The 70,378-nt window shown below is 51.3% G+C and overlaps 1 protein-coding gene, 1 non-coding gene and 1 pseudogene across 2 annotated transcripts; 1 reads left to right on the top strand and 2 right to left on the bottom strand.

The window, feature by feature from the left end:
• Positions 1-854: 854 nt before the first annotated feature.
• TRNAK-CUU (transfer RNA lysine (anticodon CUU)) lies at positions 855-927 on the top strand. The gene has a single exon. It is a non-coding gene; the product is annotated as a tRNA-Lys (tRNA).
• Positions 928-30,548: 29,621 nt separating this feature from the next.
• On the bottom strand, positions 30,549-33,347 carry LOC134154447 (platelet glycoprotein Ib alpha chain-like; annotated as a pseudogene).
• Positions 33,348-38,790: 5,443 nt separating this feature from the next.
• On the bottom strand, positions 38,791-52,778 carry LOC134154444 (butyrophilin subfamily 1 member A1-like). Its single transcript, XM_062601151.1, has 9 exons — positions 52,697-52,778; positions 52,041-52,166; positions 48,448-48,662; positions 45,875-45,944; positions 44,103-44,450; positions 42,904-43,008; positions 42,171-42,191; positions 40,153-40,185; positions 38,791-39,308 (listed from the first exon to the last, which is right to left on the bottom strand). Exons 1-9 carry the CDS (start codon positions 52,776-52,778, stop codon positions 38,791-38,793), a joined length of 1,518 nt encoding a protein of 505 aa, XP_062457135.1.
• Positions 52,779-70,378: the final 17,600 nt, after the last annotated feature.

Here is a 70,378-nt window from a genome sequence, read left to right as displayed (position 1 = left end):
GTGACACTTTCTTGCATGGGTTTGTTTTTTCCCCCTGAGAAGCATCCCTGGAAAGGTGACTCACCTCCAGATCTTGACAAGCCCTCTGACTGGAGGCTCTTGTGCCCATCCCGGCATTGGGGTTACATGCACTCAGGCTCCTAAGCTATATTGCCAACGTGTGCTGTGTTCTGCTTTGTCAAAGAGGAGAGCTGACAGTAGCTCTCTGCTCTCCCTCTTTGCAGCTGCTGGGTGGAGACTGCCAGGGGCCATGTTGCGCTCTGCTGAAAGCACTGTCGCCTTCTTGTTTCCAGGTTTGTGCATAAAGATGCAGCTTCAGGAAGGGCCTTTGCTGAGCAGGCCGAAAGAAAAGGTACTGTAACACCACACAGAGCAATCGCAGGGAGACACGTGACTCTGTATGCCTTCCCCTCATAGGCCTGTGTGTCTCCCATGCCAGAGAGACCTTCTCCAGTGGCCAGGCTGTCCCAGCTGGCCCCCATTTCAGAATGCAGATCTGAGAAAAGAATGACCCCAGAAGACACCAGGGAGTAACAGGGTCCTTCAGGAAGGGAAGGCCGAAGAAGATGAGGAGTGTGAGAGGGCTGAGGACCTCATAGGAAAGCAGACTGGAAAGCTAGAGGAGTCCATGCTCTGTCCACAGAGGCCCATGCATGAGCAGGCCAGCATGTCCTTCCTGTGCAAACCGTCCAAGTGGTGCAGGTGTGAAGAGCTTTGCCATTTTGTCATTCGAGATGAAGGCCTTGCTGTCAAGGGCATAATTTCCTGCAGTCATCTTCCTTTAATGAAGACCAGTGATGTGGAGGGGACAGGCAAAAAGACCAAGGAACGAGCCGGAGTGCATCAAATAGGCAGCCCAGATAGCTCAGTTGGTAGAGCGTGAGACTCTTAATCTCAGGGTTGTGGGTTCGAGCCCCACATTGGGCGCTTGAGGTTTTCTCCAGGCTCAAGAGCGGTGCATCCCTATGAGTAAGAAGTGCAGCAAAAGGGGCAGGAGGCCTGAGTGGGTGAGCAAGGAGCTCTTGGCCAAATTCAGACAGAAGAAGAAAATACACAGAATGTGCAAGAGGGGACAGGCTCCTTGGGAGAATTATAGCAATATAGTCAGAGTACATAGAGATGCTGCGAGGAAGGCTAAGGCCCATTTGGAGTTGAGTCTTGCAAGGGATGTCAAGGAAGGGCTTCTTCAAATATATCAGCAGCAAGTGGAGGACTAGGGAAAATGTGGGCCTCCTACTCCATCAGGCATGGGCCCGGGTGACAAGGGATACAGAGAAGGCAGAATTAGTGAATGCCTTCTTTGCTTCAATCTTCACTGCTAAGGGCAGCCCTCATTAACCGTGTAGCCTGGATTTGAGGGAGAAAGTCCAGAGAAGGGAAGACTTTCCTTTGGTTGAGGAGGAAAGGATTAGAGACCTTCTGGGCAGGCTAGACATCCACAGATCCATGGGCCCAGATGGGATGCACCCACAGGTACTGAGGGAGCTGGCAGATGTTGTTGCCAAGCCACCAAGCTGCTCTCCATCATCTTGGAAAGCTCCTGGAGAACTGAAGAGGTGCCTGAGGACTGGAAGAAAGCCAATGTCACTCCAGTCTTCAAGAAGGGCAAGAAGGAGGACCCAGGCAACTATAGGCCAGTCAGCCTCACCTCCATCCTTAGAAAGGGGGATGGAACAGCTCATTCTGGATGTCATCTCCAGACTGATGGAGGAAAATATGGTGATCAGGAGTAGTCAGCATGGATTCACCAAGGGGAAATCCTGCTTAACCAACCTGATAGCCTTCTATGATGGACTGACTGGCTGGGTAGATGAGGGCAGAGCAGTGGACATTGTGTCCCTTGACTTCAGCAAGGCTTTTGACACTGTCTCCCATAACATCCTCCTAGAGAAGCTCAGCAAGTGTGGGTTAGATGAGTGGAGAGTGAGGGGGATTGAAAAATGGCTGAAAAGCAGAGCTCAGAGGGTCGTCATCAGTGGCGTGGAGTCTAGTGGGAGGCTAGTGGCGTCCCCCAGGGCTCAGTACTGGCTCCCATCCTGTTCAACTTTTTCATCAATGACCTGGATGAGGGGACAGAGTGCCTCCTCAGCAAGTTTGCTGATGACACCAAGCTGGGAGGAGTGGCTGACACACCTGATGGATGTGCTGCCATTCATAGAGACCTGGACAGGCTGGAGAGCTGGGCAGAGAGGAACCTCATGGGGTTCAACTAGGGCAAGTGCGGAATCCTGCACCTAGGGAGAAATACTCTAGGCACCAGCACAAGCTGGGGGCTGACCTTCTGGAGAGCAGCTCTGCAGAGAAAACCTGGGGGTGCTGGTGGATGACAGGTAGACCATGAGCCAGCAATGTGCTCTTGTGGCCAAGAAGGCCAATGGTGTCCTGGGGTGCATTAGGAAGAGTGTTGCCAGCAGGTCAAGGGAGGTGATCCTGCCCCTCTACTCAGCCCTGGGGAGGCCTCATCTGGAGGACTGTGTCCAGTTGTGGGCTCCCCAGTACAGGAGAGACATGGAGCTACTGGAGAGAGTCCAGTGTAGGGCTACAAAGATGATCAGAGGGCTGGAGCATCTGTCCTACGAGGAACGGCTGTGAGAGCTGGGCCTCTTCAGCCTGGGGAAGAGAAGACTGAGGGGAGATCTTCTCAATGTGTATAAGTACGTGAAGGGAGGATGTCGATGGGATGGGGCCAAACTCTTTTCAGTTGCCCCGTGTGATGGGACAAGAGGCAATGGGCAGAAATTGAAGCACAGGAAGTTCCGCCTGAAGGTGAGGGGGAATTTCTTCCCTGTGAGAGTGATGGAGCACTGGAACAGGTTGCCCAGAGAGGTTGTGGAGTTTCCTTCTCTGGAGATCTTCAAGGCCTGCCTGGACGCAACCCTGTCTAACATGCTCAAGGTGACCCTGCTGAGCAGGGAGGTTGGACTAGATGATATGTAGAGGTCCCTTCCAACCTTACTGATTCTATGATTCTATGAGTGAGGTGAGACTCTTGTGGGCATGGCTTTGTGTCACCTGGGCATGTGAGAGGCAGCCCTTTTGCTGGTGATGTTGTCTGTAACAATGCTGAGAGGTTATGAGCACATGCTCCAAGGATGTGAGTTGTCTTTGGTGTGCAGGGAAGTGTGCAGCAGTTTTTCGTAAGACTCTCCCATGAGGCTTCATGTCTGTGTCCTTCTGATTTGCAGGTCTGCAGATGAGCAGTGCCTGAGCAAAGCCAAGCAAGAGGCTGCCAGCCAATCCGTTGAGCCCACCCAGAAAGAGAAGGCAAGAGAAGGCGGCTCTGGGGAGCAGAGGGGCCGAAGAGGTAAGGTAACAGCTGTCATGCTTTTGAGAATGTGGCCCTGGGTAAGCAGTGGGACAAGGCAATGCCCTTGTGCAATGTGTTGATTTAGGAAAGGGATGGGGGGTGGGGATCAAAATGGGGAATCAGAAAGGTCCAAGGGCCTCCTTGGAAGTGTGCGCTCAGGTTACAGTCACCCAGGAATGGACAGGGTTGCCTGTCCTTCCTGTGGGATCCATCCCAGAGGGGCGGTTCAGAAGACCTTCCTTGTCCTGTACTTCCAGAAGGTCTTGCTGGTGAGCGGGTCCTCTGCTGAGACTCTCTTGTCCACTCCAAACAAGTGAGGAGGAGGTAACAGGAGAGAAGAGAGCGAAGGTGTGTGCTGGAGTGTATGGAGTGAGATGAGACTCTTGGGAAGTGGCTTTGGGTGCACCCTGTGTTCTTGCATGTGTGTGAGGGAGCTGTTTCCTTTTGCCCTGTTGCCTGTAGTAGTGCTGAGAGGTTGTGATCAGGTGCCCAAGGACTCAAGGTCTCCTGGCTGGATTGGCAGCATGTGTCAGTTTTTGGAGAGACTCGTGTAGGAGGTTTCATTTCTTTGTCTTGGTTTTCAGGATCGCAGATGAGCAGTGCGTGGGCAAGGCTGAGGCACAATGAGCTGCCAAATCGGTAGAGCTGACGCAGACAAAGAAGGGAGAAGAAGGCAGAGTGCTGGACTCAGTGAGGATTGTGCGAGGGCCAAGGAGCACATGGAGAAGGGGACTCCAAGGTTGGAGGAGTCTGTGCTCAGTCTGCAGTAGCCAATGCATGAGCAGACCAGCACGTGCTCCTTGTGGCAACCGTCCCACCAATGCAGGTGTGCAGAGCTTCCTTGTTTTGTACTTCCAGAGGGTGTTGCTGGCAAGCGCCTCCTTTCCCGAGGACGTGTTCAGGCAAAACTGATCCGTGAGATGGAGTTGATGGGAGAGGAGAGGAGAAAGGCCCAGGCTGGAGTGCCTGGAATGAAGGGAGACTCCCGGAGAACTGGCTTTGGGTAACTCTGTGCTCTACGATGAGTGTGAGGCAGCCATTTCACTTGGCAGTGTTGCGTGTCCTTCCTGAGGGATCCATCCTCGGGAGGCAATTGTAAAGAGCTTCCTGAGAGATTATGCTCATGTGCCCCCTGGGCATAAGTCTTCTGACTCGGTGGGAAGAGTGTAGCAGCTTGTGGTGAGTGTGCCACCTAACATCTCCTTCTGGTTGCCAAGCTTTTAAATGAGCAAGACCTGGGCAAAGCCGCAAAGGAAGCTGTCCCCAAATCAGAAGAGCTTGCACAGCAAAAGAAGGGAGAAGGCAGGTCTGAGGGGCTGAAGGATATGAGAGGATGTATAAGGTGACTCTGCCTTTGAGACTTGTGAAGCAGGGGAAAAGTATGACAAGAAGTGCCGCGGGAGGAAGGTGGTGCTGTAGAAGGGGAGGGTTGGACAAGCTCTGTGAGCGGTGTGTTTGCATTGAGCATGGTTTTGTAAATCTAGGCTTTAATCTGAAGGATTCGGATTGACTCCTAAGCACACTGGTGTAAAAAATGGAGAAAGGAGGAAGTCTCTTGGCTCCTTTGGCAAAGGAATTGACCCATTGATGTGGACTTGTTTGGAAAAAGCAGGCCTTGGAGTTGAATGTCATGTGATTGGCTGTCCAATCAGGAGATGCCTCCTGGTCTGCTGAGCAGTGTTTCCTCTGATCTCCGGTCCATCTGAAATGCTTCCTCCCTGTTTCCCTTGCAGCATGGTTGCTCCTTGAGGCAGAAGAGCATCAGAGAAAAATGGTGGCTTCTGCCCAGAGAAGCTCAAAACAAAGAGAAGAAAGATTTAAGAGCTGTCAGCCAAAACTACAGCTTCCTCTCCCTGCCTTGAGCAGAGAAGCAGAAGAAAGTGACCCAAGGGCTGGTGATGCCACAACAAGGGTAAGTTTATGCCAGATCCTGCCAAGGCCCAGGGGAGTGTAGCAGCATGGAGCACTGTGCTGCAGGGTCACGGATTCTGAGCCCTGGAGTGGATGCAGCAGCCACTGCTTTCCCCTGTTTTGGGGGGTGCCCTGGGTCAGCCCCCAATGCTCTGTGTCTCTGTGCAGCCCCAGGGAGGGCCTGATGCTGGTGCTGCATTGGAGGGGGTGGAGATCTGCAGTGGCAGCATCTGTGCAGGGTCTGGGAGCAGGCAGGGACAGGAAGGGATGCAGTCAGCGTGCGAGAGGGAATCTGTCCTTTGCACTGCAGCATCCTGCCCAGGGTGAGTTAGCTGGCGTCTGCAAAGGCTGGAGGCAGCTGAAGCCTGCCTGGCAGAATGGAGGAGGTTGGAGGCCAATGGAGAGTGGAGAATGGGCCAGAGCCTTTGCTCTGGTAAAGGTCTCCAAATTTGAGTGGCGTTTCCTCTCTGGTGAGCAGCAGGACCAGAGCGGGGCTGGGCTGCCGCCAGCAGCTGGGCCAGGCTGGGCAGCGGCAGCCCCATGGCATGGCCCAGCCCCTAGGCCCAAGGTACCTTGGGGGTTGCACAGAGTCCCATCCATACTGGACCTGCCCTGGTCTTGGGGACCCTGCTGCACCCTGGGGTGCTGGTATTTCCTGCTGTGACATTGCCCTGGGCATGACTTGCAGCACACAGCCAGAGGCATGGATGGAGCCCCCAGACTGTTAGAGCTTGGCGGGCACCTGTCCCTGCGCAAGCTGGGGCTGGGTAGAGCCCTGCTCCACGATCCACCACAGGACACACAAAGCCTACATCTCTCATGCTGTGGCTGTTTTGTAAGTGACACCCACAGCACAGCCCCAACAGCCCTCACAAGTGAAGAAACACACAGCTTGCACCTCTTTGGCAGCTGCAGCCTGCTGTTTTGGAAAGAGCAAGCAAATATGGACTTCCAGAGATGTTTAACACCTCAGAGAGGGCTCTAGGACTGCATTTGCTCATGAGATAGTGGGTGGCCTAAACAGAGCAGCCTGCAGTGATTCACCCCCACCAACGGCAGCACCAGGAAAAAGGGTCCCCTTGCTCAGCGGACAGGAACAAGGCTTTGTTTTGCTTATGGGTATGTGGTCGTGTGAAATGACAGCTTCTCTACGGCCACCTGAAAGCAAGCCAAACTTTGCGCTGTGAAGGGCAGTCCAAACTTCCAGAGCAAGTTGTGGGCTGCAGTGAACTGTGAGCAAGTGGGAAGGAAGTGCTTTCCTTGAAGTAGTATGCAGCTACGGAAGGTCTAAGTAGCTCCTGTTGCTTCCAAGTGTTACAGGAGGCTCTAGTTCTGAAAATGAACGGCATTTGGGACTTGGGCTAAGGCCAGTGGGGCTGTGACAGGGCAGAGCCCCAGGCCACATGGAGCCCAAGGCCCCTGGAGCCAAAGGGAGCTGGGGACAAAGCCCCCTGGGGCTGTAGTAGTAAATACATATCCTGTGTGACAAGGGAGTCGATGTGCTTTGGCATATAGTTTGGTGTTCCCAGGGAGGGGAGGGAGGGGAGGGAGGGCCCACAGGATGTGAGGGATCCCTGGGCATTTGGTGCTGTCCCAGGGTGTCCCAGAAGACATGGCAGGAGAGGGACCCCAGGGGACAAGGGGCTCCCAGAGGTGTCCCGGGGGGATATAAGGTTCCCATAGTGTCCTGGAGGAGATGGGAGAGAAGGTGAGTGTAGGGGTTTCCCGGGGTGCCCTGAGAGACGCAGGGAGTCCCAGAGGGCTCCTGTGAGGGAGTCCCAGGTCTGGGGACAGAGATCAGAGGACACGTGTGGGCAGCAGAGGTGCCCCAGAGAATATTGTGGGAGTCCCAGGGCTGTCCCAAGGCACATGGGAGTGGGTCCCAGAGAGGACAGCAGTGTCCAAGGCCTTTATTGGACTTGGCTCTAGGGGCACTCAAGGCTTTCCTTGCCCAGAGGGAGGCCTCAGGCACCCCAAGTCGGATCCTCATCCCCGTGGCCTCTCCAGGGAGCCCAGGGAAGCCTCCAGCTGGTCTTGACCATGCTGAATGCCTGTGTGCCCCACCTGGCACAGCCCCTGAACCACCTGGGCCAACTCAGCCATCGCTGCCTCCTGCAGTGGGGAGCCTGGGGACAAGGGAACACAGGTTACACCAAGAGAGCAGGGAGGAGGGGGACGAGGGAAAGGGGGAAACAAGGTTCAGGGCCTGGCACCAAGGAGACAGGGGCCATAAGGCCCTGACTGGGGCCAAGGAGGGCGTATGAGGGAACAGAGCTCAGGGCCTGGAGCTGGAGACATACAGGGGATACAGGGCGACAGAAGTCAGGGGTTAGGGCTTGTCTCCAGGGCTGGGGAGATGCTGGGCACACAGGGAGATGTGAGAGGTAGAGCAGAGGCCTGGCACAGGGGACAGGAGGGACACAGTACACAAAGGGAGGGGTCAGGGCCTGGCGCAAGGGACACAGTGGAGCCTGGGGATTTCCAGGGCCACCCACAGTCCCAGTCCCCCGATCCGAGGTTGACCACAGCCCTCCTCTAGGATGCGAGGCTGCCCTCCAGAGCCCTTGCAACATCTCATGACACCAAGGGCCCCCTTTGATGCCACCAGACCACAAAGCATTCCCTATGACCCTCCCCACAATGCCAAGGTTCCCCTTGGACAGCATTAGACCCCTGTGTGCCCAAATGAAACCTGGGTGCCTCCCATCAGCCTCCCCATCACCCTCCAGCCCTCCAAGATCCCAGGATGCCCCCAGAACCCCGTAGTCCCCCATGACTCCATGTTCCCCTCAGCCCCCTAAGGTACCAGGCTATCCCCCATGACCCTAAGCTGGGAGAGTCCACCTGTGTTGGGCTTCCCGGGGGTTCCCCCTCCTTCCTCCTGGGTGAAGGCAGGCTCAGGGCCTCCCAGGTAGACCAGGTTCAGGTCAAGGCAGACTTGCTGACAAGGACGTAAGCCGATGGGGCAGGGGCATGCTAAAATTCGCATCACACATCTCACCGCACACCTACCTCTGACAGTGCCAAGGTCACCTGGGGTGCGAGGGCGTACACATAGAGCTTTGCATGTTGAAGGACCATGTTCAGGATGTAGGCTGGCAGAGGGACCACCTGCTTTGGCCCAAACATGGCCACACTGGCTGGGGGGCACTGCAGAGATGGCATCAGAGGCAGGGGAAAGCAAAGGATGGGCAGGGGCTGGGCAGGCTGCAGGCAGTGTGCAAGGGGAGGGGAGCATACAAGGAGCCTGCAGGCATAGGGCAGAAGGAGAGCAGCATGCTGGTAGCGTGGAGGAAAGAGTCCAAGGAGTATGTGAGCAGTGTTTGGGTTCTGGTAAGTCTGTCGCAGGTAGGGAGAGAGTGTGCGGGAGCATAGAGCTGCATGGGGATAGTCCCAGGACCATGCAGGCAGTGATAAAGCATGCAGGGATTGCTGAGGCACTAAGCATGTGGGCTGCGTGCAAAGAGCACATGGGCCCCCTCTAAGTGTGTGGGGAGCATGGGATGACCACGAACCATGTGACAGTAAACCTCCAACAGGCATGCAAGGACTCACATGCACGGTGTGGCACAGCAGCAGCTGACTGAAGCAGCTGTAGCACTCATCCTGGTCAGGCAGAGGGGTCTCTGAGGTCCCTGGAGGACCAACAGAGAGCACAGCTCTGTGCCAGCATTTCTCCTGCACTTCTCCAGCCCTGCACTCACCTGCGTGTGTGGCAACGGTGTGATGTATGATGCACAGCAAGGCCGACAGCAGCCCTGGGGTGAGGCCCAGCTCTTGGCTCAGCTCTCAGCCCAGCTCCAGAGCCCCCTCATAAGCATCCAGGGGGATAAGGACAGGGGACCCTGGCAGAACCTCTGCCAGCACCCTGTAGGAAGAAGGGCACCCTGGGAGGACATGACAGGGACACTGGGGCACAGGGACAGCCTGGGAGACATGATGGGACACCCTGGGTAGACACAAGGAGGACCCTGTGTGGAGGGGTGTATCCGTACTAGGTGATACTTGCTGGGAATGCTCTGTGTTGTAACTTTTTGGTGTCTGGAACAATACAGCTGTGTCAAGTGGAATACAAATAAGTAACCAACAAAGTCTTGGAAAACTGTGAGAAAAAACAGCAGGTGGTTACATCTAGATTCTGTGGCTGGACCATGAGAAGCAGTCAACATGAAGGTCAGAAGTTGAAAACTAATGAAATAGCGACTCCCAAAGTCAATGTGGCCCCCAAAATAAGTCTGCATGCATGTGCAGTATTATAGCCCGGTTATGCAACCAAGGAGGAGTTGGGCTAGACTCCCTGCACTTGCTGGCCCCAGGTTCCGGGACTCCCGCCTACAACAAGTAACCACAAATACTGGAATTTTTCCGAAGGAGAGGAAGGCTGCTACACAACAGAGGACCATGTTGCCTCCTCGGGGACGCCCGAAAGGAATGTGCCTGCTGACTCTCTCTCATCATGCAGACGATCGGGGCAAGCGTTGAGGTGGTCCTTCTTGAGATTACCATTAGGTCGGTCTGTTTGTAAGTATCTACCAATAAACTGCTTGCTACTGAAGAGTGTTTGTCTGTGTGTGTGTTTGTGAGTTTGTGCTGGCTTGCCAAACGTTTGGCCCCTGGGAGTCTGGAACAAGCCTTTCCTCTTGTGCTAGGTTATAAGCATTTGGGAAAGGGACTGGTTTTGTCTGCTGACTTCTCTGTCCTGACCTTACTAGCCAGGCCCTGGAGCCTATGACTACGGTCTGCAAGGTTAGACAGAGATGTGAATTGACAAGAAATGTCCAGCTGTTCAGCTCATTTCCATTGTTTCGGAGGAGGCTTTTGACCAGAACACAGAAAATAGTTTGGAAAGCCAGAACTATTCTGCAGTGCCACCTTGAGTGTTAGGGATTTCTTCATCAGTTCTTTACGTTTCTTTCTTGTTCTTTTCTCCTGGGGAGTATTCATGCAGGTTCTCCTAATGACAAGAAACATGAAGGATCAGTCACGAACAGGAAGACAATCTGACATGTGCACACTTGGTGCCTACACAGTAACTTTATGAAGGCTCCGCATATACACAAAAGATTAGCACACAGTTCCATTAGGCACAAAGCAAGCAAGGATCCCTGGATTCCTATCATCTAGCTTTACTTACTGTCATAAGAGACACATTCTACTTTAGGCCTGTACCTGTCAGTCTAACAGAGATGTGAAAAATGGATGCATGGATACAGAAAGCCTGTCCTTTGAAATTTAGCTCATGGCCTGCATTGCGTTAACATGCTGATTACGTGTTCAAACGCCTAGGACATGTTTAAAAAAAAGACACAAGACGTCCACAGAGATTCACAAAATCATACAATGGTTGAGCTTGGAAGGGATCTCTGCAGATCATCTAGTCCAACCCCCTGCTCAAGCAGGGTCACTTAGCACATGTTGCCCAGGAACTTGTCCAGATGGTTGTGACTCTCTCCAAGGAAGCAGACTCCACAGCCTCTCTGGGAAATCTGATCCACCGCTCAGTCACCTTCACAGCAAACAAATTTTCCCTCAAGTTCAGGTGGAACTTCTGGGTTGCTGTGTGTGCCCGTTGCCTCTTGTCTTATCACTGGACACCACTAGAAAGAGTCTGGTCCCATTCGCTCTACGACCTCCCTTCAGATTCTTATACACAGTGATAAGACCCCCCACCAGCCTCCTCTTCTCCACGCTGAAGAGTCCCAGCTCGCTCAGCCTTTCCTCACATGAGACATGCTCCAGTCCCTTCAGCATCTTAGAAGGCTTTGCATGGACTTGATCCAGTAACTCCCTGTCTCTCTTGTACCAGGAAGCCCAGAACTGCACACACTACTCCAGATGTGGCCTCAAACAACACAGCAACAGTACCTGCAAGGAGCAACCAGGAACAGAACAGCAACTTCATTCTGGCATGCAGGATTAACCACAAGAATTTCTGCTCTAAACCAGAGGTCAGGAAATGTGGAGGCTGCTGCGAATTCTTATCCAGATAACAAACAGAGTGCAACAGCTAATATGATCCCCAAGTAGAATCGTGAAGAAAGGAATATTCTCCCAGCAGACACAGAAGTATTCCTACTGGCACTTGAGGCATATCACATGAAATACTATTGGTAATTGTGATCTCCTTTGAAGAAAAAGAAAAAGAGAAATTGCAGCAAGAAAGGAACAAAGGCAGGCTAGGAAGATGCTCCAGAAATGAACTGCCAATCATCCAAAAGCACACTAGGATAATTCCATCTGACAGAGCCAGACTAAGACAGAGGAAGTAGGATTGTTCCATACAGGCAAAGTTCCTCTAGGAACACAGAACCACTTACCCTCACAAACAGTGCTGCCACAAGAACAAATATCCATAAAGTTGCCAGCAGGAAATGCCATCGGGATTTGAAAAGGCTTCACATCCTTGAAAAGGAAATTCTGCATGTGGATTTCAATCAAGAAAACACTTCACAAGGGAGCTTAAGTCTATTTGTAACATCAATGCTAGGATACCTTTGCCTGTGACAGGTGACTAAACTACAGCACCCAGGAGATTCTCTGGTAGGTGATGAGATGTCAAAGAAAAACAGGCAAAGAGGAACCCAAACCTGAGTCACCGGGACAGGCACAGGAAGCTAAGCAGTGCCCGTTAGCCTCTAGTCTAACCCCACTGCCCAAGTACACATCATTCTTTTGTGCATGAGGAACCACAAGATTTAGTAACTGAGGAGCAAACCACAACAAATTAAAAGTTGCTTGTGCCTCTGCAATGGAAGGCATCAGGCAGTCTTCTTGCCTCTTTCAACCCCAGCCATCATTTGGATAAGTTTCAGAGTGAAAAAAAAAAGGCCTGAAAGAGCTGTTTCTTTTTCACATTTTCCATACCTCTAGTACAGTCATACTTATCAGTTTGCAAGATATAATTAGACAGGAAAAATAAGAGTTCTCTCAGACCGTGACACTCTTTCGAAGAAGACCTTACAGTGAAATTAGCACTCCTCTTTTGCTGTGTAAAACATATTTCTTACACAAAAAGAGTAAGAGAAATAAATACTTACTCTCTCGGCATCACTAAACAGCCCAAGATCTTTCACCATCTTCATGTCATGCACTGGTTTGCATCAGAGCCCAAACACAGATACTTCCAAGAGCTGCGGTGGAGGGTCAGCAAAGACCTAGGAAATGAAAACTCATAGACCTAGTCAAGGGAGACTTTTCAATATACACTGCAGGAGAACAGCACTGCACTGCAGCAAACGTTACCTCATCCCTGAACCAGCAAAGGTTGCTTACTGTGTGCATGTCCTCAGGGGTGCCAGTGAGGCTGAAAGCACTGCTCATGATCTTCTCTGGCCTGCCCTCCTCCAATGCAGCAGCAATCCCTCTGACCATGGCCTGAAAAAACACAGTTACAGCAGAAAGGGCTTACGAGGGAAAATACTGAGCACAGGAACCTTTGCACAGCAGTCAGCTGAAACAAGGCCCATTAAAAGCCTGACAAGTTAGACCTTGGAAACAGCAACAGTGTTTCAGAGCAAAGGATCAGGGTCTTCCTCAGCTTGCTGCTCAAGTAGCAACAGTGGCCTGGTTCTCTGTTTCAGGAGGGCAAGGGTGTTTCAGACCACGCTCACTTCCGCAGTAACAGAGGAAAGAGAGGAAGCTGACAGAAAACAGGAGGACTAGTAAGCATAAGCAAGCAGCTCAGGAATGAACACAAGAACAGCAAACGCCTCTTCTGCTACATTACGCTGCAGCCTGCACAACCCTGAGGTTTCAGCCAACCACAGCAGGCATTCCCCACACCAAAGAACCTGAGACAGGAACCCAGAAGAACTTGAGGCTGATGAGCTTCAAGGGGAGCTGAGCTGACAACACAAGGCGGAACAGAGGACAACACTGGAGTCAGGCAATCGGAACACCGTGGCGTGCATTAGACTGGTTGCAGTAGGGCTTTTGGCATCCAAGTGTGCTTAAGGCAGGCAAACAGCCCATGGGCCTGTTAGGATAAAATAATACTCAGATCTGCAATAGCATCTCCCTCCTGGCTGAGGCTGGGTTCACAAAATACAATAAACAAACAAACAAACAAACAAACCCCTTTTCCTCAGACTGTAGCATGACCCTGCAGGCTTTAGTAAACCCTTGATTTCCTAGCCCTTTCCAAGCCAAGTGCTAGCAAGCAAGGTCAGACTGTCTGACTAGCAGACAGTGTGAAAAGTCTTCCTCCTGCATCAAAGTGCAAGAAGGATATTTTGTACATACAATTTGCCAAACAGCACATTCCTCCCTTTCCAAGCTTCCAAGGTCCTTTTTAGAGATGGCCCCTTTCAAACTGGGCCCCCGTGTCCTACGGTTTCCACAGTTAAATAGAGGCCAGAGAAGTCCTAAGTTGGATGGATTTCAACAAGCATGCAGAAGCTCTGCAAAACCTCCCTGTATTGGTATTAAGCCGAGATTGAGATCCCTATTTCTCCCTTCCGTGGCTGAGCTGCTATTTTGAATGTCATCCTGATCAGAGATGAAAGTCTAAGAGATGTACCACGCATCTCACAACAAAAGTCAGAGAAGAAAAAATACATGTTGCTGAGAGTCAGTAAGCCTGTGCAATGCACACCTTATGCTCTGGCTTTAAAATGTAGGTTTAACCAAGGGCCTGGGAGAAAGGAATAAGGACACAGGTGTCAAGGAACTGTAGAAACTAACAGAAGAAAATGGGCCCTCGCCTGGAAGTTGTCTGAAAAAGCTCTCCAGGCAAGGGTGCGTTCACATCCTTCTCCTTGGTCTAGCAAGGACAGTGCCCGTTTGCGGCCATCTTTTTCCTTTCCTCATTAGCAACTGCAGGAAGGGAGGAAGCTACCAAAAGAGTGCTAGAGCTCTACATCTACATACCTCAGGGCTCAGGCCCTGCTCCTCTCACAGCCCTCTTCTTTCCTCATTATCACACAGGACAGACTGCTAAGGTTTGTAAGTTAAAGCTGAAAATAAATCACAGGTGAACAATGAAAATTGAATGCTACGCTGCCCCAGCACAGTACAACAGCAGCTCCTGCCCATCTGCTTTCCCCAACAGCTTCCCAAACACACACCCAGGGCGTTACAGCTTTCCACAAGGGGAGAACATCCCGGGGCAGAAGCAGCGCAGGAAGCAGCTGCTCTGTTCCTCTCCCTCCTGCCCTGCTGCCTGGGGGTCACTAGTGCTGCAGCTCTCACAGCTCAGGGCTTCTCAGCACCCATCAGGCCACAACGCAGGCAAAACCCCAGCTGCGTCCCTGGGATGGTCACGGGCAGCAGCTGCCCCCAGCGCAGCACACAGGTTTCTCTCCCATCCCATCCCTCCCCTCCCCTCCCCTCCCGCAGACTTGCCCAGGCCCCAGGGCAGAGCGGGGCCCTGTGGCACCAGCGCCTGGCAGCAGCGTTTCACCACGCACCAGCACAGGCAGCCAGCGACACACAGGCCCCGCCCCCAGGGCCGGAAGTGACACCTCCAACACTGCAGACCCTCCTAGCCCGCGCTCTCCCATTGGCTCCCGTGGGGCGTTGCCTCCCCGGGGCGGGACAGCAGGGAGGGTCCGGACGGAGGCGGCAGTGCGCGTGCGTGGTGCGGGGTCCGGGTGGGGAGAGGCGGGCAGGGCTGTGCGGCAGCAGAGGCTGCGGAAGGCCTGGCCCAGCCTGGGCCATGTCTGGTCCCCGGCATCCCCCGGCTCTTGCGCCCCTTCTGCTGGCGGAGCTGTGGCTGTTGTCTCTGCCTCCGAGGCCTAGCAGCAGACACCAGGGCCTCCTGGTCTGTCCCTTGCGCCCCGGGGACTCTGAGAGGTGTCACCCCGTGGTCCTGCACTCAGCATTGCGCACCCCCACCTGCACGCTGGCACCAGGAGGAGCCCTGGGCAACACAGGAGGGAAAGGCTCTCCCTTCCCAGGGACTCCATGGCCATGCCTGGCTTTTTTACTTGAAAAAACACAGGAAGGGTTTATATGGCACCAGAGCCCCCTGCACATTTCCTTTGCCTACCTGTACTCAGTGATCACAATTCTCTGCTCTAATCATCCCTCGGTGAGTCGTTGTTGCTAAAATGGCCCTCAGAGGGATCCACTCTATGAAATTTTGGGATCTGCTGCTGACTTGAATGTTTTGTTCACTCTCCACTCAATAGGTGCGATTCATGGACTCAGCACCAAGAACACCAAGAGGGTCAGCGAAATGCAAAAAGCCCTGGTGAACCACACCTCCCTATCATTTTCTTTGAGTCTTGTATGGCTAATTTAGGAGGTTTCTGTTGTGTAGATGCAAGGTGGAGTCTTCAATAATATACAAATATTTCTGCTTTTGAAAATTTTATTTTTATTATTGTTATTTCATCTTTCAGAATAAGCAACAGCAACATTCTCCAACGGATATTGATCCAGAGCGTCTCCTAATGAAGTCTGGACATACAGGAAAAGCAGTGTCCCAGAGGTCAGACACTGTATGGACAGTCTTCCATTTCATCTCCTCAACTCTGCCATTTCTCCCATCAAGTACCTGGGACTCAGGTCACTCCTGTTTCAAGCTACCTTTATTCCACTGGAATCTCCAACTGAATGTTACAGCTCATACGCTCCAATTCCCATCTGCTTTCCTTAATAGACACAGAAGGATGGCTCTTCTTAATTACAATGGGCTGACCCACGGCACTCCCAAAACAGGGGAAAGCAGTGGCTGCTGCATCCACCCCAGGGCTCAGAATCTGTGACCCTGCAGCACAGTGCTACATGCTGCTACACTCCCCTGGGCCTTAAAAGGAGGTGGCATAAACTTACTCTTGTTGTGGCATCTCCAGCCCTTGGGTCACTTCTTTCTGCTTCTCTGCTCGAGGCAGGGAGAGGAAGCTGTAGTTTTGGCCGACAGCTCTTAAATCTTTCTTCTCTTTGTTTTGAGCTTCTCTGGGCAGAAGCCACCATTTTTCTCTGATGCTCTTCTGCCTCAAGGAGCAACCATGCTGCAAGGCAAACAGGGAGGAGGCATTTCAGATGGACCGCAGATCAGAGGAAACACTGCTCAGCAGACCAGGAGGCATCTCCTGATTGGACAGCCAATCACACAACATTCAACTCCAAGGCCTGCTTTTTCCAGACAAGTCCACATCAACGGCGCCATACCTCTGCCAAAGGAGCCAAGAGACTTCTTCCTTTCTTCATTTTTTACACCAGTGTGCTTAGGAGTCAATCCGAATCCTTCAGATTAAAGCCTAGACTTACAAAACCATGTTCAATGCAAATACATCACCCACGGAGCTTGTCCAACCCTCCCCTTCTACAGCACCACCTTCCTCCCGTGGCACTTCTTGTCATACTTTCTCCCTGCTTCACAAGTCTCAAAGGCAGAGTCACCTTATACATCCTCTCTTACATCCCTCAGCCCCTCAGACCTGCCTTCTCCCTTCTTTTGCTGTGCAAGCTCTTCTGATTTGGGGACACCCTCCTTTGCGGCTTTGCCCAGGCCTTGCTCATTTAAAAGCTTGGCAACCAGGAGGAGACGTCAGGTGGCACACTCACCACAAGCTGCTACACACTTCCCACCGAGTCAGAAGACTTATGCCCAGGGAGCACATGAGCATAATCTCTCAGGAAGCTCTTCACAATTGCCTCCCGAGGATGGATCCCTCAGGAAGGACACGCAACACTGCCAAGGGAAATGGCTGCCTCACACTCATCCTGGAGCACAGAGTTACACAAAGCCAGTTCTCCAGGAGTCTCCCTTCATTCCAGGCACTCCAGCCTGGGCCTTTCTCCTCTCCTCTCCCATCGACTCCATCTCACAGATCAGTTTTGCCAGAACATGTCCTCAGGAAAGGAGGCGCTTGCCAGCAACACCCTCTGGAAGTACAAAACAAGGAAGATCTGCACTCCTGCATTGGTGGGACGGTTGCCACAAGGAACACGTGCTGTCCTGCTGATGCATTGGCTACTGCAGACTGAGCACAGACTCCTCCAACCTTGGAGTCCCCTTTTCCATGTGCTCCTTGGCCCTCGCACAGTCCTCACTGTGTCCAGCACTGTGCTTTCTTCTCCCTTCTTTCTCTGTGTCAGCTCTACCGATTTGGTAGCTCACTGTGCCTCAGCCTTGCCCACGCACTGCTCATCTGCGATTCTGTAAACCAAGACACAGAAATGAAACCTCCCACATGAGTCGCTCCAAAAAATGACACATGCTGCCAATCCAGCCAGGAGACCTTGAGTCCTTGGCCACCTGATCACAACCTCTCAGCACTACTACAGGCAACAGGGCAAAAGGAAACAGCTCCCTCACACACATGCAAGAACACAGGGTGCACCCAAAGCCACTTCCAAGAGTCTCATCTCACTCCATGCACTCCAGCACACACCTTCATTCTCTTCTCTCCTGTTACCTCCCCCTCACTTGTTTGGAGTGGACAAGAGAGCCTCAGCAGAGGACCCACTCACCAGCAAGACCTTCTGGAAGTACAGGACAAGGAAGATCTTCTCAATCGCCTCTCTCAGATGGAGACCACAGGAAGGACAGGCAACCCTATCCATTCCTGGGTGACTGTAACCTGAGCTCACACTTCCAAGGAGGCCCTTGGACCTTTCCGATTCCCCATTTTGCTCCCCACCCCCCATCCCTTTCCTAAATCGACACATTGCACAAGGGCATTGCCTTGTCCCACTGCTTACCCAGGGCCACATTCTCAAAAGCATGACAGCTGTTACCTTACCTCTTCGGCCCCTCTGCTCCCCAGAGCCGCCTTCTCTTGCCTTCTTTTTCTGGGCAGGTACAACGGATTGGCTGGCAGCCTCTTGCTTGGCTTTGCTCAGGCACTGCTCATCTGCAAACCTGCAAATTAAAAAGACACAGAAATAAAGCCTCATGGGAGAGTCTTACCAAAAACTGCTGCACACTTCCCGGCACACCAAAGACGACTCACATCCTTGGAGCATGTGCTCATAACCTCCCAGCATTGATACAGACAACATCACCAGTGAAAGGGCTGCCTTGAACATGCCCAGGTGACACAAAGCCATGCCCACAAGAGTCTCACCTCACTCATAGAATCATAGAATCAGTAAGGTTGGAAGGGACCTCTGGAGATCATCTAGTCCAACCTCCCCACTCAGCGGGGTCACCAGAACATGCTAGACAGGGTTAAATCCAGGTGGGCCTTGAATATCTGCAGAGAAGGAGACTCCACAACCTCTCTGGGCAACCTGTTCCAGTGCTCTGTCATTCTCACAGGGAAGAAATTCCCCCTCACCTTCAGGTGGAACTTCCTGTGCTTCAATTTCTGCCCATTGCCTCTTGTCCCATCACACGGGGCAACTGAAAAGAGTTTGTCCCCATCCCCTTGACATCCTCCCTTCACGTACTTATACACATTGATAAGTTCTCCCCTCAGTCTTCTCTTCCCCAGGCTGAAGAGGCCCAGCTCTCACAGCCTTTACTCGTAGGGCAGGTGCTCCAGCCCTCTGATCATCTTCATAGTCCTACACTGGTCTCTGTCCAGCGTAGCTCCATGTGTCTCCTGTACTGGGGAGCCCACAACTGGACACAGTCCTCCAGATGAGGCCTCCCCAGGACTGAGTAGAGGGGCAGGATCACCTCCCTCGACCTGCTGGCAACACTCTTCCTAATGCACCCCAGGAGACCATTGGCCTTCTTGGCCACAAAGGCGCATTGCTGGGTCATGGTCAACCTGTCATCCACCAGCTCTCCCAGGTTTTCTCTGCAGAGCTGCTCTCCAGAAGGTCAGCCCCCACCTTCTACTGGTGCCCAGGGTTATTCCTCCCTAGGTGCAGGACTCCTTACTTGCCCTTGTTGAACTTCAGGAGGTTCCTCTCTGCCCAGCTCTCCAGCCTGTCCAGGTCTCTCTGAATGGCAGCACAGCCCTCTGCTGTGTCAGCCACTCCTCCCAGCTTGGTGTCATCAGGAAACTTGTTGAGGCAGCACTCTGTCCCCTCATCCAGGTCATTGATGAAAAGTTGAACAGGATGGGAGCCAGTACTGAGCCCTGGGGGATTCCACTAGCCACAGGCCTCCAACTAGAATCCACGCCACCTCTGACGACCCTCTGAGCTCTGCTTTTCAGTGAGTTCTCAATCCACCTCACTCTCCACTCATCTAACCCACACTTGCTGAGCTTCTCTAGGAGGATGTTATGGGAGACAGTGTCAAAAGCCTTGCTGAAGTCAAGGGACACAATGTCTCTGCCCTCATCTACCCAGCCAGTCAGTCCATCATAGAAGGCTATCAGGTTGGTTAAGTAGGATTTCCCCTTGGTGAATCCATGCTGGATACTCCTGATCACCTTCTTTTCCTCCAGATGTCTGGAGGTGACATCCAGAATGAGCTGTTCCATGCCCTTTGCAGGGATGGAGGTGAGGCTGACTGGCCTATAGTTGCCTGGGTCCTCCTTCTTGCCCTTCTTGAAGACTGGGGTGACACTGGCTTTCTTCCAGTCCTCAGGCACCTCTCCAGTTCTCCAGGACATTTCCAAGATGATGCAGAGCAGCTAGGTGGCTTGGCAACAACATCTGCCAGCTCCCTCAGTTCCCGTGGGTGCCTCCCATCTGGGCCCATAGACCTGTGGATGTCCAGCATGCCCAGAAGGTCTCTAATCCTTTCCTCCTCGACCAAAGGAAAGTCTTCCCTTCTGTATCCGTACTATGTGATACTTGATGGGAATGGTGCGTGTTGTAACTTTTTTTATCTGTACCACCTGCTATTTGTGGGAATAGTCTAGTGCTGTATCTTTTTAGTGCCTAGAACAATACCGCTGTGTTAAGCGGGATACAAATAAGTAACGAACAAGGTCTTAGAAATCTGTGAGAAAGAACAGCGGTTGGTCACATATAGATTCTGTGGCTGGAAGCCACAAAATCACCATGAGAAGCAGTCAACATGAAGGTCAGAAGCTGAAGAATAGTGAAATAGCAACCCCCAAAGTCAAATGTGGCCCCCAAAATAAGTCTGCACACGTGTGCAGTATCATAGCCTGGTTATGCGACGGGGGCGGAGTTGGGCTAGACTCCCTGCACTCGCTGGCCCCAGGTGCCGGGACTCCCGCCTACCGCAATTAATCATAAATGCTGGAGTTTTCCGAAGGAGGGAGAGGCTGCTACACAACAGAGGACCACGTTGCCTCCTCGGGGACGCCCGAAAAGATTATGCCTGCCGACTCTCTCTCTCACCATGCAGACGATTGGGACAAGCATTGAGGTGGTCCTTCTCCAGATTACCATTGGCTCGGTCTATTTGTATGTATCTACTAATAAACTGCTTGCTACTGAAGAGTGTTTGTGTGCGTGTGTGTGTGTGTGTTTTTGCTGGCTTGCCAAACCTGATGTTTGGCCCCCGGGAATCTAACTAGAACATAAATTGGCGACGAGGATGGGATTCCCGGGGTTTGCAGCATAATGAGATTGGTGAAGTGCACAGCTGCACTGAGGCCATGCCACCTGCATTGGTGGGACTCAGTCAGTGGAGCGCGCAGCTGTACCGAGGCCGCGCCACCTGCATTGGTGGGACTCGGTCAGTGGGGTGCACAGCTATACTGAGGCTGCGCCACCTGCATTGGTGGGATTCAGTCAGTGTGTTTTCTTGTATTTTGCCCGGGCTTGACATTTTGGTGTGTGCGTTGTGGACATAATATTGCTTTGGAGCAAGGCGCCTACTGCTTATCTTTGTCACCGTAGTCATTGCAAAGTATATCGTACCGAGCATAGGATTAGACTTGAGCCTGCTGGTTCAGGCTGTAGGAACAAAAGGGGGGAAAGGGCAGCCCCATTCCTTGAGCGTCCTGGGTGGACGCAAGAGCCATGGACTGCGCTATGTGATAAGTGAGAAACGTATATGGGTGCTTCTCCGGAGCCATGGACTGGGACAAGCCCCATGGAAGTGTTAAAAGTACAGGGAAAAATTTGTAGAACCCCCCCAACACATCAAAGACAAGGAGTGATTAAAGCATGCAAGGTGAATGGGGGGGAGCCTTCCTGTTTGCCTATAAGGTACTGGAGGGACAAGCTCATGAATTAGCTGAAAAGGTAGGACAGCTAGAACAACAGATTTAAGAGCAGAAAACTGCAAATCTCATGCAGCAACAAGCTTTGTTAACCATAACAAATCTGAAACTGAGCAGGGATTAGACCAAGCCTCAGGTCCAGACTGCCGTGTACTACAACATGACCTGCATCCCTTTGTCTTGTGCACTGTTTGGTGGTCAAAAACAAATTCACAACAGATTTGGGCATTTGTGGACACTGGGGTGGAGGTCACTATTATGCACATCAATCCTGATAAACACAAAGGGACACAGACCCCTGTATGGGGTCTGGGTGACCAATCAATTATGAGAAAAAATGACTTACTAAGAATGCAAATTGGTGATTGACTACCTCGCGAATACCGCATCATGATTGCTGCGGTAGATGAATATATAATAGGGATGGATATCTTGCGAGGCCAAACATTAGAAATAGATGGATCCCTCTGGGCATTTGGTACCACGCGGTGGCTGCACATCCGTGCTGTCCAAGTGGGAAAGGTCATGGAAGAAGCACAAATTCCAATTGCTACCACTGTTGTTAATCAACGACAGTATCGAATTCCAGGGGGTGATGAAGCTATTCAAGCCACAATTAACAACTTACTACAGGCAGGAGTAGTGCGATACGCACATTCTCCGTTCAATAGTCCTAACTGGCTGGTAAAGAAACCAGATGGCAGTTGCAGAATGACAGTGGACTATCGAGGTGTGAATGCAGTCACACCAGCGCTATCCGCTGCTGTTCCTGAAGTGGCTGCCTTAATACAGCAGATCCACCAGCATGCTGGCACATGGTATGCAGTCACAGATGTGGCCAAAGCTTTCTTTACCATCTCCATTCCAAGGGAAACTCAGGAGCAGTTTGCCTTTACCTGGAATGGTAATCAGTATACTTTCACTGGATTGCCTCAAGGCTACAAACATAGTTCTACCTATTGTCATCAAGCCATCCACTGCACACTTGTGAAAACAGATGTACCTGCCCAGGTACAACTGTTGCAATACATTGATGCTATACTAATACAGGGGTTAACACATGAAGAAGTGCAAACAGTCCTGGACATGACTGTTTCGTGCTTACAGGAAGCTGGGTGGGAAGTCAATCCAAAGAAAATACAAGGCCCAGCACAGAGTGTCAAATATTTAGGCATCGTGTGGAACCAAGGGAAGCAGCAAATACCAGAGCAGGTTGTTGATACCATTCGGAACTGGTCTGTACCAGCTACCAAATGACAAGTACAACAGTTTGTAGGTGCAGTGGGTTTTTGGCGGGCTTATTTACCTGGTCTTGCCATCATCCTGAAGCCCCTGTATCAAGTTTCACAGAAACGGGCTCGTTTCCAGTGGGGTGACACTCAGCAACAGGCCTTTGACAAGGTAAAACATCTGATTCAGGAGTATCTTGAATTACATCCCTTAAGGGATGGTCCTCTGGAACTTCATGGAACACTTCAACAGGATGTGGCTCTATGGAGTCTTTGGCAGTTACAGGAAAATAGGCGACGGCCGCTTGGCTTTTGGTCTCGACGGTTGGTTGGAGCAGAGCAGCGTTATACCGTATTTGAGAAACAGTTGTTGGCTGTTTATTGGGCTCTGCTCCACACAGAAGCCAAGACCCTGAATCATGAAGTAATAGTCCGTATGGACAGCCCCGTGATTGCTTGGGCACTCGCACCCACCACTACGCATAAAATAGGACACACTCAGGATGCTACCATTATTAAAATAAAGTGGTATTTGCAGGAGCGGGCGAAACCAGGGAGCAAAGGAGTACATCAATTACATGAAGCAATCAGTCAAGGGGTACAAGGAGAACCAGGAGATCCCATGAATTTAGTCAATTATCAAATTGGCAAATGGGCCAAACCTTATGACGAATTGTCTAACACACAGCGACAACAGGTGTGCTTCACTGATGGTAGTTGTACTGGAAAGGGATGCTGGCGTGCTGTAGCATTTAACCCTGCAAGTGATACTCAGTTGGTAATAGAAGGGCAGGAAGGTAGCAGTCAGTTAGCTGAACTGGTGGACACGCGGCAAGCTATTGATGGTATGCCCATAAATCACATTTGTTACTTAAACACTGACTCATGGGCAGTGGCACAAGGTCTGGTCAATTGACTAGGTAAGTGGCAGCAAGATCAATGGCTTATTGGTGCCAAAGAAGTGTGGGGAAAGCAGTACTGGGAACATATATGGCGGTTATTACAAGAACGAGATGTTCGGGTGTTTCACGTGGACGCCCGCACTACAGAGTCCACAGAAACAGCAAAATGGAATGCGCATGTAGACCAATTGACTTGCATCCACCGCCTCACCATCACAGCCCCTGAGGAAGAGGCGTTAGCAAAGCGGGCTCATGATAAAGCTGGCCACGCTGGGCGAGATGCTACCGTTGCATGGGGAAAAGCGCAGGGTCTGCTATTGAGCCAAGCATTAGCACAGCAAGTCATTGATCAGTGCTCTGTTTGTCAGATGCTGAAGAAATGGAAAGTGTTATCTCAACCATTGGGACAGATCAAGCGAGGAACCACGGTGGGGGGAAGTCTGGCAACTTGATTATATGGGTCCACTGAAGAAACATCGATGACAGCGATATGCCTGTGTAGCAGTAGACACCTATTCTGGGCTGGCTGTCATCATTCCTAGCCGCTATAGTAATGCTTTTACAACTATTTGATGTTTGAATGCTATTAAGATGGCATTGAAATACAATGATATTGAAATACAATCAGATAATGGTTCACATTTCAAAAATAAAGCAGTGCAGCAGTGGGCAGAAGAGTGGGGAATTACGTGGACATGGCACCTCCCTTATCATCCCCAGGGAGCTGCCTTGGTAGAACGGATAAATGGACTGTGAGAGGAGCAGCTCTGGAGATTAGGAGGAGGCTCCTTTCAGGGTTGGGTAGACCACCTTCCAGAGGCTGTTCGTATCTTCCCAGTCTTGGTACCACCTGCTCCATGGGTTAATGTGTATTATGTCCACAGCGTAACACCAAGTCAGCCACCATCAACTTGGTTTACAGCAGCTCGCGTCTGGTACCAACCCCCTTTACAGCCGGTACCATTTCCGGCGGAAATACTTGCAGCTGATGATTCTCATGCAGTAACCATTGTCATTCAGGGAGAGCAACAGTGGAAGCGAGCAGCAACTGAGCCCCTTAGGCGAAGAGAGTAGTCAGGGACAGAAGTATGTTGTCTTCCCCTCCCCCCTCTTATTTTCCCAGGTATGCCTGGACCGTACCTCAGCCACAACAGAATGTCTGGGTGACTCTAGCAAACGTCACGGGACAAGATCACCTGTGCTTAAGTACTGCTACTCCGCAGAACCCGTTCTCTACCTGCTTAGTTGGTGCACCATTGACGGCAGAAGAATTAACAGCCCTGTGTAACACCACACTCAGCAGCGGCCAGTCTCGTGGTACACAGTGGAACACCTCCTGGGATGGCTGGCTATTGCGAGCAGGTGTATCACCTGCGTTACCACCGCAAGAACTGCAGTTTCTAGGGTCTTTGTCCACTACTTATTGTACTATGTTTAACTATACTGAGAAAAATCAGTCTGCAACCTGGTGGGTGAGCAGTACCAAGGTGATTTACCAAAATGCCACTGCTTCGTGTAACATCACTACTACCAAGCGGAAAATGTCCTTTAAAATTGCAAGTGTTCAGGCATTAGCTACATTAACTAAACTTGGCTGTTGGTTAAGTAAATTTAGTAACGCCACCAGTAGTGCTTTAGCTGGTTTGCTGACTGATGTTGATTCCGTACGATAAGCTACATTGCAGAATCATGCTGCCATTGATTTTCTATTGCTAGTCCATGGTCATGGCTGTCAAGATGTTAAAGGCATGTGTTGTATGAATTTAAGTGATCATTCACAATCCATTCATGCAAAGATTCAAGAGCTACAACACTTAACAAAGCAATTGCAAGTTAGCGATGAGTGGAATCCTTTTGGGACGTGGACATGGGGATGGCCTTGGCTACAGAAATTATTGCTTTTTTGCTGCTTACTATTTGTAATTTTCCTTTGTACTTCCTGTTGTATCCCTTGTATGCTATCGTTATTACGTTCTATTACGGACTCCTTTTTACAACACCACGTTGTTTGTGTGGTGGAATATAGACATGTTCCAACAACGGACCACGCGGTGGCATGTATCTGTACTACGTGATACTTGATGGGAATGGTCCGTGTTGCAACTTTTGTATCTGTAACACCTGCTGTTTGGTGAGAATAGTCTAGTGCTGTAACTTTTTAGTACCTAGAACAACACTGCTGTGTTAAGCTGGATACAAATAAGTAACTAACAAGGTCATGGAAATCTGTGAGAAAGAACAGCGGTTGGTCACATACAGATTCTGTGTCTTCCAGCCACAGAATCACCATGAGAAGCAGTCAACATGAAGGTCAGAAGCTGAAGAGTAGTGAAATAGCGACCCCCAAAGTCAAATGTGCCCCCCAAAATAAGTCTGCACACGTGTGCAGTACAATTATGCACGTGTGCACACGTGTGCAGGTTATGCAGCCGGGGCGGAGTTGGGCTAGACTCCCTGCACTTGTTGGCCCCAGGTGCCGGGACTCCTGCCTACCACAAGTAATCGTAAATGCTGGAGTTTTCCGAAGGAGGGAGAGGCTGCTACACAACAGAGGACCACGTTGCCTCCTCGGGGACACTCGGAAAAATTGTGCCTGCCGACTCTCTCCCTCGCCATGCAGATGATCGGGATAAGCATTGAGGTGGTCCTTCTCGAGATTACCATCGGGTCGGTCTGTTTGTATCTACTAATAAACTTTTTGCTACTGAAGAGTGTTTGTGCGTGTGTGTGTGTGAGTTTGTGCTGGCTTGCCAGACCAGATGTTTGGCCCCCGGGAATCTAACTAGAACAATCACCAAGCACCTACTCCTTGCCATCCCAGGCCATCACTTCCTTGCTCTTGCTGGAGTCACCCTCTCCAGCAAGCTCCTCCTGGTTTCAGGCTCTCCTCTCCACCTTGCCAAGCAGCTTGACCGTCAGCTCAGCACATGGCAACAGCCTCCTGCTAAAGAAAGCCTGACACCCTTGCCTCGTGCTGGCCTTCAACACCTCCTCCAACTCCCAGAAACCCAGGCCTGCCATGCAAGCAGCTGCTCCTCTCTCCTCTCCTCCTCCTACTCACGGGGCTCTTTCTCAGCCAGCAATCCCTCATGACAAAAGTGCAAGGACTGGCATGGGCTGAGAGCAGCACTGCAGGCCGTGGACCATGCACAGCTGCAGCAGACTTTTAGAGCCACCTCAGCTCCATGTGTCAACAGCCCCCAGCCTGGCACTCTGACCAGAGAAGATGGTGGGGCCATGCCAAGGGCACACTGCTGTGTTTCAGAGGCCAGTGCCTGGGCCCTGATACTTGGTGCAGGGTGGTGGGAAAAGGGGCAGAGGAGGGCATGGTTGACTATGAGCTCTGGGGGAGCGTTTTTTGGGGGAAAGGACCTGCGAAGAGGCAGGAGGCTTAGGGGAAGCTGAGAAGTGAGAAGAGATCCTTGGAGAATCCAAGGAAGAAGCAGCTCTGGGAATGTGGTGGTCTTTCTTTAAGGGCAGTTGCTGCTGGCCCCAGAGCCTGGGCAAGAGCCTCTGTATTGCTGAGCTGCAGCCCAGAGATGCAGGAGCTGCAGGACTGTGGTGCTGGCAGTGGGAGCTACAGGTGCTGCTATCCCTGTCGATCTGTGTTGCCTCCTTTCCTGCTGAGGCATGGGAAACCAAAGGTGGGTTCAGAGCATTGCACATTCTGCTGCCCTGGTGTGCTTGCAGAGGGGGCACATGATTTTCAAGCAAGTCACACATGAAGTGTGAACTCCCTGAGCAGAGCAGGCAGCTAGGGTGTAAGGGGTCAGGGAAGGTCCTGGTCTCTGCAGGCACCTCCTGGTGCTTCTCAGCCCCAAGTGCTGAGCAGCAAGGGCCATGGCCTGGGAGCTGTGGTGTCTGGGAAGGTAGCAATGACTGTGGGGGGACAGAGAGCTGCAGGTGAGGGCTGGGGAAGGCACAAGGCAAGCACCTGCCTGTTGTCTGCCACCAAGGGCTTTCCCAAGAGGTTGTGTGTTGGGCACAGCCAGCTCAGGAGTGCTTCCTGCAGCCGACCTCTGTGTAATTTGCTGTGCCGGGACAGGCCCCATGCTCCCAGAAGGACTCTCAATGTGGGCACATACCTGGCTGAGGCTCTGGTGTGTGCCTGAAGGAAGAGGAGGACTTCTCCTCCTCTTTGAGCTCAGAGGCAACCTCCATGGGTAGAGGAAGAGCACACAGCCGTGTGCCATCAGGTGGCAATACTCAGGATCCTGGTGGCCCAGGATGTTTGCAGGACAAAGATTTGTGGTGGAGGGCTGCTGCCAATGGCTGTGAGTCATTCAGAGTGATTCAGAGAGGTCTGGACATGCTGGAGAGTTGGGCAGAGAGCAACTTCATGAAGTTCAACAAGGGCAAATACAGGGTCCTGCACCTAGGGGGGAATAACCCCAAGCAGCAGTACAAGCTGGGGGTTGACCTGCTGAAAAGCAGCTCTGCAGAGAAAGACCTGGGAAGGTTGGTGGACAAGTCAGCCACGAGCCAGCAATGTGCCTTTGGCCCATTGGCCACAAAGGCCAATGGTATCCTTGGGTGCATTAGGAAGGGTGTTGCCAGCAGGTCAAGGGAGGTGATCCTGCCCCTCTAACTCAGCCCTAGTGAGGCAACATGTCAATAACTGTGTCCAGTTCTGGGCTCCCCCGTACAAGAGAGACATGGAGCTACTGGAGAGAGTCCAGTATAGGGCTATGAAGATGATTAGAGGACTGGAGCATCTGCCCTATGAGGAACAGCTGTGCGAGCTGGGCCTGTTTAGCCTGGGGGAGAGAAGACTGAGGGGGGAGCTTATCCATGTGTATAAGTACCTGAAGGGAGAGCGTCAAGGGGATGGGGACAAACTCTTTTCAGTTGTCCCATGTGACAGGACAAGAGGCTACAGGCACAAACTGAACCACAGGAAGTTCTGCCTGAATATGAAGAGGAATTTCTTTCCTAGGAGAGTGACAGAGCACTGGAAGAGGTTGCCCAGAGAGGCTGTGGAATCTCCTTCTCTGGAGATACTCAAAACCTGCCTGAATGTAATCCTGTCTAACATGTTCTAGGTGACTGCTTGAGCAGGGAGGTTGGACTAAGATCATCTCCAGAGGTCTCTTCCAACCTTACCCATTCTGTGATTCTGTGATCGCAGCTGCTCTCTGCTTCCATTCACACTCTGGCTTCACTTCATGGTCATCTGTGGTAGCCTGATGTCACCAAAACTTTTGCTGAGATTCATTCTTCTATTCAGATCTGCCCAAGACAGGTGCCATTTACCAACACGCTGGGAAACATGAAAAGCAGAGAAACCTCCATTTCTACTGTATTCCTGAAGTGTCTTTGTCCTGCTTTGTCACTGCTTCAAGATGAGAGAAAGAACCAGCAAGCACCTCACTGCGACCTCAAGGGGCCTGGGATGCAGTCTGCATTTAATGGCCTCCTGCTTACTTCCCCTCTGCATACGCACCCAGGACAGAGGGCATCCTTGTACAAGGAGGTCAGCAATCACAGCAGAAATTCATGGGACTTCCAAGAGCCCTGAAAAGCCCCCAGAGATCCCAGACACAAGGCAGGAATCCCAGGAGAGAGCCAGCACCCTTGGCCAGGCATTGTGATGGGAACATGGTGCAGCAGAAGAGACCTGGTCTTCAAAGGCAGCAGAAAATGCTTTCTCCAGCCCCATGCCCTCCTGCATCTCTCAGGCCTGGCACACACAGGGAGCAGGACAAGGAGTCCCCAGACTTTAGCACCTGGAAGATGCCCAATGATGCAATCACCTGGCCTCTGTAAGAAACCCTGACTCCAACAGCAAAATGCCCACAGCTAACCAGGCTCCAGGTAGGACTCCACAGCCCTGCCCAGACAGAGAACAGCCACTTGCCAGCAACATGCTTGTCTCACTCAGCTAGAGCCCACAAGTCCTCATGCCTCCACCCCCTCAAAGGGGCTGCCAAACCCAAGCAGAGCCCTGACACCACCCAAAAGCTCCCACTTCAAGTCTGACCTGCCCCCAACAGAGCCGCAGGAGCTCAGCTGGCAGAAGAGACCTTCATCTAGCACCAGGGTACCAAGAGACCCCAGAATGGCCTCAGTGCTCCAGCATCTTGGTACATCTCCAGCATAGCCCCTGCGATGCCCCATAGATACCCATTTCATTGCATCCAGGACAGATGGATGACTAACCCCCCTTAGGGTTTGACAGTCTCCAGAGCAGCATTTCTCCTCCTGAGCCTTGCTGCAGCAGCACAACTCCCCCTCCTAGACAAGCTCCTTTCCAGGAGGTCAAGAGAGGCTTTTGGTACTAGGTTTCATCACAGCCCGTTTGCAATCACAGTCAGGTGCAGCCCAGCAGAAGGGGGCTAAGGCACATGCAAGGGGGAATCAGGGACCAGCAAAGAGCCCTGGACACCCTTAAAGTGGCCCTGGAGACGTCCAGAACACCAACGGACAAGGAGGAAAGCCTAGGGGGCTTCAAAGGAACCTTAGAGGCACAGAGGTGGGAGCAGAGACCCAGGAAGAAATAAGTCCCTTTCGCACCCTTGCAGAACTCAAAATGTTCCTGAGAACTGCTCCAAGGCTCTTTGGAGATCTCTTGGGCTATTGCAGTCACTTCTAGAGTTGTTGCCAGGTGTCTGGGTCCTCTTTGGGCTCCCTGTAGCTGTTACCTCCAGAATTGGGGAGACAGTGTGGTGTGGGCGTGGAATGGCACCAACACACAGGCAAGTGCTTGCTTACAAATGCAGTGCTTGCATGTTCACACATCAGCGCAAGGAGGGCTCACTCTGCCTGGCCGCACACAGGCACAGACACTCCAGTGTGAACCAGTTAAGGGACGTGACCGATGGCCTGCTGTTCAGCTTTCCGATGATGGGTCGGGGGCTCTGACCCCTTCTAGTTTCTGCAGTTATGAGGGTAGTGGGGCATGGAGTCAGATGTTTGACCCATGTGATCCAATTGCACAGGGAAACCTTGTACATTTGGGCAAAAGGCAAAGGGCTTGTTGTGCTTCATACGTACAATTCTGCAGCTCTTCTTCCTGCATGGGTCAGGTAGGCTGGTATTTGTGGGCTTTTCCTCCCTAGTTCTCACTCTTTCCAAGTCCTGTGGACAATCTTGTCATTTACTGTACCCTGCAAAGACTGTGAGAAGTCTGCGCAAAAAAAAATCAGCACCCATCTGAAATGTATTCAAAGAAATTATTTATTCTGTGATTAGCAAACAAAACTGCCTGGTAGTGGTTTGAAAGCATAGTGCATCTTCACGTGCTTTAGTGCATCTTTATGTGCGCTAGGACATTATGCATAAAGCAAGGTCCCCATTCCTAAGCTTGTCCAGAAACCAGGCCAGTGTCAGCCCCAAAATATCACTGACTGGTCTGGGAGGAAATCTTCCCCCCATACGCAAGTAATTCTATCTAGCGAGCAGAGGAGGCATGAGAGAAGTGCTATGGGAAGGAGGTAGCTTCCCTCTAGGGAGCAACCACACCATCCCCTTGCAAAAGAGAACGTGACAAAGCATCACCCCCCATCCCTTCCTCTGAACCAACAGAAACATTCACAAGGTGTTGTCAGCATATTTCACTCTGACCATGCCAATGGCCTTGAGACCCCTGTCAAGGCTGTAGGCAGAAGGGGTCCTTGGCAAGCCAAGCTTTGGGAGCATCAGCTTCTGCGAGAAAGGCTTGACAGGAGCATTCAGAGGGTGGGGCTGGACCACAGCTCCTTTGTGGTGCAGAAGGATGACTTTGCAGGAGGACTGTGGTGCAGCACCAGGTCTTTAATGGTGCAGTAAGTGTAGGATGTTGCAAGGTCAGGGCACAGCTGCACTTCCTTGATGGTACAGAAAGTGTGTTGCTGAGAGGGGCCGATGAGGCTGCAGAGGTGCATCACAGGACCTTCTGCTGACTGTGTCCTCCCCAGCAGTGGGGACTGCATCGTTTTCACATGCAGGGAGGACTTGTGCCAAGAGGGCCACCCCACCAGGCACAACCACACCAGGCAGCCCACCAGAGCCAGCACAGAAAGGAGCAGCAGAGCCAGGGAGGCCAGGTAGAGCACCCGGTGGAGCAAGCAGCAATGGTTCAGCACCCATCGGCCCCACTGTGGGCCCTCACCGACTGCCCATGAGTGCAGCACAGGCACAGCTGGTGCCAGCATGGAGCAGGGACAAAGTGGGACCGGGACAGACTGTGGGAGGTGAGTGGTGCCCAGAAGGTGAGTGGAAAGCACTGACATGCTGCTGGAGATCACTGGCATGGTCAGTGGAGAAGATGAAGATTTGATGGGGGCAGAGGTGTCCGATGTGGGAGAGGAAGGTGCCATAGTAGAAGTGATGAAAACCATGCCGACAGAAACCGAGAAAGGGGTATGGGTGCTGGCAGCACCAGTGGTGAGAGTGGCTGGAGCAGAGGTGCTGGTGGCAGGAGGCCTGGTGGTCGTCGGGATGGCCAACGAGGGGGTTGAGAGGAGGGTGGTGGAGCTCCCAGGCATAGTAGGGGAGGTGGCAGGGCTGGCAGGCTGAATGGTGGCATGGGTGAGGGTAGTCAGAGCTGCTGGAGTGGCTGGCTCAGGGGCAGCGGTGCTGGGAGCTTGGGGGATTGCAACCCAAGTGCTTGGGATGAGTGTGGAGCTCCCAAAGCTACTGAGGGGAACCCTCATGGTAGTGAGGGGAGGCTGGGTGATAGCTAAGGTGTGCATGCTGTATTCTTCAGGGGTGGGAGGAGGAGGCCATCTTGGCAGTTGCCTCAGCAGTTACCTCCCCATTGCCATAGTAATCCTCTTCTTCCTCATCAGCATCCCCCATATTGCCACAGTCAGGCTTGAACCGCATGACTGGCTGTTGCAAGTGCTCCGGAGGGCTGTGGCACAGCACCTTCTCTGGGGCCATCTCCACCTTTGTCTTGTCCAGTCCACGTTCGGGATGGTAAACACTCACCTCATTCAGCCGGATCCAGCCTCGTAGGTACAGCAGACTGCAGTTGCAGTGCCAGGGGTTCTCAGTGAGGAAAACGTACGGAAAGTAGTGGTCCTCAGGGAAGAAGCCTGTGGGCAGAGTCTGGAGACGGTTGCCCGAGAGCCACAGGGTGTGGAGATTCTTCAGGTCCTGCAGCAGCTCCTTGGGCAGCTCCTCAAGGACATTGTCAGAGAGGTCCAAGTCCTTGAGGTCTCCCAATCCTGCAAAGGCCTGCGGCGGGAGAGTCCGCAGCTGGTTGCCTCGCAGGTCCAGGTCCTGCAGCTTTGGCACGGCATGGAAAGCCCCTGAGGCCAGCATGTCCAGGCAGTTGTGAGCCAAGGCCAAGCGGGTGAGAGAGGGCAGACCTTCCAGGGTGGGCAAGGCCCTCAGGGAATTGCGAGACAGGATCAGTTCTTTCAGGGAAGGTAGCAGTGACCCCGTGTGCAGAGCCACCAGCCCATTTTCTGACAAGTCGAGGTCCTGCAGCACGGTGAGAGGCACGAAGGCGGCAGTGGAGACGGACTCCAGGCGGTTGGCATTGAGCAGCAGGATGCCTGTGTCCTTGGGCAGGGCCGAGGGCACTGTGCTGAGACCTTGCCCTGTGCAGTTGACCTCAAGGAGGTCCTTGATGCTGTTCATCTCTGAGGAGCAGGACTCAGCCCTGGCTAGGGGAAGCAGGGCCAGGAGAACAAGACGGACAAGAGCAGGGAGCTTCATGAGCTGGGAAGGAGAGACAAGACTCTTTTGCCCAGAGCAGCACAAGGGATGGCGCACCACCAAGGCTGAAGCACCACCAAGGATAAAGCACCCCGGGTGCCACCATGCTCCTGCCCATGCTGCCAGCAGGCATGACCACATCCCCCACGACCCCAACACCTCCACCAGCTTCACCCAAAGGAGAAGGATGTCCTCAACCATCTCCCCTCTCCCAGCACACATGCCCCTCATCACCTTGCCTTCACCGGTGGCTCAGCCAGGAGGCACCGTCCCAGCTCTTTCACTCTGCTGCTTCTTCACTGGAGGACGCGGCACAGCTCTGGGGGCAGCTGGCCCCCCATATCAGCAGGCGCAGCCACTGGGGCTGGGAGTTGTGGTTTCCTGGGAGGCCAAAGTGCCCTCCACATGCCGGTTCCACAATTCATTACTGCAACACGGTGGAGTAGTGGGGCCTCCCCCCGGGAGCAGCCCTTACATCATCCCTGCTCCCCATGAGATTTTTTTTTTTTTTTTTTTTTTTTTTTGTAATTCAAACCTAACTGGAGGAGGAGGAGTGAAAATTACCTAAAATATTCCATTCCACTCCAAGTAATGCTTCTATTTAGTCTTCAGCCTAGGTCACCCTTTCATTTACTTTTTCCTAACGGAAGTGAACTTCTCAGTTTGCTTCTGAACAAGATTTCCTGAAGTTTATTTAATTCTCCATCCATTGAAGGAAAAGTTTTGATGCATATTGCTGCCCTCCCCCTAACTTTTTTCAGCTAAAACCATTTCCTGAGTTTTGAGCTACATCTGTTGTGAGTTGTTGATTTCTAATGAGCCAGTTACGAGTTCCCAGAAACTCTATTTTCGACAGCCAAACAGATAAGAGTGTTTAGAGGAGCTAAATATCAGGGCTTTTGCTCAGGCTGCGACAAGTGGCAGGCAGCAGCAGAGGCCAAAGTCTTGGGGTCATTATTAAAAATAAATATTTTATTTCCCTATAATTCATCTATATAGTCACATATATATATATATATATATCATTTCTATACATAATTCACATATCTATATATCATTCTTATATATAAATACATATATGTACATATAGACTATTTTAATAGGTATTGCTTTATATATAAATAAATAGATAAACATATATCCAGGATTATGCATTCACATAAACGCTTTATCTGCAGAGCTCACAGAATCACAGAATCTGAAGGTTGGAAGGGACCTCTGGAGATCATCTAGTCCAACCTCCCTGCTCAAGTAGGGTGATCACCTAGAGCATGGTAGACAGGGTTGCATCCAGGTGGGTTTTGAATCTCTCCAGAGAAGGAGACTCCACAGCCTCTCTGGGCACCCGGTCCCGTGCTCTGTCACTCTCACAGGGAAGAAATTCCTCCTCATATTCAGGCAGAACTTCCTGTGATTCAGTTTGTGCCTGTAGCCTCTTGTCACAGCACTACTGAAAAGAGTTTGTCCCCATCCCCTTGACACTCTCCCTTCAGGTACTTATACACATTGATAAGATCGCCCCTCAGTCTTCTCTCCCCCAGGCTAAACAGGCCCAGCTCTCACAGCTGTTCCTCATAGGGCAGATGCTCCAGCCCTCTGATCTTCTTCGTAGCCCTACACTGGACTCTCTCCAGTAGCTCCATGTCTCTCTTGTATGGGGGAGCCAAGAACTGGACACAGTATTCGAGATGAGACCTCTACAGGGCTGAGCAGAGGGGCAGGATCACCTCCCTTGACCTGCTGGCAACACTCTTCCTAATGCACCCCAGGAGACCATTGGCCTTTGTGTGCCATTGCTGGCTCATGGTCAACTTGTCATCAGTCAGCTCTCCCAGGTCTTTCTCTGCAGAGCTCTCCAGAGCTCTCCAGAAGGTCAGCCCTCAGCTTGTACTGCTGCTTGGGGTTATTTCTGCCTAGGTGCAGGACTCTGCACTTGCCCTTGTTGAACCTCACGAGGTTCCTCTCTGCCCAGCTCTCCAGCCTGTCCAGGTCTCTCTGAATGGCAGCACAGCCCTCAGGTGTGTCAGCCAGTCCTCTCAGCTTGGTATCATCAGCAGACTTGCTGAGGAGGCACTCTGTCCCCTCATCCAGGTCATTGATGAAGAAGTTGAGCAGGATGGGAGCCAGTACTGAGCCCTGGGGGACTCCATTAGGCTGCAGGCCTACAGCTAGACACCATGTCACTGATGACAACCCTCTGAGCTCTGCCTTTCAGCCAGTTCTCAATCCATCCCACTCTCCACTCGTCTAACCCACACTCCCTGAGCTTGCCTAGGTGGATCTTACTGGAGACAGTGTCAAAAGCCTTGCTGAAGTCAAGGGACACAATGTCCACTGCTCTCCTCTCATCTACCCAGCCAGTCAGTCCGTCGTAGAAGGCTATCAGATTGGTTAAGCAGGATTACCCCTTAGTGAATCCATGCTGATGACTCCTGAAATGAGCTTTTCCATCCACCTTTCTAAGGATGGAGGTGAGGCTGAGCAGCCTATGGTTGCCTGGGTCCTCCTTCTTGCCCTTTTGGAAGACTGGAGTGACACGGGCTTTCTTCCAGTCCACAGGCACCTCTCCAGTTCTCCAGGACCTTTCCAAGATGATGGAGAGTGGCCAGGCAGCAACATCCGCCAGCTCCCTCCATACTCATGGGGGAAACCCATCCGGGCCCACGGATTTGTGGATGTCCAGCTTGCCCACAAGATCTCTAATCCTATCCTCTTCAACCAAAGGGAAGTCTTCCTTTCTCCAGGCTTTCTCTCTCATCTCCAGGCTCTGGGTTTCTTGAGGGCTGCCCTTAGCAGTGAAGACTGAAGCCAAGGTGGCATTCAGTAATTCTGCCTTCTCTGTATCCCTTGTCACCAGGGCCCCCGCCCCATTCAGAAGCGGGCACACATTTTCCCCAGTCTTCCTGTTGCTACAAAGGTATTTGAAGAATCCCTTCTTGTTGTCCTTGACCTCCCTCGCCAGACTTAATTCCAAATGGGCCTTAGCCTTCTTGTTGCATCTGTACGTACTCTGAGAGCAGTCTTATAATCCTGTCAAGTAGCCTGTCCCCTCTTCCACATTGTATGTAGTTTCTTCTTCTGTTGGAGTTTTGCCAGGAAGTGATGTTTGAATACTACCGAGCTCTCCTGCACCGCCCTTCCTTCTAGGGCCTTAACCCATGAGATTCCTCCATGAGCTGAAGAAATCTTGATCAGTTTCAGGCAGGGCAGCATGTCCTCCTGCTGCCTCAAGCAGCGCTGGCATATTTTGCTTTCCTCTTTTGGACAGCCTGGTGTCAACATCCACCTGCTGAAAGCTAGTCTGAAGAGTGAATCTTGTTTATTTGAGTGATACTTGTTTGCCTCAGACATCTACAGGAGGAAACGGTAGTCACACCAGTTTTAGTGCTTGCTCTGTGAATAAACCATTATTAATTATTCTGATAGCAGCAGTCACATGTAGAGCATTTTCCAATATCCCAGTTTTCCTTAGGGATTGAGTGGTCATATCCTCAGGCTTTTCCTCTGGTATCAGATTACTCTTAGATTAGGACAAAGATTGCAGACTGACGCTGTTATACCTTGATCTCATGGCCTCTTGCCTTTCCTTGCAGGAATCAGTAAAACTACTTCCTCAAGTGGCTTTGTTTTTCTTACTTTCCCCTCTAAATGCATTGCAGTGTATTTGTGGATCCCCAAGACCTTCCTCATAAATGCTTGTGCCACTTCTTCCCAAACACCCCGCAGGGTGGCAACCCAAGAACTCAATAACTTCTGCCCAGGCAACCAGCTGCAGAGCTGGTGTAGACCATCAGCTGTGTAGGCAAATTGTCCTTGTCCTTCTGGCTTTGGGTGCTAGTTTGTTTCTTTTCCATATGATCCCCCCCAACTCCTTCAGCCTTGCACAGGATGGGGCAAACACACCGTCATCTCTCCTGGCAGCCAGAGCAAGGCCTGTGCAGCTCCAAGGAGCAGTGTGAAACCTCTTCCAAGGGACAGTCCCTGGGCAACCTTGCCAAGACCATGGGTCAGCCTGCAGCCCAGTGAAGGGATTGATTGCATGGACTCCTGATAGGTTCTGATCAGAAGACATTTATCCATATCAGAAGGCAAAATATATATATTGATACAGTAAGCACGAGTTGTGCACGTGACATACACAACTCAGTGATTGGGTGTACAGCGATAAGCATGCACTCCAGCTACTAAAGCGATTGGTTATGTCCCTTGATACAATTTTCTCACAAGCAGACACCATGGTTATCTGCTTGGCTCATATTCTGCATTCTTGTTCTGTGTTCCTCACAGCACACCTGCCTCTAGTCTCAGTTGAAGGACTGCTTGCCTAGCTCAGTGTCTAACAAACCCCACAGCCCAGCATGTCTCTGCCTGCAGAGATCACGTGTGGGGGGCCACTTTCATTGAAAACCTCTCCTTCTTTTTCACATTTTATTTCTGCACAAGCCCCAAAGGTGCTGTGGGGGCCAAGCTCACACTGCCTGTCCCCATGTCCATAGGCCTATTGCACTGTTCTGTGGGGCTTTGGAACTCTCAGTCACCAGTTTCTTCATAAGCCCCTGAGCGACCTCAGGCCTCGCACCTGATTTGGCATCAGCTACATTGTGCACTTGGTAAGGAATAAATGCAAGACGTGAGCCTCAAACTGTGTGGGAGCAGTACTCTCAAGTGCAGGTCAGACTTGGAGAGAAAGGCAAAAGGCCTGAAGGTACCTCTGAGCTATTTTCTTTGGTCTGCTCCCGATGTATGAAAACACGTCTTGCCTCAGAGGAAGCAGACATGTATATGGTCTCGTTGGAGGTGGCAGCTCCCGTTGGAGGTGGCAGCTCCCACTACAGCCAGGTCATCTGGAATTGCCAGAAAACAAGCCTCAAGTTTAGATGCCCTGCTTTATAGGAATTTACAGTTTCCCTAGCTCAGTTGGTTAGAGCACGGTGCTAGTAACGCCAAGGTTGGGGGTTCGATACCTGTATGGCCACTTGCTTGAGGATTGGACTAGATGATCTCTAGAACTCCTCTTCCAAACTTACCAATTCTATGATTGTATAATTCTTCAGTTTTATTTGAGTCCATGTGGGACCCTGAGCCTGCTGCAGGCTTCTCAGTGGGGTAGTCAAATGCGTCTTTTCCTCCCTCAGGCTGAGGGACCAAAGGTGGGCTCCTTCTCCAGACCATTAAACATCTACAGCACAAGAGTGAACTAGCCATCAGGACTCGGGCTGTAGCCAGGGCCCGGGACAAGCACATCCATGGGCACATCCCACCTCTGTGCCTTAGCTGTCTCCTTGGGGACAAGAGGAACCGTGTTCTCCAAAATGCCTACAACTGTCCACTGGCTGTAAAGGGAGTGAAGACAACTGCCTAAGGGGCAGGCGTTAGTGCTAGACTCAAAGACAGACAAATCTCACTGTTGTAACTTTATTCAGTGCATTTACAAACTTCTCCCTGTTTAAGACATGCCATTCTTTTTAAGGAAGTGCTGTTCACACAGTAAAGTATGAGGGCGAAAGGCAACAGTCACAACCAGGGAAATTTTGACCAAGCATTGGCGATTCATTCTCCCCTTCCCCCACCTTGAAAGAAGTGCAGCCCCAGACAGAGGTCCAGCGAGGTGGTGGGATGTCCACCCTTGGAGATTCTGAAAATTCACCACCACCTAACCTGGCCCTGAAGTTAGTCCTATTCTGAGCAGGAGGTGGCAGCAGAGACCCCCCCCCCAAGTTCCTTCCAACCTCAGTCCTTCTGTGAGTCTAGGAGGTACTGAGGTCTGATGAAAAAATAGGTCTTCTTTTCCTCCCTTCCCATTGTCAGGGCCACATTTTGAGCTGTGTCCCAGGACCCAGCCAGAACCACGGGTGGATTCTTATCCCGTTGAATGACACCAGTGGAAATGTGAAGATTGGAGTCTCCTCATCAACATTGAAAAATGCCACCCGTCCCTCTTCGTAATCCACAGATACCCGGATCCGTTTGAGCTCTTGGATCTCGAAAAATACAGTGTGTTCAGGGAAGGTGAAAGCTTGGAATTGACCTGCCCACTGCCCCACTGCCCAGATGCCCTCTTCTGGTTTAAACATAATATTCTCCTTCCTTTTCACATTTTCGCTGGAAACTCCCACTGTCCATCCTCCTCCATTCTCCACCTCCACCTCCCAGTAGTATCTCCCTGAAGTGAAGCCTTCACAGCCCAGCACACAGGATGAGAACTTAAACCTCTCAGGGTTGTCAGGGACATCCTGTGGCTTGCCGACTCGTTTCACACTTTTGCAGTCATCAGACAGGACAAGGTTGCAACGGGCCGTGTCTGGATCCAGAGTTACCTTCACTGTGAGAGAGAGGGAGTCAATGAGTCAGGGCAGAGCTCAGCCCTGGGAAGGGGGGGTCTTGATGGGGTGTTGCAAAAGGAAGAAGAAAAAGGCAGCAAGTAAAAGCTGGCTGGATTGGAGAAGCTGCACAAAGCCACAGAATTTGTACGAGGATCTGAACACGAAGTAGAGAGAACATGCTGAGCAGAGAGAGCAGTAGATCATCATCAGACCTGCAGCCTCAGGAAGTCCCCACATCTCTAAAGTGTAGCCAGCATTCCTCATTGAGGACCAGGACTCTGCTGACTTCCCTGAAAAGGGAGCGTGCAACTGTCCAATGAGGGTTACACTTCCTTCTGCAAACTGGGGATTGGTGAAAGCCTCTCTGGTCCCACCAGGGTCACTGTGGGAGGGGAACCAGCACAAAGGGTTTAAAGCAAGCAGGACGGTTCAGCATCCCGAACCCAGGAGTTTAACATGGAGAAAAGAGGAAAAACCAATACTGATGGGCCTACAGAAACAGAGCATGCAAGAGGTGAGGAGGCTGGAGAAAACGAGAGGAGAACATGGAAAGGGAAGATAAATAGCCTCAAGTGGAAGTGCGGTCAGAAAAAGGGGCCATGCATGGCCCCTGCAGCCCTGTTCTGCTCTGGCTGCGAGGTCAGGAATGGGGAATGGGGAAAGGCCTGTTGGATGCTCAGGGGCTGCAGACACCTTTTCTGGGCTGTGCCTGCTCCAGAAACTACCTTCAGTGGCGGAGAGAAAACCGCTCATCTCCCATGCAGGAGACATGCTCTGTTTTCTGCTCTCCAGAGTATTTGGGGAATAGATTCAAATAGGCTGGAAAGACCGAACTTTCATTACCTTCTTCTATAGGCATCACATATCTTCTCCATACTTGAAAAAGAAAAGCAAAGAAGAAAAGAAAAATCTCAGATGAGAAGTTATCTGAACACACTCATGGTATGAGGTTAGCTGTGGGTAATGACAACACCAGCAAGGAGCTTCAAAACTTGAATGTCTAAAGCTGTGGGACAGCTCCATCTATTTTGTATGAATTTGATTGCGCTGCCCGGATTCACACACGTGTTTGGGGTCTCCACGTACTGCCTTTGAGAAGAAGTGAGGTTTTGCTAGCATGGCAGGATTACAGGGGATAGCTTAAAAACACCAGGAAAAATACAGTTCCTAAAATGAATTCAAGATTTTGCCTCCCACTTCAGGAATTCAGCAATGCCCTTCATCTTCTTCCCAGAAAAAATGTGTCTTTCATTGAGCCTCTTATGTTTATCAGGCATGAAAGCCTCTACCTATTTTATATCCTTACATTGCATCAGATTTTCTGTACTAAAAACTGAGGTACTATTTAATAAAACCTTTGTTTTTCTTTTTCTTTTTCTTTTCCTTTTTCTTTTTCTTTTTCTTTTTCTTTTTCTTTTTCTTTTTCTTTTTCTTTTTCTTTTTCTTTTTCTTTTTCTTTTTCTTTTTCTTTTTCTTTTTCTTTTTTTCTTTTTCTTTTTCTTTTTCTTTCTTTTCTTTTTCTTTTTCTTTTCCTTTTCCTTTTTCGTTTTTCCTTTTGTGTTCTTTTTCTGTTTCTGTTTCTGTTTCTGTTTCTTTTTTCTTTTTTTTCTTCTCTTTCTCTTTCTATTTTCCTCCCCCCCCCCCCTTTTTTTTTCCTCGGTACTATGGGTTTATCAAATGACCCCCTAGGCCTAATTGAAAGAAATGGCAACTCAGCCTCTATGGGAGAAAACAGAAGCAAAACCCGCGCCTAAACACAATACCCAGACAGGAGAATCACCCCGCTGGGAAGTGTCCTGTGTAGGAAGGAGAACGACACTTACCCAGTTCTGTGGCTTGTTTCTCTGAAAAGCAACAAAAACAAAATGGATCAGCACGGATGGGATGCAGACTGGGATGTGCCCCGTTGGGCAAGGCAAAGCCCTTGGGGGTGCGGGAAGGGCTTCGATTTCCCAGCGTTTCCCGCCAAGACAGTGGCAGACTCAGCCCAAGCAGCATTTTGGACACTCTTTAATTTTTTGCTGCTTGGATTTGCTCTTCTCCTCTCCTCTCCTTTTCAAGTCCAAAACACTTTTCAGTTCACTTAACACTTTCAAAGCAAGACACAGCAAAAAAGAACACGGAACAAAAAGAACCAGAGCCCCATATAGACTCAGTAAAAAATCATTTGCAAAAAAACGAAGAATTACTCACGGATTTCTGCATCGTTGGCCCCTAAAAAACAACCAGAAAAGTATACAAGTCAATATTTTGTTAACTGACACAGGTATTTCCTGGGGAACTGAGTTAAAGGGCTGTAAGGGTGAAGGTTGCTTTGGCAGAGGGGGCAAATTCACTGACTTATTGCAAGGCTGCTCCGAATTGCCGCATACAGACATCAGCTATGTTAAACCGCATTTATTTTCCCTGCTGGAAGCAATTCAGAAAGAGCTCAGATTTAATAGCTAGAGGGTTATTTCTTGGGAACTGCAGGATGGAAACAATAAAAAAAATCAATAACTCAATGCGCTTTTGTATTTTTTCAGTAATTCAGTAACTCAAGTGTTTGGGTTTTTTTCATTCATTTAATGAGAATGCAAACCAGCTTTCAATAGCATTTTTTATTTCTTATTATTTCTTACATTCATATTATATTCTTATTATATTTTCTTATTTTGGATTGCATTCAGAACACTCTGCAGTTTTCCATGAGCTGCTCCCCAAAAGCATTAGCTTTCCAAGACTATTTCACTACTGAAATTAATATGAGAGTGCTTAAAAAAAAAACATTGGCAGCCACTCAGGCAAAGGAGAGGGAATAAAAATATCTGAGGATTTTCCTGAAGAATTAAAGCCTGGAGGAGAAGGAGAGAGAGACTTACGCAGTTCCTCCAGCTGCGTCGCTGAAAAGCAAAACAAAAAAGAGCGTGTTACCACTAAAACCAGTCATTTTTGCACGGGCACTCGCGGGGAGCATCATTGAGGGACCTTGCCAAAGCAAAGCTCGCCCTTCGGCAAATCGTCCACGGTTTTTCTTTCCCACAACAATTCTCCCCAATATCACAGTGTAATTTCATGTTTCCAAACAGCCATTGGCCTCCCAACCATCCTCCCCTCAAAAAACTGTGCCCTGTGGACCCGTTGTTTTTGCGGGAATGCTCCAATTTTTGCAAGCCGGGAGATAAAACTTACCGATTTTTCCCTCGAGCTTTCCTATGGCAGAAAAAAAGGAAATGTAAATTGGTTTTGTTTCTTTGATATATTTTTTTTAAATAATAGCCCCTTCCAAAGAACACTAAATTTCTAAATTGAAGCACTTGCAGCATGGAAAAGCCTCTGGAAATGCTTGGGTGGCTACAGGACACATGGACTTCATGCCGTTTTGGTAAAAAAATAAGGGATTCCCTTTATTCCTCTGTATTCTTTATGTGCTGTAGGGCAGCATGGGAAAACAGTGTTTCCTGACGGAAAGGAGAACGTTGCACTTTTATGCTCCAAGATGTGGGCACCGACACAAGGCTCCAGTGTCCTCCCAAACCCACCAATCCCTTAAAAACAGTGGCTGTTAAATATTATAAATCTTCCCAGCCAACCTTTCCCCCGGGGCCGCATTACCTTTAGTTTTAAATAGATAAAGGGTGATAATAAAGAGCACGATCAGAGTGACCACGACCAGGCTCAGGGCAATCTTCCATGGCTGGGCGTTTTGGAAAAAGGGATCTGTAAAAACCAAGCAGGAATGGGGTTATTTCTGTATCGGATGAGCCCACCTTGAATCGCAGCGAATCCCACTGTGGGCAGAAAATATCATTGCACTGTGTGACCTGAAGAGGCCAAGAAGCAACCCGCAAAAATAGCAATTTCATGCTCAGATGAGGCTGACAGTTTTGCCGCAGAAGTAGTCAGAGGTTTTGCAAAGGGAAAACGGATTTCTGACAGAATTATTCCTCACAAAATCATGTTTTCTTCTCCTTTTCAGATGGAAGGGGTGACTTATTTTGTGTTAGGCAGCATAGGAATATAAAAAAAAAAAAGTCCAAACTCTTGTTAAATTCTTTGGTTTAGCAGCAAAACTGCAGCGTGGAGTGATGTCACCTGGAGAGCAGCACTGGCTCTCTGGGGAAATGAATTTTCCCAATTTTGTTCATCGTAACAGCAAAAAAAGGAGCCGGATGCAGCTGAAAACCCATGCGGTACTGCAATGTGACTCGAAATCCTGTTATTTCATTTCCCCATTGGGTCTCCATTCCCGTATTTCCCTCCGAGGCAAAAAATAACGATCGTCCAAAATTTCTTTTTTCTTTAAATAGAAAAGGTGTGGCCATTCACGCCAAAGTGGCCGATCGGGATTTTGCAGTGGAGAAGACGGAGGCACGGGTTGGTTTGTCTTTGTTATTCAGTTCTAGTGTTATAAACGTTTGCATTTAACGTGGGTATCAATCGAAAATGCCTTAGGAAGTCTTTTTTCCTCTTAAAACCATAAGCAGAAATAGCTCTCATGAATATTGATGCTGATACCAAAACTGTGTTAGAATGTCTTTTTTTTAAACCCCTAATCCCAAACTTGAAGATACGACACGTGAATTTTGACAGTGACCTCGTGCAAGTACGACCACAAAGTCGCATTTATTCGCTTGTTTGGCACCAATTTGCATCGCACAGGGTGCAAACACTTAATTTATTTGTTTTCTCAGCAGAGCTTCCAGCACGTGGCTCCGTTGGGAACAGTGCTCTTGCTGGCTGCTTACCCGCCATAGAAAACTGGAGATACTGGGACCCGAACAGCAGCAGAAATGGGGATGCCTGCTACAGACCTGTCACCTTCAGATCCAGGACGGCTTCCTCATAGTCTGAATCAGCACGAATGAAGCAGGTGTATCTCCCTTCGTCAGACAGGCGGACACTGAAGATCTTCAGGGCCACGCTGCCCTTGTCAAGGCCATCCTGCAGCAGCTCAGTCCGCCCTTGGTACTGTGGCATCTGATCACCATGCTGGTCCATTCCTGCCTTGTATCGGTGCACGTAGGGTGAGAAGTGTCCCCGAAACCAGGTCACCTCCATGGCCCGGGCGCTCTGCTCCGGCATGAGGTGGCAGGGCAGCACCACATCCTGTCCCAAGGTGGCCACCACAGAGTGTGCTGGTGCAATCACCCTGAATGGAGCTGGACAAAATGACCCAAAACCAATGGGAGAATCCCACATGGACTGGCTTGCTGATGTTCTTCAGAAAAGCAACGGATCTACCCATGCCTACATTTTGCCCTGCCTCTGCTCCAACGCTATGATCACGTCAGATGCAATAAAGAGTTGAGGGACACGTTATTTCTGCTTTCAAGACTGTCCTGTCCTATAGTGGAAGGCCTTCACATCCTCAAGAGGATCTAACACCTCTTTGAGGGGGCACAAGCACTGCTCAGGCATAAGAGGATGGGGAAGGGAGGAGAAAGAAGGCGGCAGTGATGGGACGGGAGTGAGCTGGTTTTGAGTGGTCAGATGGAGAAAACAGACAACTTGGACACAAATAAAACTCAAACACCCCCAGCTATCCACATCTATTACTAGAAAAAATACAGAGCTCTAGGCAGCATTGAAAATTCTTTTATAAAACATGTAAAAATAAACTGGGCAGCTCATCTATATTATCACCCCATGAGGCCACCGAGCCTGTGCAAATGCCACACCAGCATGGCAAGAAGAACAAAAATGAGGATCTGGAGGGATGCTACTATTTTTTATGCCACTACTCTGTGCTTAACAGTCCTTTGGGAGCAGCTCAGAGGAAACGCTTGTGGCTAGAAGGAGTTTGCTGTGGACCAGCAGGACCATGGGGATCCCTACCTGATTGCAGCTGATGGACATGCAGAGCAAAAATGCAGACCAAACCAGGCAGAGAGTAGCTGGCCAGGAACGAAAGGACCATCCTGCTTGCGGGCAGGCAACCTGGAACCAGGAAAGCAGGGAGACAAGAAGAAAAGAGGGAGAACAGAGTGCTTATGAAAAAAGGATATTCGAAAGACAGAACATCATGGGGCACAATTTATGCTAAAAGGGGATAAAGGCTGGTTTTAGCTCTTTTTTTTTTATACTGTCCAGCAAACAGTCATTTGATAGCTAAAGCTGCAATCAGTTTTCCACCATTGGCCTGACTTTGTTTTGCACACGTTACTTAACATGCAAAGGAGCCCGAGGGGCATAAAGACTTGTAGAAATTTCCCATGGGGAAGCAAAAGTTGAGCTCCAACATCTCGTCGAGTTCAACTAAAATGCAAGAGAAGAAACAGTGCTCATTTTAATAGGGATGCCTTATTTGTCTTATTCAGCCCTCAGAGCTAGGAAGGTGCTGTGAGAAAAAGCAGGTTGAGGGGGTTGGAGCAGCGAAAATTATGTGCTCTCATGGCTCGGACAGGAGGAAAATGCAGGCCTGGAATAACCAAGATGTTAATGCAACCCACTGTCAACAGGGGATAGCATGTTGATGTGAATCTCCTCTGAGTTTCATCTGTTAGCAAGTGGCACAACCGCTTTCAGCAGAGATTACAGGAAGCAATTTGAATTTGCAGCTCTTGGAGGAAGAGAAGTCACTTACCTAGCCGACCCTCCTGAGATGCTTCCGGGGCAGAAGCTGGAACTCCTCGGTCTCCAGCCGAGGTGTTGTGCTGCAAGCGACACCTCACCGTGTCAACCCCAGCAGCTAACAGGCTCGACTGCCCCTCTCCTACTCTAGCCAAGCATTTCCCTCCACAGAAAATGAGTAAAACCTTATGCCATCTCCTGGACTTCTGGTGCTTCCTTCACCGCAGCTTCCACACTGAAAGTGAAAGGAACTCAATATCACCGTGGTTTTGTCACTGCTTTTACCCCAGAAATGCTCTCTTCAAGCAAACTAGGCAGCCCTGATATCAGTGTAGTGCAGTCTCCTGCCTTGCCTTTCCCTGGGGCAGCTATGAGCTTTGCAAGTCCCGAAGTGAAAGAGCAGGGCAAGGACAGAGGTGAAGGAGCAGGGACTGTAAACTGCAGCTGGTGCATGAGTCAGGGGGACAAAGCACAGCAACAGTCTTCCCTGAGAAGTAATTTCCCACTGCCAACCGCATCTGGCTTTTGGGGGTGGTTTGTCCAGGAGAAGTGGCTTCGACATGACGTCTCTGCATTTTGCTAGCTGATCCCCGCTGGTCACTCAGCCCTTGGAAGCAGGATGGGATCCTGCACCCTTCCCATATCCAGCCAGGAGGTTTCTGCTTCAGCATGAGCTCCGCGGACTCTGCTAACTTCCCGCCTGGGCATCCAAAGAGTTCTCTTGCCTGCACAAGGTGCCTCCAGCAATTGGCGCTCTGCCCTGTTCATGCAGTGCAGACTCCAGTTGTCCCTGAAGAGCACGCACAGAGGCAGCCTGTCCCAGGTCCTGCCTTCCCACATCCCTTCCCTGTCACCAGGTAGAAGAGCAGAATGTCCACAGGAGCCAGCTGTGGATTTTGGAGTGACTTCTTGGGGCAGAGTCATCTCCACTTGCTGGGTCCTTCCTGAGGAGCCAAGGTGAAGCCACTGGGCCTGTGAACAGCAGCCTGGAAAATGAGGAGGTTGGATGGAAAGGGCAGCATGAGCCCTCCCTGTGGATCAACCTGGGTGTCTCCCACTCTGCAAGCATCTCCACCAGCACCCCCCCAAGCCATTGACAGCATGAGAAATCCCAGCAGGCAGCAGCTTTAAGAGCCCAGACCTGTGCCCTTGCCCCACCACTTCAAGGGGAGTGCAACTTTGGTGCCCCCTGTGTCAGCCCCAAGCATGGCCATGGCCATGGGAGTTTCTCCCTGAGGCCTGCTGATCTGCAGTTGGTGTCGCCGAGTGACATCCTGGCTGACTTGGGGTGGCTCCCGAGATGACCGACCCTGGCTAGGCTCCACGGTCTCTGCTGCGGGGAGAAACAGCTCTTCTCAGGGGCTCAGCAGATTTTTATCGCCGACCTGCATCTGGTCAGGTGGAGGCATGGAAACCCCATGGCATGGAAACCGCATCTCCACAAACACCCACACAGGGCCTGGCATGAATGCCAGGAGTGGAATGCAAAGACAGCTAAATGGAGATGTGCAGTGTAAGGATTACATGAGACCCCATGACTACATCAGACTGCGGGAGCTGTCACCGAAACAAAGACAGGACCCAACCAACAATCTCCTTTCCTAGAGTCATGCTGCAAGGGAATGCGGGATGTCTGAGAAGCACCTGAAGATCATGACTCTTCCATCATTCCCTCCACTTTTCTCATCATTCAGCATTGAGTCTTGCCATCCACTTCTAGCTGTGAACTCTGTTCATCAACGTCCTGTGGATTTTCTGCAAACATGCAGACACCTGAGTTGGCAATAGAAGAGGGGGAGTTGCAAGCTAATGAAGTGGAGGAGAGGAGTGAAAAAGGTGAGTTCCAAGGAGGGAAGAAGAGGGATGTTGTCCTCTGCTTAGGAGAAAGTTGCTGTGTCTGATGTGGAAGAGCTGTTATGGGTCAACACATTCATGGCTTGTCCCAACATGGGCTTGCCCTGAGGTTGAGATGCGGTGGTTGCATCATCTCGGCTGCGTACCTCTGTCGACTGCACACCAAAGACACCCAAGCTGCCTCCATGGCCCACTAGGAGAAACAGGAAATTTGCGAGCACAGATTGACATCTAATTGAGCTGGTCTGTGTCCACACACACCAAGGAGCATTTAGGCGGCACCGATATTGGGGCAATGCAGTGTCAGGGGTTTTCCCACGCCACGCTGGAGACGCCTGGGGGCAAACACAGGCCACCATATATCTCCCTTTCTCCAGGACTGGGGGTCCTAAGGGTCTTCTCCTCCTCTGTCCCCGGTGGATATCACCCTGGACAAAGGCACTGCCAACCCATTCCTGGTCCTGGCAGCAGATCGGCAAGGTTTGATGGAGATGTGTGGGCTTCGCTGCCTGACGCCCTGGAGAGGTTCACCACGGAGCCTTGCGTGCTGGGCTGCCCAGGCTTCACCAGAGGGCAGCACGAGTGGAAGGTGGCAGTGGCTGATGGTGGGGTCTGGTGGGCCCCCGACATGGCTGGAGGATCCCTCCAGAGGAAGGGCATCCTCCAGCTTTCCCCAAAGAGAAGATTTGGGCCATGGGGCAGTGGTTCCCGCAGTACTAAGCTTTCACCCACCTTGACTGGACCTCCCTGCACCTCCACCAGCTCCTCAGGACCATTCAGGGGTCCCTGGACTGTGCTGGTGGGCAGGTGGCCTTCACTGACACCAAGGACAGAGGCCTCATCTTCACTTTCTCCCTGCATCCATACCCTGGTGATACCCTGCACCCGTGGCTCTACGTTGGAAGCAACTTGCGGCTCATGCTGTGTCCCTGACATGGTGGGACCGCCTGTGGCCACAGAGGCCACAACGGCTATGCTCTATAGCCGTTGAGATGGAGATACAGCTCCTGTATAGTTATTCTCTATAGCTGTAGGCATATCTACAGGAATAGAGCTCCTCTACTGCTATAGGCATATATGAAGATACAGCTATTCCCTACAGCTCTAGGGACATATCTAGGGATATAGCTGCTCTACAGCTATTCCTTACAGCCCTAGGGATATAGGGAATATTCCCTACAACTATAGGGATAGGGATATAGCCATAGGAAACAGCTATGGAAACAGGGGAGTGTGAGCTCCTCTAAAGGCAGATGGAGCTCCTGATAACACTTCCGATCTTCTCCAAACCTCCAAGCAGCTCCCTGGCCACAAGAACTCCCAGAGCCCCAAGGAGGGCATCTGGGCAGTGCTGAAGATGGAGGCTATGTTTCGGGCTCTCCCCTTCTCCTGAACACACCCCACTGCCACACAGATGCATCCCCCGAAGGGTCTGTTTGTCCCTGGAATATGACAAGGGGCAGGTGGCCTTTTGTAATGCAGAGATTGGTGTCCCCACCTTCACTTCCCCACCGGTCTCCTTCAGGAGGGAGAAGATTCACCTTTGGCTCTGGGTGTGGGACAAAAACTGGCTCAGGTCGTGTCCCTGAAATGCCCCACAGAAGACCTCTATGAATCTGGCCTTTGTCATTGTCTAGTCTCGCTGCTTCTCAAGGACATCTTTCTTGCAGACTTCCTCTTGACTCAGTTTGGTGATCCTGGAGAACTGGTGTTTTTGGACCGGTCTGTTGAACAACAGGCAGCTGGCAAGCATTGAGATGAAGCGTGAGAAATCCTCTCATCACCATTTCTGCCCACAAATGGGACTTAACTGGGCCACTTTGCAAGGTCATCTTTCTTGCAGTTGTGCCTTTCCCTCGCTACAAGTGTTAACGGGGTGAGCTGATAGCCAGTGCTGGGCCTTTCTTGCCTTGCTTCTTCTGGCTGTGGCACTTTGAGCTCTTTTCCTGCAGTATCTACGTCTGCGAAGGGTGCCAGCTGCTCCTGCTCCTAGTGGCAGCTTCTTTGGGTGCTGGTTGAAGAGGATAGCTCCAGATCACTTCCATCATTTCCATGTTTTTTTTTTTTTTTTGGTTTCTTTTTTCCAAACTGTTTGTGCTGTGGTCACCAGAGTCTTTGTCAAGATGGGGAAGTTCTCCCAAATGTGCTTCCACTCTAGAGGAAAGGGGAGGCTCTGCTGCCTGGTGCCCGTGGAGGAGGCATCTGATGAGGGTTATTGAGCAGAGATGGCATCAAAGGGAGTGTCTAAAGGAGGTGTATTCATTTCCATGCACTGTTTTCCCTGGTGCATGTTGGGGTGTTCTGAGAGAAAACCAGAGTTTGAGTGCATCCTTCCTGGGGCAATTTGCCAAAGCCTTGAAGTCTCTGATGACCTGGGTCTTGCTGGATCTGCCAGCCCCCATCTGTACCCATCCCTGCTCACATGTTGAGGGGCTGTTATGGACCCATTGGAGAGCTTCCCACACCATCCACTGTGGTCACCATTGCCACACCATGCAGGTACCATGCAGGCACAGTGCTTTAGACCACATTTCCCCAGAAAGGATGAATTACTCCCCCGACAGTGTGAATTATTAGCACAGAAAAAGAGTTTCTTGATATCATGGGGGATGCTGCAAAGGGTCTGTCTTCTCTCCAGCAGCCTATCTTTGGATGGCCTGGAATAATCATGGAGATTTACTCCTCTACCTTTAGGAAACTTGCTTCTGAAATCTATAAATGTGGCCAAGGACAAGGCAGCTTGACACCAGTTTGGTGGGAGAAAGGGGGCGTCTGTGAGTCTGAACCCCAAGAGAAACGGCACCGTGGTCCTTCTCACGCAACAGCCACCCAACTTCAACACTTTCCCCTGTTTGGTCCCATTGCTGCTTCTTCACTACAGGTTTTTCTAATACTACCAGGCACAATCTCTCACTCTTTCTGCCTTGTTGCTCTTTTCTGTCTTTTTCTCATTTCTTTTGATTTAGCCAAGGAAACAGCATGCATTGGCTCAAGGTGGTTCGCTTGCATTATTGAAAATACCACCAAGAGAGGCTAGGAACCTTTTCTGCCCCAAAACATAGTTCTCCACTTTCATGACACAATTTTCCAATTTTGGACATTCCTCTGAAAGCCCACATAGCTGCTCCCATTCACCAAATGCGTTTGGTCGCCACTGAATAACCCCGGCCCTCAGCTCTGGGGTTTCTTCTGAAAATGCCGCAGGGGATGAGTGTGTGGTCTGGGGTCAGGCTGCTTTTGCTCTTAATTGTCATGTTTTATTTTATTTTGTTTTTCTTGGCAGCCTTACAAACGCCCCGGCTTTCTGTGGTTTTGCAGAAAAACCTGCCCAGAGAGGACAGCTGCCTGCACCCTCCACCCATTTATTATGCTCAAAATCTTGTTTCTGGGCAAAGAGAATGCACACCTGGCATATAGATATAGGCAAGAACTTAGTATAACCAAAATCTCAAAGGTCTTATTGCTAGTCCAGATCTAATCATAACAGGAAAAGAAGGAATAATGCAGTTTACATTCCACGTTATCTCATGCTTTCTTCCTCTTTTCCTGGGGTTGTGCTTGCACCTCGTCCTGCTCCTCGGGGTCCTGAGCTCAAGGGTTTCATTTTGGTGCCACTGGGGTGTTACAGCTCATTTTTCTATGTCTGCTAATGTTACAAATGTTATTTGCTTTAGCAAACATATTTACTTTTGCACCTGTGCTCATTCTTTTTTGGTCGGCAGTTCTTTGTTGCATCTGTATTTGTTATATACGGTGCTTTTTATGCGTGTTAGGTGCTATTTCTTTGCTCTCTTTGTTACTCCTAAACCACCTTTGCCCAATTTTGTGTTTCTTTAACTGCCCGTGGGTGAGGTGCTCGTAGTGACGTGGTTGCCAGTGCCAAGGCAGTGTCCCCTCATTACAGTGCCATGTCTGGGCTTTTCCATGTCACTACTTTGCAAGGCCTCTGCTACGGCGCCAGGCTCCGCTTCCGTGCTCGAGTGATAAAACCAGGGTGTTCGCACACCAAGATAAGTAAAAATAAAGCAAATCAGCCACTGCCAGCTGGTCTCTTAGCAAAATTGCTGCCACCATTCAGCCAGGTGGAGCAAAGCAAGGAAGGATCTGTCCGAGCTGCTGAGCTGCTGGATGTGGTTCTAATCTCCCCTCATGCAGCTGGGCTGGAAAGTGCCGCAGAAACATCCCTGCCCACTTGATCACTTTAATCTTTATTTTTCATCTGCAGCAAGTGCTGAAGAGGCAAAACCATTTCTTTCGTGGTAACTACGACTTGCTGTCAGATGATGCCATCATACTGGTGCCTGCTGGTCTATAGTGGTGCATACCAATCTCTGGTGGTGCATAGCAGACCAAAGCAGTCTCCACTGGGGCATACTGGTCTATACTGTGGCATACTGGTCTATAGTGTTGCAGAGTATCCTGTAGTGTTCTATACTGGTCCACACTGGTGCCTGGGGGCAGAGATGGAGGTGTTTTGGGTACAGAGGGGGGGTGGTGCTTTGTCCCCAGACCCCTCAAATCCTCCCAGGCCCCCCCCCAATTTGAGGAACCCCCTCCCAAAACCTCCCAACCACCCAATTCCCTCATGGCCCCTCCATATTCAGGGAATCACTCCCAAAACACCCCCAAGTCTGCCCCCCCACCAGATACAGGGAAACCATCCTAACCACCCTCCCTCCGCAAATCCTCCCAAGTCCCACACAAGTTTGGGGAAACCTCTCCAAAAAAGGGACATAGAGGACCTGGGGGATACAAGGACAATGGGGGACACAAGGGATATGGAGGACCTGGGGGACAAGGGGAACAGCAAGGGATATGGGATATGCAGGGACATAGCACTGGGCTTGGGTGTCCCAGGTCCCCTGGGGACACATGGCTGGGGCCAAGGACACATAGGCACAGCACAGGACCAGGGGCTGATGCCTGGGGGTCCCCGGGTTGCCACAGTCTTGTGTCCCCTGCACTCACATGTCCCTCTGACCTGGCACAGTGACAGCACTCACTGGAGCTGCAGAAGCTCCTGGAGGAGGAGGGTGAGTGTCACCACAGCCCAGTGTCACCATGTCCCCAGGCCACCACATCCCTGAGTCACCGGAGCCCCAAGCTGTTGTGTCCCCATGCCATCTTGTGCCCATGTCACTGCATCCCCATATCACTGCATCGCTGTGCCACCATGTCCCTGTGCCTCTGCATCTCCATGTCAGCATGTGCCCAGGCCACCCTCTTTCCAAAGCCATGTCACTGCAACCCGGTGTCCCTCGATGTCTCCATGGTGCACATGCATGGTGCTGGTGGTAGCGGCGTACGCCTGCATGGCCCCGTGGGGACAGTCATCCTGCCATGTCCCCATGTCCCCGTGCTGTGTCCTTGCACATCCTCTCTTGTCCCTTTGCCATGACTCCACATGTCCCCATGGTATATCCATGCTTGTCCTTGCATGTCGCCCTGTGTCCCCATGCGATGACCCCCTCCGTGCACCCTTTGGTGCTTCCTGTAACCCCCCCCACCACGGTGTCCCCCAGTGCTGTGACACTGGCTGGTGCCCTCCCCACCCCCGGTGCCATGGACACTTCTCTGGTGCCGGAGATCATCGGCAGGGGCAGGGATCTTGGGGGCAGTGCAACAGGGGTACCAGGGCCCCTGGGGGACTGGTACTGAGGTGCTCTAGGGGGGGATGGTGGTAGAGCTGCATGCCTGGGTCCCTTGGGGGGGCACTTGGGTTCAAGGGTGGGGTGTCTGGCCACCTGGGTACCCCTACGGGTGGCACCCGGATGCTTGGATCCCTTGGGAGACAGATGCTGGCATGCCCTGAGGGGAGGGGGGCCACGTGTACACCTAGGTCCATGAGGTGGGGGTTGCAGACACCAGAGTCCCTTTGGAGGGGGGAATGGCTGGCTGCTGGGGACCCCTGAGGTGGAATGAAGTGTTTGGCTGTTGGGGGTCCCAGTGACATGGCATTGGGCTGCTGGGGTGCCCGTGGTGATGGCAGTGCTGGAGGATGTGCTGGATGTGCTGGAGCTGCTGCTGGGGGAGAAGCTGCCCACATTGAGGTTCTTCTCTAAGAGCTGACTGTGGCACAGTTTCACCAGCTCGACACGATGCAGGACCACCCCCACCCCCGCCCCCGGTTATCTCCTGTCCCCTCCACCCCCGTCCTCTATGTTCCCCATGTCCTCCATGACCCTCCTTGTCCCCCCATGTCCATAAATGTCCTCCCATGAGCCTCTGTTTCCCTCCATGTGCCGCAGCCCATTCTTGGCAAGTCCGGGAAGGAACACACACACATCAATGTGATGCAAGTTCAATCCAATCCTTTATTATTCTGCCTATCTAGCTTATATAACCTTTCCAGCAAGCTCATGCATCCACGCGCCTCACAAAGCATTTCTATTGGTTGTCTAGCATTGTCCATGTGCATCTGCTCAGTTTTGAATAGGCTGCTGCATTGACTCCCTTCCCAGGTGCACATACTTCTGCTTATCTTGGTTTCTCACTCTTCTTGCCTTCAAGGACTTCTTCTTCGGTGACCTTGAACAGCCTGTTGCTTATTTCAGCTCTTCATACTCCTGTAAAATAGCCAGGGCCCCGACACAGGGACCCAACATCCATGTCTCCCCATGTCCTCTGTGTTCCCCCTCGTCCTCCATGTCCTCTATGTCTTTCTATGTCTTCCCATGTCCTCCCGTGACCCTCCATGTACCCCACGACCCTTCATGTCCCTCCATGTCCCCCCATGTCCTCCACGTTCCCTCATATCTTCCATGACCCTCCATGTCCTTCCATATCCTCATGTCCCCTCCATATCATAGAATCATAGAATCACAGAATCAGTAGGGTTGGGAGGGACCTCTGAAGATCATCTAGTCCAATCTCCCCACTCAGCAGGGTCACCTAGAGCGTGGTAGACAGGGTTGCATCCAGGTGGGCCTTGAATACCTCCAGCGGAGGAGACTCCACAACCCCTCTACACCCTCCTTTCAGATACTTATACACGTTGAGAAGATCGCCCCTCAATCTTCTCTTCCCCAGGCTAAACAGGCCCAGCTCTTGCAGCTGTTCCTCAGCTGTCCAGCCCAGAGCTGGACACAGTACTCGAGATGAGGCCTCCCCAGGGCTGAGTAGAGGGGCAGGATCACCTCCCTTGACCTGCTGGCAACACTCTTCCCAATGCAGCCCAGGAGACCATTGGACTTCTTGGCCACAAGGGCACATTGCTGGCTCATGGTCAACCTGGCATCCACCAGCTCTCCCAGGTCCTTCTCTGCAGAGCTGCTCTCCACAAGGTCAGTCTTATAGTTAGATTCTCGGGGGCCAAATATCCGGTTTGGCAAGCCAGCACAAACTCACACACACACACACACACACACACAAAGATTCTTCAGTAGCAAGCAGTTTATTAGTAGATTCTTACAAACAGACTGACCTGATGGTAATCTCGAGAAGGACCACCTCAATGCTTGTCCCGATCATCTACATGGTGAGAGGGAGAGTTAGCAGGCACAATCTTTTCAGGCATCCCCGAGGAGGCAACGTGGTCCTCTGTTGTGTAGCAGCCTCTCCCTCCTTCGGAAAACTCTGGCATTTATGACAACTTGTGGTAGGCGGGAGTCCCAGCACCTGGGGCCAACAAGTGCGGGGAGTCTAGCCCAACTCCGCCCCGGTTGCATAACCGGGCTATGGTACTGCACACACGTGCAGACTTATTTTGGGGGCCACATTTGACTTTGGGGGTCGCTATTTCACTACTCTTCAGCTTCTGACCTTCATGTGGACTGCTTCTCATGGTGACCAACCTTCTATATGTGACCAGCCGCTGTTCCTTCTCACAGATTTCCACAACCTTGTTAGTTACTTGTTTGTATCCCGCTTAACACAGCGGTATTGTTCTAGGCACTAAAAGGTTACAGCACTAGACTATTCTCACCAAATAGCAGGTGGTACAGACAAAAAAAGTTACAACATGGACCATTCCCATCAAGTATCGTGTAGTATGGATACAGTCAGCCCCCAGCTTGTACTCATACCTGGTGTTATTTCTGCCTAGGTGCAGCACTCTGCACTTGCACTTGTTGAACCTCAGGAGGTTCCTCTCTGCCCAGCTCTCCAGCCTGTCCAGGTCTCTCTGAATGGCAGCACAGCCCTCAGGTGGGTCAGCCACTCCTCCCAGCTTGGTATCATCAGCAGACTTGCTGAGGAGGCACTCTGTCCCCTCATCCAGGTCATTGATGAAGAAGTTGAACAGAATGGGAGCCAGTCCTGAGCCCTGGGGGATGCCACTAGCCACAGGCCTACAACTAGACTCCCCGCCACCAGTGACGACCCTCTGAGCTCTGCCTTTCAGCCAGTTCTCAATCCACCTCACTCTCCGCTCGTCTAACCCACGCTTCCTGAGCTTGCCTAGGTGGATGTTATGGGAGACAGTGTCAAAAACCTTGCTGAAGTCAAGGGACACAACATCCACTGCTCTGCCCTCATCTATCCAGCCAGTCAATATATTGTAGAAGGCTATCAGGCTGGTTAAGAAGGATTTCCCCTTAGAGAATCCATACTGACTACTCCTGAAATGAGCTGTTCCATCCACCTTTCTAAGGATGGAGGTGAGGTTGAACAGCCTATGGTTGCCTGGGTCCTCCTTCTTGCCCTTTTGGAAGACTGGAGTGACACTGGCTTTCTTCCAGTCCCCAGGCACCTCTCCAGTTCTCCAGGACCTTTCCCAGATGACGGAGAGCGGCCAGGCAGCAACATCCGCCAGCTCCCTCCATACTCATGGGGGAAACCCATCCAGGCCCACGGATTTGTGGATGTCAAGCTTGCCCACAAGATCTCTAATCCTGTCCTCCTCAACCAAAGGGAAGTCTTCCTTTCTCCAGGCTTTCTCTCTCATCTCCAGGTTCTGGGATTCTTGAGGGCTGCCCTTAGCAGTGAAGCCTGAAGCCAAGAAGGCATTCAGTAATTCTGCCTTCTCTGTATCCCTTGTCACCAGGGCCCCCACCCCATTCAGAAGTGGGCACATTTTCCCCAGTCTTCCTCTTGCTGCAAATGTATTTGAAGAATCCCTTCTTGTTGTCCTTGACCTCCCTCGCCAGACTTAATTCCAAATGGGCCTTAGCCTTCCTTGTCGCATCTGTACGTGCTCTGAGAGCAGTCTTATAATCCTGTCAAGTAGCCTGTCCCCTCTTCCACATTCTGTTTAGTTTCTTCTTCTGTTGGAGTTTTGCCAGGAAGTGATGTTTGAATACTAGCGACCTCTCCTGCACCGCCCTTCCTTCTAGGGCCTTAACCCATGAGATTCCTCCATGAGCTGAAGAAATCTTGATCAGTTTCAGGCAGGGCAACATGTCCTCCTGCTGCCTCAAGCAGCGCTGGCATATTTTGCTTTCCTCTTTTGGACAGCCTGGTGTCAACATCCACCTGCTGAAAGCTAGTCTGAAGAATGAGTCTCGTTTATTCAAGTGATATTTGTGTGACTTTGTCATCTACAGGAGGGAGCGTAGTCACACCAGTGTCAATGAGTGCATGCTCTGTGAATTAACCATTATTATTAGTTAGTAATTATCAGGAATTATTCTGATAGCAGCAGTCACATGCAGAGCATTTTCCACATTTTCCAATATTACATTTTTCCTTTGGGATTGAGTGGCCGCATCCTGAGGCTTTTCCTCTTTTACCCTGGTATCAGATTACTCTTAGATTAGGTCAAAGATTGCAGGCTAGTTGTCTTCCACCTTGCTATCTCGACCTCTTGCCTTTCCGTGCAGGAATCAGTAAAACTACTTCCTCAGGTAGCTTTGTTTTTCTTACTTTCCCCTCTAAATGCATTGCAGTGTGTTCATGGATCCCCAAGACCTTCCTCATAAATGCTTGTGCCACTTCTTCCCAAACACCCTGCAGGGCGGCAACCCAAGAACTCAATAACTTCTGCCCAGGCAATCAACTGCAGAGCTGGTGTAGACCATCAGCTGTGTAGGCAAAGGTTTGTCCTTCTCCTGCTGGCTTTGGGTGCTAGTTTGTCTCTCTTCCATATGATCCCCCCCAACTCCTTCAGCCTTGCATAGGATGGGGCAAACACACTGTCATCTCTCCTGGCAGCCAGAGCAAGGCCTGTGCAGCTCCAAGGAGGAGTGTGAGACCTCTTCCAAGGGACAGCCCCTGGGCAACCTTGCCAATACCATGGGTCAGCCTGCAGCCCAGCATGTCTCTACCTGCAGAAATCATGTGTGGGAGCCACTTTCACTGAAAACTTCTCTTTCAGATTTTATTTCTGCACAAGCGCCAAAGGTGCTGTGTGGGCCTTAGGAGGTGCATGGGGAATGGTGTGGGAGAAGTGAGGACAAGGTGCTGAGTAAACCAAGTAGGGAAGAGATGGGCTGACCTCAGCCAAGGGATGGCCCTGTCTGGATGGGGAAGTTGCGTCCCTCTTTCTTGACTTAGGGAGGCCTGGAGTTCTCCATTCTGTGTCCCATCCTGACACTCAGCATCTCACCAACAGTGAGACAGGACTCCAGGAAAGAAGAAGGGCGACCGTGAGGTGACAGTGCCCAAGGAGCACAGGAATATGCAGCTGCGTCACTCCTGGCTCGAGGAGCCCAGAGCCTCTTCTGCAGCCCTGAGAGTGGGCACCACATCTTCCCCTTCCCACTAGTCTCTTTTAGGGACACAATCCTGGCAGTGGGGGCCAAGCTCACACTGCCTGTCCCCATGTCCATAGGCCTATTGCACTGTTCTGTGGGGCTTTGGAACTCTCAGTCACCAGTTTCTTCATAAGCCCCTGAGCGACCTCAGGCCTCGCACCTGATTTGGCATCTGCTACATCGTGTGCTTGGTAAGGAATAAACCCAAGACGCGAGCCTCAAACTGTGTGGGAGCAATACTCTCAAGTGCTAGTCAGACTTGGAGAGAAAGGCAAAAGGCCTGAAGGCACCTCTGAGCAAGTTTCTTTGGTCTCCTCTCGATGTATGAAAACGTGTCTTGCATCAGAGGAAGCAGGTATCTATATGCTCCCGTTGGAGGTGGCAGCTTCCACTACAGCCAAGTCATCTGGAATTGCCAGAAAAAAAACCCTCAAGTTTAGATGCCCTGCTTCATGGGAATTTGAAGTTTCCTTCGCTCAGTTGGTTAGAGTACGGTACCAATTCTCTGATTCTACGATTGTATAATTCTTCAGCTTTATTTCAGCCCATGTGGGACCCTGAGCCTGCTACAGGCTTCTCAGTGGTGTAGTCAAATACGTCTTTTCCTCCCTCAGGCTGAGGGACCAAAGGTGGGCTCCTTCTCCAGACCATTAAACATCTACAGCACAAGAGTGAACTAGCCATCAGGACTCGGGCTGTAGCCAGGGCCCGGGAGAAGCACATCCATGGGCCAATCCCACCTCTGTGCCTTAGCTGTCTCCTTGGGGACAAGAGGAATCATGTTCCCCAAAATACCTACAACTGTCCACTGGCTGTAAAGGGAGTGAAGACAACTGCCTAAGGGGCAGGCGTTAGTGCTAGACTCAAAGACAGACAAATCTCACTGTTGTAACTTTATTCAGTGCATTTACAAACTTCTCCCTGTTTAAGACATGCCATTCTTTTTAAGGTATTGCTGTTCACACAGTAAAGTATGAGGGCGAAAGGCAACAGTCACAACCAGGGAAATTTTGACCAAGCATTGGCGATTCATTCTCCCCTTCCCCCACCTTGAAAGAAGTGCAGCCCCAGACAGAGGTCCAGCGAGGTGGTGGGATGTCCACCCTTGGAGATTCTGAAAATTCACCACCACCTAACCTGGCCCTGAAATTAGTCCTATTCTGAGCAGGAGGTGGCAGCAGAGACCTCCACAAGTTCCTTCCAACCTCAGTCCTTCTGTGAGTCTAGGAGGTACTGAGGTCTGATGAAAAAACAGGTCTTCTTTTCCTCCCTTCCCATTGTCAGGGCCACATTTTGAGCTGTGTCCCAGGACCCAGCCAGAATCATTGAATGAAACCAGTAGAAATGTGAAGATTGGAGTCTCCTCATGAACACTGAAAAATGCCACCTGTCCCTCTTCATAATCCAAGGATACCCGGATCCATTTGAGACCCTGGATCTCAGAAAATATAGTGCGTTCAGGGAAGGTGAAAGCTTGGAATTGACCTGCCCACTGCCCCACTGCCCAGATGCCCTCTTCCGGTTTAAACGTAATAATGTTCTTCCTTCTCACATCTTCTCTGGGAACCCCCACTGCCCATCCTCCTGCATTCTCCACCTCCACCTCCCAGTAGTATCTCCCTGAAGTGAAGCCTTCATGGCCCAGCACGGAGCACAAGGGCATAAACCTCTCAGGGATGTCAGGGACATCCTGTGGCTTGTCGACTCATTTCACACTTCTGCTATCGTCAGACAGGACAAGGTAGCAATGGGCCATATCTGGATCCAGAGTTACCTTCACTGTGGGAGAGAGGGAGTCAGTGAATCAGGGGCAGAACTCAGCCCTGGGAAAGGTTTCATGGGGGTGGCAAAAGAAAGAAGAAAAAGGCAGCAAGTAAAAGCTGGCTGGATTGGAGAAGCTGCACAAGGCTACAGAATTTGTATGAGGATCTGAACACGAAGTAGAGAGATGATGCTGAGCAGAGAGAGCAGTAGATCATCATCAGACCTGCAGCCTCAGGAAGTCCCCACATCTCTAAAGTGTAGCCAGCATTCCTCATTGAGGACCAGGACTCTGCTGACTTCCCTAAAACGGGAGCATGCAACTGTCCAACCAGAGTTACATTTTCTCCTGCAAACTGGGGATTGGTGAAAGCCTCTCTGGTCCCACCAGGGTCACTGTGGGAGAGGAACCAGCACAAAGGGTTTAAAGCAAGCAAGACGGTTCGGCATTCCAAACCCAAGAGTTTAACGTGGAGAAAAGAGGAAAAACCAATACTGATGCGTCTACAGACACAGAGCATGCAAGAGGTGAGGAGGCTGGAGAAAACGAGAGGAGAACATGGAAAGGGAAGATAAATAGCCTCAAGTGGAAGTGCGGTCAGAAAAAGGGGCCATGCATGGCCCCTGCAGCCCTGTTCTGCTCTGGCTGCGAGGTCAGGAATGGGGAATGGGGAAAGGCCTGTTGGATGCTCAGGGGCTGCAGACACCTTTTCTGGGCTGTGCCTACTCCAGAAACTACCTTCAGTGGCGGAGAGAAAACCGCTCATCTCCCATGCAGGAGACATGCTCTGTTTTCTGCTCTCCAGAGTATTTGGGGAATAGATTCAAATAGGCTGGAAAGACTGAACTTTCATTACCTTCTTCTATAGGCATCGCATGTCTTCTCCATACTTGAAAAAGAAAAGCAAAGAAGAAAAGAAAAATCTCAGATGAGAAGTTATCTGAATACGCTTGTGGTATGAGGTTAGCTGTGGGTAATGACAAACCAGCAAGGAGCTTCAAAACTTGAATGTCTAAAGCTGTGGGACAGCTCCATCTATTTTGTATAAATTTGATTGCACTGCCCGGATTCACACACGTGTTTGGGCCCTGCACGTACTGCCTTTGAGAAGAAGTGAATTTTTGCTAGCATGGCAGGATTACAGGGGATAGCTGAAAAACACCAGGAAAAATACAGTTCCTAAAATGAATTCGAGATTTTGCTTCTGACTTCAGGGATTCAGTGATGCCCCTCATCTTTTCCCGGAAAAAAATTGTGTCTTTCATTGAGCCTCTTATGTTTATCAGGCATGGAAGCATCTACCTATTTTATATCCTTACATTGCATCAGATGTTCTGTACTAAAAACTGAGGTACTATTTAATAAAACCTTTCCTTTTCCTTTTCCTTTTCCTTTTCCTTTTCCTTTTCCTTTTCCTTTTCCTTTTCCTTTTCCTTTTCCTTTTCTTCTTTTCATTCTCACAGGGAAGAATTTCCCCCTCACCTTCAGGCGGAACTTCCTGTGCTTCAATTTCTGCCGATTGCCTTTTGTTGTGTCACACAGGACAACTGAAAAGATTTTGTCCCCGTCCCCTTGACACTCTCCCTTCAGGTACTTATACACATTGAGAAGATCCCCAGGTCTCTCTGAATGGCAGCACAGCCCTCAGGTGGGTCAGCCACTCCTCCCAGCTTGGTACCACCAGCGAACTTGCTGAGGAGGCACTCTGTCCCCTCATCCAGGTCACTGATGAAGAAGCTGAACAGGATGGGAGCCAGTCCTGAGCCCTGGGGGACGCCACTAGGCCACAGGTCTCCCACTAGACTCCACGTCACCAATGACGACCCTCTGAGCTCTGCCTTTCAGCCAGTTCTCAATCCACCTCACTCTCCACTCGTCTAACCCAAACTTGCTGAGCTTCTCTAGGAGGATGTTATGGGAGACAGTGTCAAAAGCCTTGCTGAAGTCAAGGGACACAACGTGCACTGCTCTGCCCTCATCTACCCAGCCAGTCAGTCCATCACAGAAGGCTATTATCAGATTGGTTAAGCAGGATTTCCCCTTGGTGAATCCATGCTGGCTACTCTGATCACCTTCTTTTCCTCCATCTGTCTGGAGATGACATCCAGAATGAGCTGTTCCATGCCCTTTGCAGGGATGGAGGTGAGGCTGACTGGCCTATAGTTGCCTGGGTCCTCCTTGCCCTTCTTGAAGACTGGGGTGACATTGGCTTTCTTCCAGTCCTCAGGCACCTCTCCAGTTCTCCAGGACCTTTCCAAGATGATGGAGAGCAGCTTGGCAACAACATCTGCCAGCTCCCTCAGTACCCGTGGATGCATCCCATCTGGGCCCATGGATTTGTGGATGTCTAGCCTGCCCAGAAGGTCTCTAATCCTATCCTCCTCAACCAAAGGAAAGTCTTCCCTTCTCCAGACTTTCTCCCTCATGTCCAGGCTGCAGGATTAATGAGGGCTGCCCTTAGCAGTGAAGACTGAAGCAAAGCAGGCATTCAGTAATTCTGCCTTCTCTGTATCCCTTGTCACCAGGGCCCGTGCCCCATTCAGTAGTGGGCCTACATTTTCCCTAGTTCTCTTCTTGCTGCTGATATATTTGAAGAAGCCCTTCCTGTTGTCCTTGACATCCCTTGCAAGGCTCAACTCCAAATGGGCCTTAGCCTTCCTCACAGCATCTCTACATACTCTGACTGCATTTATATAATTCTCCCAAGTAGTCTGTCCCCTCTTGCACATTTTGTGTATTTTCTTCTTCTGTCTGAATTTGGCCAAGAGCTCCTTGCTCACCTATGCAAGGTCTCCTGCCCCTTTTGCTGTACTTCTTACTCATAGGGATGCACCGCTCTTGAGCTTGGAGAAAACCTCAAGCACCCAATGTGGGGCTTGAACCCATGACCCTGAGATTAAGAGTCTCATGCTCTGCCAACTGAGCTAGCCAGGCCACCTATTTGATGCTCTCCGGCTTGTGCCTTGGTCTCCTCTCCTGTCCCCTCCACATCAACCGGTCTTCATTAAAGGAAGATGTCCACAGGAAACGATGCCCTTGACAGCAAGGCGCTCCTCTCGAATGACAAAATGGCAAAGCTCTTCACACCTGCACCACTTGGACGGTTTGCACAGGAAGGACATGCTGGCCTGCTCATGCATGGGCCTCTGTGGGCAGAGCATTGACTCCTCTAGCCTTCCAGTCTGCTTTCCTATGAGGTTTTTGGCCCTCTCACACTCCTCATCTTCTTCGGCCTTCCCTTCCTGAAGGACCCTGTTGCTCCCTGGCGTCTTCTGGGGTCATTCTTTTCTCAGATCTGCATTCTGAAATGGGGGCCAGCTGGGACAGCCTGGCCACTGGAAAGGGTCTCTCTGGCATGGGAGACACACAGGCCTATGAGGGGAAGACATACATACAGAGTCACGTGGCCCCCTACGATTGCTCTGTGTGGCGTTACAGCACCTTTTCTTTCAGCCTGCTCAGCAAAGGCCTTTCCTCAAGCTGCATCTTTATGCACAAACCCAGAAACAAGAAGGTGACAGTGCTTTCCATAAAGAGCAACACGGCCCCTGGCAGCCTCCACCAAGCAGCTGGAAAGAGGGAGAGCAGAGAGCTACTGTCAGCTCTCCTCTTTGACAAAGCAGAACACAGCACACGTTGGCAATATAGCTTAGGAGCTATATATATGTGTATATGTATATATATATATATATAGCTATATATATATATATATATACATATATATATATAGCTTTGGCACAAGAGCCTCCAGTCAGAGGGCTTGTCAAGATCTGTTGGTGAGTCACCTTTCCAGGGATGTTTCTCAGGGGGAAAAAACAAACACATGCAGGAAAGAGTCACATTTAGAGCTTGGAGGCTGTCTTTTTCGTCTCTCACGCAGGAAAGGGAAGGAGCAGAAGAAGCTGGATGGGAGAAAAGTGGTACCTAACTTCCTCTCTCACACACTGGCGGAAGGGAAAGGACCATGGACTTCACTGAGAAACCTGCATTTGGCAGAGTTATTCCCCACTAGCTTCACGAGGAGACCAACCCTGGCAGCTACACCCTGTCTCTAGCCAATAGTGACAGGTCAGGCCATCCCCAGGAAATTCGCTCCTCACCCACAATCGAGCTGCTCGGCCCTCCCTGGGGTCAGAGAGAGGATGAGGAAACAACACAATCCCAAGCTCTAGCAATACCTGAGGAGCAAGAGAAAGTCATGCCATGCTTGAAGTCAACTAGCTCAACACCATCCCGCCCGGTCTAAACCAAGCAGACACAGGCATCATCCAGCACCACCATCACCATCCCCACAAGCACCTGTGCATCAGGGGGCTGCAGAGCTGACATTTTAACAGACCTCCAACTAGAAGTCCTCCACTGACCCCACCAGAGGGCTGTAGCTGAAATGAAGCCACGAGAAGGGCCTCGGAGAAGGGCATCCTCCCATCCACTATGGGAAGGCGTCTCCTGTGTTAGAGCCTGTCCCCTCCTGCTCCACAGGCACAAGCAGGTCCAGGCGGAAGAAACCAGGGGTAGTGGCTGGCCTTCCTCACAAGAAGCCAAGCTCATTCGAAGGAATTACAAGGTTCTGCAAAGTAAACGATCCAGCTCTAACACGGGCATTTCCAGCAGCCTCTCTCGAGCCCAGCAGGAGCACCAGCATACCTTAGTCTTCTTCAGACATCACTCCTGGCCCTTCAGATGTGCTACGCAAAGCCTCCCCATCTCCCTGGCACACTGGCCATCGCAGTACTCACAGATCTGCCACTCAAGAGTGCAACTCAACACAAACGCCTCACACAGTACAAGTCGCAACAACAAGAGCAGCTCTCTGCCAGCCCAAAAACTAGAACTGCTCGCGCATCCACACTTAAGGAGCACCTGCCGCTTCCTGAAGAAAGACAAGCTGGGGGAAGCCGTTAGCAACCTTGGGGCCAGAGGCAGAGAACGTAGGGGCATGAGCACATACACTCTTGTGCCTTGCCTGCTCTGACAAGCTCCCAGACCTGCTATTTCTCACTTTTCCTCCTGCCTCACTCAAAGCAGCAGCCCCGTTTTGCAGATTTCAAGGTGCAATCACAGCATGTCCTGAACAGCTTCAGCAAGAGAATGCAGCTTGTCATTTGCTGTTGCCAACTCAGCTGCACCTTTTAGAAAGCGGCTCCTGATGGGGAAAAGGCAAAGGAGGGAGAGGCCAGCATACTTCACACCTTCTCACAAGGTGTCAGCTCCCACCCAGGTATCCAGGGCCTTTCTGACCAATACTCTTACAACACAGCAAAAGCTTCATTTAACGACAGCTCTAACAGCATTCATTATATTGGTATCCTGATGTTAGCTACCACGGAAGAACCTTCTCTGAAATGGTGCCAGTCTCCCTGTCACGAGGTCAGGCATCTCCAGCTGCAGGAAGGGAATGCAGGCATTCAGGCCACCACCGATCCCTCGGGCCCCTTTCAACCTTTGGGGCATCTTTCCTCTTTAAAGACGATGGATTCATCTGCCACTGGTCCCTCACTGGCCCAGGGCTTGCAAAGCTACGGTCCTTCCACTCACAAAAGCCACCTGCTATGATAAAACAGTGGCTGTGGGGTGTTTGTGCCCAACAGGGAGCCTGGGGCCAAGCCCCAGCTCCAGCCCCAGCCCTGGCCCAGCCCAGGAGGCGAGAGCAGTCGACGGGGCCCGGCCCCTGTGGTGCTCCTCCTCAGTGCTCCTGCAGGCCCAGCCACCCCAGAGTCAAGGCCCTGGGCTCGGGGGCCCCCGACCCACATGCCCCGAGCCCAGCAGCCACCCTCTACCACGCCAAGCTGGGGCCTTGCCAGGGCTGACACGGCACCTTGGGACCTGCGTAAAATGCTGACAATATGAATGCCAATTCCTATTTCCTTATGCCTCAGCTCCCTGGCACAACTAGGGCGAAGGAGCCCTTCCGGAGGTGGCTGTGCAGATTTTGCATTAATTTCAGCAGCGGCATCTACCTGCAAAGGACACAATGTCCCAAGGTGCTTAGAGAAACCTATTTTCTGCATTTGTGCTCCTCGTCCTCCTGACTACAGCGCCGGAGGGAAAAGGATGTGGCATGAAAAATGTACTCCCTTGTTGATTGGCTCAGGCCTGACAATGGTTTTACATTTGTTGTACTAGTGTGGCCAGACGCCTGAACACCAGTGTGAGAAAACTGATGAAATGCTCCACTTTGCAGTACATTCCTCGGCACTTACAAGTCAGGCAAAGCAGGGGAAGGTGCTGGCTGCCGGCAGGTATTGCCAGCACTGGCTGCCTGGTCACTGCCCAGGCTGCTTTGATGACTTTAGCACTGGAATGAGCGGACAAGGGCAGGTGACAGGCTGGGCTGAGGCTGCTCAAGTAGTTCTAGCTGTCGGGACAAGTAAAAGGCATTTTTACCCAAGGAGTGGACGAGCAGTGCTGAGCCTGAACCTTTTGCCTCTGAGAAGGTAAAAGGGGAGCTGCTTTGAAAACAGGAGCAGAGCAGGAGCCTTTGTGAAGGCAGTTTGGATGAAGGTAACTGAGCAAAACCTGCCGGGAGAGGAGATTTCTGCAGCATTTTTGGGCCTTATGTTGGTAGTGTAGAGGAAAGCACGGGAATGAGGTCACCAGTGCATTGCAGACCTGCTGCTTTCAGAGCCTCCTCGCACTAGCTCTAAACCCTTTACTTGGGGTGTGCTGGCAGAGCTGGTTCGTGCAGCTGGAAGGCTTTGTTTTTACACCTTCTTAGCACCGGTGAAGTTCTTGCGTGGGCGGCCTTCCCTGGCTTGTAGGCAATGGAGAAGAGATCAGTATTTCCTGCAGCCAGGGGTGACTTTTAAATGAGTCGGGACTCTCCAACTAGGGGACAGTGGCAGGGGGGCGGGTGGCCCAGCAACACGGAGCAGCAGGAGCCAGCGCAGAAAGCGATTCTCGAGCTGTCCTCGGGCGCCGCAGAGCCAAGCCCAGCACCCGCCGCCCCTGCGGCCAGGGCTGGGGAAGATGGCGGCGAGGCCCCGCCCCCGCCCGGCCCTCCCCGCCCCCAGCCCTTTGTGACGTCCCGAGCGCTGCTGTGGGGCCAGGCGCAGCTGCATGGTGAGAGCGCGGCCTCTGGCGGTGGCTGGTGCTCGTGCTGGTGGTGCTGCTGGTGCTACTGGTGCTACTGGTTCCGGTGGTGCTGGTGCTGCTAGTGCTGCTGGTGCTGCTGCTGCTAGTGGTGCTGTTGCTGGTGCTTCTGTTGCTAGTAGTGCTGCTGGCACTGCCGGCGCTTTTCCGGCCCGTCCTCAGCTCTCCCCGAGGCGAGGTGGTGCAGTGTCCCGCCCCGCCGCAGGATGGAGAAGATCCGCCGGCTCCTGCGGAGGAGGAAGGAGCCGCCGGCGTCCAGCGCCCCCGTGAGCAGCGGCGGCGCCGAGCTGCGGGCGGAGGGCCTGGGCCAGCTGCGTGCTGGCAGAGCAGTTCTCCCAGCGGGGGAACCTGCTCCCGGCAGCGCCGCAGGAGGGTCGGGGCCCGGCGCCCCACAGCAGGCAGGAGCCGCGGGATTTCTGCCGAGGGCGGCTGCTGCGGAGGCAGGAGGTGGGAGCCTCGGCTGCCGGCGGGGCCGGGGGGAAGCGCTGCCGCCTTTGCTGGCGGCGAGGTGTCCTGCTGCAGCTTTGTGGGGTGGCCCTGGGGGACGAGGGCCCTGGGCACGTGTGTGGGGGCTGGGACGTGCATCTGGGGGCTGTGAGGGCCCCCGGGGGGAGCGGGGGGTGACACAGCACTGCGGGGCTGCGGCTGGCTGCGCTCTGCTTCTGCTGGTGCAAACCCAGTCCCCAAGGCCGCAGGTCAGTGTCCGAGCCGCCTTGCTGCAGCGAGGCAGCGCCAGGGGAGCAGCTGCCTCTGGGATGGCTCTGGAGCGCGGTTGTGCCTTTGCCTGTACTTTTGGGGATGTGGGGGGAGGAAGACTGCTGAACATAGAAGTACAGTCGGTGTCAATGACTGGAGCAGGCAGTAGGTGGTGTGGGGCAGGGACTTGGGGAAGGTTATGCTGTGTCTTTGGAGTGTCTTTCTTGGAGGTTTTCCTCTTCCCTCTGGATCCTTTTGTCCCCTGGTGCGGACTCTCCTCAGAGATGGCATGGGTGTGTTGAGAGGGAACTTGATAGCTTCTTGGGAAGCTTCTTGAAGGAAATTCTGTAGTTGCTGGATGGCACGTGCAAAGCATAGCCCCTGCCTCTGGTTCCCTCTGATAGGCAGCAGGAAGAGGCTTTGAAGTCCTTGGGAGAGGAGGAACTTGGAAGAGCTTTGGGGAGACCAGAAAGGAGGCCCGTGTTCTTTTCGTGGTCTCCTCCACTGGCCCCTGCTTCCTTGGCCTTGTTTCTAACTGGCTTGTTAGAAGGTTTCTAAGCCTTTAGAGCAAATGGGCATTTGGAGGAATTTGGATCATGCTTATTTTAGTGTCTGTGGGCTTCTCCGAACATTGCCTTTTTCAGCCAACCAGGCAGGTGTTGTGTAGGCTGTGAGTGCTTGCTGGCTTGCGTTGCACACCTTGCAGTGATTTGCTTGGTACGTGAGTAAGGAATATGCACTAGAGGAAATGGCTGAGGAAGAAAGCAGCTGCATGTTAAATGTGCTTGCTGAGCGGCTCTCTTTCAAATTGGATGAGTTTGGGGGGTGGGTCTGTGTTAGCATTCAGATTTTTCTCTTCTGCGTAATGATTCTGGAAGCCCTCTAGGCATCAGGAAGTTGTATTAGCTCACACTGCTCACCACAAGATGTGGTTTTAATACAGATGGGTACTCCGAGTCAGCCATTCTTCCTAAGTCTTGGTCAAATGGAGAAGAAGCCCTCCAGGACGGCAGGGAAAGCTGTGGGAGGCAGGTATGTAAACCCACCTATTTTAATGGAATTTAGAGCTGGTGGCCTGTACCAATGTAAAATACCACTGTGCAACTGGTAATGGTGAAAGAGGAGTTGTGCAGGTGAGAACTGTATTCGAATCTGAAGAGCAGCTGGCTACAGTCTTTGTATGGTTCTAGGGAATGCTTGCCATTCTCTCCTGTTTTCCGAGGATTTGCTTAAGTTTGGTCCCATTTCCTTCCTTACGTTTGAACAGACAAATGAGAGCAAAGAGAGACTGGAGGCACAGGTGGGCTCCTGTGCTTCCCAGCAGATCTCCGCTCAAGTTGAGGCCCTTGAAAGTCGTCAGACAGCAGAAGATGAGGCTGAGCAGAGGTTTCAGACGGCATGTGCCCAGTGTCTTAGTTTGCAAGACAAGCTCAATCAGGAGCTCTCTGATTTGCGGGAAACCAGCAAGAGCTTGTCTCAGCAGCTGAGTGAAGCTGAAAGTCGATCTACCGGCCTAGAGAAAGAAGTTCAGCAACTGAAGCAATCTCTGAGGAGAAAAACGTCATTCTTGGAAGTGACAAGGAGGGCACTACGTCAAGCCCAGTGTCAGGCCGTGGAACGTGGTCGTGCTCTGGAGCGTGAAAAAGATCAAGTCCGCAAACACGTTGTGGAAGAGGAGTCTCTGCAGGCCCAGCTGGCCCAGCTGCAAAGCGAGAATCTCCTGCTGCGTCGGCAGCTGGGAGATCTGCACAATCAGACCACCCAAGAGAAGCTCGTAAGTGCTGTCCAGGCGGCACTGCATAACACGCTCAGTAAAAGCAGCAAAGAGGCAGAAGAGGAAGTTTACCTGCTGCAGGCCAGAAACAAGGAGTTGAATGCCAAGTGCATTCAGTTGAGAGACCAAGTCTTGATGCACGAGACAGAGAGAGTAGAAAGAGAGGTAAGATGCACACTGGCAAGGAATGCCTTTACAGAGGACAGTTCTGGAAGATATTTTTCCCTTCTGAAATTCACTGGGTATAATTATGTGCATTAGAATACATTCTTCTGGTTTGTCCTGTGTTTCCTGGGATTTTCCTGGGAAGGTTTTGGCAAGCAGGATATCCCTGCTTGGATCTGAGCAGATAGCAGAAAGCATCATGAGGGTCTCAGCTCTTACCAGGATCAGGTGATTCTTCTGTGCTGGCTTTTTCATCTCTTAATCCCTGTAGTGCCCTGTAGAGTGGCTTTGTTTTGTCTGTCCATGGCACCGACCCCAGCACAACAAGTGATTTAAAACGAGAACCACCCTGCAGGGAAAAGTTGAGGAATGGAGACGCAGGAAGGAAGTGCAGTGCTGCAAGAAGGAGGCGAGAGAATATTTCAGAAAATACTGAGGATGGGCAGAGAGAGAGGAGGGGAGGGAGGGGAAGGTGCGTGGAGATGAGTGGGAAAGAAGGAAAGGAGGAGGCCCAAGGGGAGAAGAGTGACCGAGGAGGAGTCG

The sequence above is a fragment of the Rhea pennata genome, unplaced genomic scaffold (genome assembly GCF_028389875.1).
Source record: "Rhea pennata isolate bPtePen1 unplaced genomic scaffold, bPtePen1.pri scaffold_31, whole genome shotgun sequence".
Lineage (NCBI taxonomy): Eukaryota > Metazoa > Chordata > Aves > Rheiformes > Rheidae > Rhea > Rhea pennata.
The sequence above is the reverse complement of the archived record's forward strand: the minus strand, read 5'-3'. Positions and strand labels throughout refer to the sequence as shown.

Coding starts and splice junctions, on each gene's coding strand:
- LOC134154444 (XM_062601151.1), bottom strand. CDS start 52,778: ATGGTGACACTGGGCTGTGGTGACACTCACCCTCCTCCTCCAGGAGCT. Junction 43,009..44,102: donor CCTGGATCTGAAGGTGACAG/GTCTGTAGCAGG, acceptor TGGTTTTTACAG/ATCCCTTTTTCCAAAACGCC. Junction 40,186..42,170: donor GACGCAGCTGGAGGAACTGC/GTAAGTCTCTCT, acceptor TTCTTTTTCAAG/TATGGAGAAGATATGTGATG.